This window comes from Apodemus sylvaticus, chromosome 9, assembly GCF_947179515.1.
Source record: "Apodemus sylvaticus chromosome 9, mApoSyl1.1, whole genome shotgun sequence".
NCBI lineage: Eukaryota > Metazoa > Chordata > Mammalia > Rodentia > Muridae > Apodemus > Apodemus sylvaticus.
In genome coordinates, this window is record NC_067480.1 from 41,007,182 (window position 1) to 41,079,270 (window position 72,089).

Sequence of the window (72,089 nt, forward strand, 5' to 3'; positions counted from 1 at the left end):
GTCAGCTTGGGAGGTAGATGCAAAGATGCTTGCGAAGGTTACAGAGTTCTGGAAGTCTGGTAGGGAGGCTGTTTAATGCATCAATTGTCAAGGAGCACTGCCTTTGTTTTGTGGGTCAGTTGTCCAATAGAGAGTATAACAATAACATGAGCTTAGAAGGTAGAGAAGAGAGAATCCTTGCGAACGGTCTCTTTATGGTTAGTGACAATGGGAGACAGTCTGCCAAGAGTCACTCCATATCCCAGCACTGGCGAGACTCAGGAACAGCCCAGTGAGGAAGCTGGAGTAACTCCCACACGCTGATGTGAATGGGGAGACAGGGGGCTCACCGCCTTCAGGATATTTCTTCGTAAGCTTGGAGCCCCACCTCCAACCCCACTTCAGCAGGGTTTCATGCAGGCATTTACTAGAAATCACAGGCAGCCTCAGGGCTCCCACTTCTTCTCTCCTCCATGCCCGCCTTCTCAGTTGTTTCCATGACAGTCTTGTTTCTCTCTCTAGTTTCTCAGACTTTTTTTCTGCTCTCTAATTCCAGAGCCTCAGCAAGGTTGCTGCCGGCCTATTACTCTTTCTAGTCACCCATTAAACTCATCCTGGTATCTGGTGATACTTCCCTGGCATCCACCCATTTACCACAGTGCCCTTTGCCTGAGGTAGTAAGACCCCTCTTGGCAAGCAAAAGCTCCTTTACCATTATGGCCCAAGTAGAAATACTTCTCAGCCTGCTCTACTGGAATGTTTTCATGTTGACAGCAGGGTTTTGCTGTTAAACATTTATTTTTATTGATTATATGTCTGTGGAAATGTGTGTCAGTGTGTATGCGTGTCTGCAGAGGTCAGGAGAAAGGTGTAAAATGCTCTGTATCTGGGGGGTCACAGGTGGTTGTAAACTGCCTCTTGAGGGTGCTGGGAATCGAACTCAGGTCCTCTGGAATAGGAACAAGCATTCTAAATGCTGAGCCATTTTGCAAGCCCCCTTATAGTAGTTTTATGTAACTTAAAGCTTACCATTTCCAGAAACGTGGAGGAAGGGACATGGTGAGGTGATATTTTAAGGGCATCTTCAGGGAAGACGTCTGGCTCTTTAGGGTCCACGGGCTACACCATATTTCAATACCTGTAGGCTGGGGATGTCACTTAGTTGTTAGCATGTCTGTATAGTGCGACCAAAGCCCTGGGTTTGATTGCCTGGACATAGTGGTTTGTACCTGTAATCTTAGCTCTCAGGAGGTGAAGTTAAGAACATCAGAAGTTCAAGGCCAGCGTGAGTTACATGTGCTCCTGTTTCAATCAAAATGAAACTAGCAACTGAAATAGAAACACACACATGTAAATACATACAAAAAACCACATAGATAAAACTAATTGTAGAATTTTGATGGAGATTAAAAACACTTATCTAGGGTACTTCAAGAAAAAGTTAGCATTTGTTGAAGTAGGAAGGGGATTCAGGTCTGTTGTGACAGATGAGAAAGATTGAGTTTATTTTAAATACAGCAAAGACACACCTGGGGATTTATAGCCTATGAAGAGAGCGAGAGGGCAGTAGATAGAAAAATGACTTAGAGAAGCCATCCATGAGGAAGGGGAATTCTAGCCAATCAGTCATAGCTGGGTTCTTGGTAAAGGCTGGCTAGGGTGATCAGGTCAAGAGTGGATGGTTCTTGTTAAACTGTGTGAGCCCGGCAGAAATGAAGCCCAATGATGCCTAATTGTCAGAAGCACCATCTAAAGCTTGGCCATAGGGTGGTTATCATCTTCTGTGTTATTATGTTGTTAAACTTAGTACAGGGTTACAGCTTTGTCTTATGTTGGTTATTAGGCTGACCCAATACCCAAGCACGTGCAAGCAGTTTTCATTGAAAGAAAGCAGCCACTGAGAATATAGGACAAATCTATCTCCTATTGATAAGGCAAGGTGGTTTTCAGGAAGTTAGAGATTTTGTTTTTCTGATGCCAAAGGTGGGGACGGTTAGTTATATCTAGGGCAAAACACCTGTTCTACCATGAGCTATCCTGTAGCCCCAGATCTTCTGGTTTTAACCAACATTGCTAAAAGTAAGTGCATTATTGCATTATAACCTATGAGCATCTAAGATGTATGCAGTATGATATAAAAATAATACTTGATGCGGGGACCTAAGAGACAGAGTGGGATCTCTGGAGATTTCTTTAGGTGATATGGAAAGCAGAGCAGAGATCTTGGAAACAGACTTGGTGGTGTGGCATTGGAGTTAGACAGACTTCCTGGTGGGCAGATGGATAGGGAGAGGGGCCGTGGTTATGATAAAGGCCTCAGACTTGCAAGCCGGCTGGCTGCTTTCTTCCTTTCCCAATCTGAGATAAAAGCCTGACAGCTTAAAACAAAGGCCCGTGGGCTTTATCTCCCACCATCAGGCCCTCTGCTGATCAGTTGGCTCAATAAGTTCAGAGGTGGAGCAGGACACATTTACAGAGAGTAGTGGGTCAATCAGCTATCCATCCAGTCTTTCTTCAAACTAACCAACCTTAAAGTTTAGGGGAGGAAGACCCTTCAGAGACTTAAAATACTCCACTCCTCACATGAGACTGGATTTTGTCTCCCTGAGTCCCCCCTCCCCCACCCACCCACCCTCTTCACATCCCCCCCTTGTGGAGGGTCTTCCTTTGTGCCTGCTTATTATCCTTGTGTGCATTTCCTCACCCAGAATAAAACCTTTCTTCGCCTGCCAGTTTTGTCTGCTCCCACGTATTGTATTTGTGAGTTTTCTTCTACTGCTTGTTGAGCTGGAGAATTTTTTTTCCTGCCTTTTAATTCTTTAACTGGCAGAGAAAGCAAACCTGATCAAGATCCCTGGATGGTGACAGTCGTCCTTAGGTTCCTCAGGTTGGCCTAGAGATCAAACCACAAATGACACCAAACGGGGAGAAAGACAATCAGCACCTATTTACTGCACAGTTACTATCTCAGTAACAACCGGCACGCCAGGACATTCCTTGATTTTAACAGGAAAGGAGGAACATGCAGTCAGACTTTCCCATGTGAGGGTTCTGTATCTACAACCAATCACCCATGGGAAGAGGCTATTTGGGGGTATGGATGGGCGGGGAAAACTGCGTTTATACAAAACATGGACAGACATGTGCCTTGTTTCTTGAACAATCCAGTGAAAGCACCATTAACATGATTTTATATTGTGCTAGTGGTATAAGTAACATACAGATATATGAAGTATATAAGGAGATATGTATGGGTTCATATGTAAAGAAATTCCACTGTATGGAAATAGCTTGGGAATTCATGTGTTTTGGTATTTGTCGGGGCCCAAGAATCAATACTCCATGGATAGTGAAAAGATGAATGCATATGTCCATGTATAAGCTGGATTCCCCTCACTTACCTTCCCAAAGCCATGATGTGCACACAGAAAACAAGTTATATTGAAGAGCTTAAAGTATCTAGACAATTTTCACTTAATATTTGGCTTCTGGAGTAAGGAGGTAGGTATACTTAGAGAAAAAGAATGAAAGAACAATAGAAAAGGAAATTAATTGTTGGGGCTCAGATATAGGACCCCCAAATATGCTCTCTTGGCACTTGATAAAACTTCAAAGATAAGGCCATTATGACCTCCCTCTCTCTCTCTTTTCTCCTGACATATAATCCTAAAGGAGTTCTCTGACCTATGTTGCCTGAAGTTGGTGATAAAACTTTTATTCTAGTGGGAACCCATCCAGGCGAAGAAGAGTCTTAGTAAACAGGCCGTGTGCCGGGCCCTCAGCCCGGCTTATCACCATGAGGTCACAGTCCAGTTATATATGAGTCACACGGCTCTGCAGCTCTCCATCTCTGTGGAATGGAAGCAGAAAAGCACAGCTGTCCTTGGGTCTTGGGCAGTTTGTTTCTTTGCTTTTCTGTGTGGTGTTAAATCAACCCACGGCCTCACGCACGCTAGGCAAACTTCATTTCTGACCCTCCCATGCCATGTTAGATTTAAAGTGAATTTACTATGCTTTTCTATTGCTAATCTGCCTTTTGTCATAGAAATGTAAGGCATGACCTTTGGATGGATGAAGACAGGGTGTATAGTTTCTCTCCTACAAAATACATTTTCAACAAGTTAAATACAATACTTAGCAAAAAGTTTTTTTTTTTGTTTTTTTTTTTTTGTTTTTTTGCTTAAGATTCAATTCTATTGCAGTTTTATCAGTATGTAAAAATACTTATTCTAAATCACCAAAAACATCAGTGCGATAACTCTGTAGGTAAGAGACTTGCTGTGTAAATGTGAGAACCTGATTTGGAGTTCTCAGCATCCACGTACAGAGCTGGCAGAAGCCTTTGAGGTTCCTGTAACACCAGAGCTGGAAGGACCGAGGCAAGGAGCAAGACACAAGGATTCCCTAGGGCTGCGGGCTACCAGGCTAACTTCAGGTTCAGGAAGAGACCCTACCTCAAAGGAGTCATTCAGAGATTGATTTAATAGGACACGAGTCATTCTCATCTGGCTGATGCACACTCATGCATGGGCATGTGGACTTGTACACATGTGCACATATAACACACACACACACACACACACACACACACACACACAAATCCATTAAAATTTTAAAAAGCTGAAAACCCATTAATTGTAAGGCACAGTGGTAGCTGCTAAGTGAGGAGTAAACTCCTACACTTAACAGAAGAGAAGGCTATAACTCCTTTAAAGACTATTAATGTGCCAGGCACGGTAGTGCATATTATAATATCAGCATTTGGGAAACTGAGGCAGAAGAATTGTGAGTTTCAGACCAACCTGGAATAAACAGTGGGTCACAGACTAATATAGGGTCCTTAGTAAGAATCTGTCTCCCAAAATAGGAAAAAACAACAACAACAACAAAAAAGCCCCAAACAACCAACAAAACAACCAACAAAACAAACAAAAAAACCCAAACCAAACAAGATGGCTAATAAATAATTATTCATTCTTTTTTTTAAAAAAGAGGCTGATTATTTATTTATTTATTTATTTATTTATTTATTTATTTATTTATTTTGAATCATGGGTTCTCTGCATAGCTCTGGCCATTCTCAAATTCATTCTGTAAACCAGGCTGGCCTGGAACTCAAAGATCTCCCTGCCTCTGCCTTCTAAGTGCTGGGATTAAATGCGTGCGCCACCACTGCCACCACCACCACCTGATTAGTTGTTTGTTGTTTTTGTTTCATCTAAATCTCGTTGGAGAAAGGTAAAGGGAGGCAGCCAAAGCTCTTAAGTCACTTTGACTCAGTTTCCTAGAGCAGCGGTTCTCAACCTCCCAAATGCTGTGGCCCTTTAATACAGTTCCTTATGTTCCACAAAATTTTTGCATTGCTACTTCATAACTTAATTTTGTTACTGGATCATAATTTAAATATTTTTGGAGATAGGAGTTTACCAGTGGTCAAAGCCCACAGGTTGAGATCTGCTGTTTTAGAGGATCTGGTGGAGTAAGCCGAACTTATTACGATACGGAACTGAGCATGCCCAGATATGTTCATGCTTACCACCTTTCTCTTGTCACTGTGTAATCTGTGACCTTAAACAGCATTCTCAGGCATGTGTTGGTCACTCTATGTGTTTCCCTATGGCGACATGTGTAGGTTCTGTACCATCCCAAATCTCCATGCTTTTCTCCTAGGAAGAGCATTGCTTTGCAAATAGTCCCAATGTTCCCCATTCTCTCTTCTCTGTCCTGGCTGCTCTTTTGAGCTTTGTACACTTTTAGATGCTAATCCACTGTGTTTGTGACAGCTAGACTCAGAGCTTTTAGGAGTATACTATATACATATATACACATATATACATATATACACATACATACTTATACACACATACACATATATATACATACATACACACACATGCACACATATACACATATACATACATATATACACATATATATATACATACATATACACACACATGCACACTCCCATACACATATACATATACACACATATATGTACATACACATATACATACTGTTGGTATCAGGATCTCTGGTCATAACATGTACACACACACACACATATATACATATATTTACATACTTATGTGCATATATATATGTATATGTATATATATATGTATATGTATATATCCTCAGAGTGTGGAGCCCTCCAAGTGAGCCAGCCTACCTCCTTCATCTTCAAATGACAAATGAAAATGGAGAGAAGGATTCTCAATGATCTTTCACTAGCGAGTTCCAGTGATGAGAACATTTCTCAATTTCTGTAAATGTTGGTATCAAGAGTAGACCTAACTCTGTGTCTTCCCACAGTGATTATTCCAGACAAAACTGTGAAGAATTTAGTCTAGGAGAAATGCTATTTTGGTACAAAGACCAGAAAAGTCACGATCAGTAGAGGATTGGGTCCAGGAGACTTCAGGTTAGTGTGCCCACATGGGTGTTCACCGAGGACCATCTCACATCTCAAGATGTGTGACTTTAATTACAGATATGGTAAAAATGACAGAAGTTGGCCATAGCTTTCAGAAGTATCACATTTTGGTCCTGATGTTTCATTTGAACAAATGGTTTATAATTTCCTTGGACGACATCTGTTGCCCCACAGATGAGCTCAATCCTCACACTGAATTTGGAACAACAGAGGAAAGCCTATTTTGTGTAAACAGTCTGATAGAGACTTATCTATGAATTGCTTTAGATGGTGAGAGAAAAACTGTGTGGTATCACCCCTAATTCTTCTGCAAATATAAACTTAACCCTAAGCAGGGGTCAGCAGCTGTGTTAAAACCCAAGGGAAACAGGAAGTCTTGACTGGTTGGGAACCGATTAGCACGTATTTGTCTTGCAGGAGTGTTTGGGGTAAGTCTCTGGTCCCTTATGGTGTGAGAGGCAGCACAGGGCTGATAGGATTTTGGGATCAGGAAAGGCCAAAATGCAGGCCTGGTCTCAGGACCCCTCTGAGGTTATCTCCAGAAACTCAGTTTGTGGGACAATGGGACAAAGAACAACACCTTTTCATCATAGACTGTCACAGCCACAAAGGACAAAGGAGAATGGAAAGAATCACCTTGGCTGGATCAGGCAGGATCCGGCAGAATCCAGTTCTCTCTTGCTGTGAATGTGGCCAAGTGACTTACCTTCATTCAGTGTCAGCTTCCTCAGTGGTGGCTGGGAAGAGTAACCAACTTTAAGCGTGTGAAGTGTACAGTGCAGGCATCCCAGGGACTTATGGGCCAGGGGCGATCCTGGTGGTCTCAGCTGCAGACTGGCCAGACCAGCCACCCTCATCCAAGAGAAGATATGTTTCCACATGTTACTCAACATGTCTCCCCACACTCAAAGCTCTCCACTAGTGTATAAAAAATTGGGTTTCTTAGAGGGAAAAAAATCAATAAAATGCAAGTCTTGGTATCTTCCATGGAAAATGAAATGACCTTTTCCCCTCATACTGATGACAAATGACTCATATTCATTTATGCAAGATTATCATTTGAAAGATAATCAGCTCATAGTGATTTTTGAGTAGTAATAATGATAGTAATAGTAAAATATTACTACTACTACTACTACTACCACTATGACTACTACTACTACTATACCAGCAAACAAAACAAATGGTTTGGCTACTCTCAATCTACCAGGCCCTACAAGACAAATTATTTAAATCCATCTGGTTTTGGAAGTTAGGCAAAACTATCCCTGTGGAAACCCCAACCAGCACATTTTAACTATGGATCATACCTTCTGAAAAACATGTATTTAAGTTTTCAGCAGGGCTGCCTCTAGCCCAGGGCAGTCTCTGAAAGCTGTAGAGTCGGGAGATGCACTTGACTGCTGCTGTGAAAGTGGGACCTTATAGGCACAGATCCAGCCTGTGCTCTCATACATGAAGCTACCCAGACCAGTCTGGGACAAGGAAGATGAGTGTTTGAGCAGCACATGTTCTTCTTGTTCATTAGGCAGAGAAGGAAGTCACATACGTTCTGGAAAGTATATCCTTTCTGTCTGGACCGACATGAGCTCAAGTTCTGGTGGTGGCTTGTGTGTGTGTGTGTGTGTGAGAGAGAGAGAGAGAGAGACAGAGACAGAGACAGAGAGACAGAGAGAGACAGACAGAGAGAGAGAGAGAGAGAGAGAGAGAGAGAGAGATTCCAGCTGTTGATGTTAGATGTCTTCCTTAATTGCTCTTGAAGCTTCTTCTTTCTTTTTTTTTTTCTCTTTTAGAAACAGAGTTTCTCTGTGTAGCCCTGGCTGTCCTGGAAAACTCTCTGTAGACCAGGCTGGCCTTGCACTCACAGATCTGCCTGCCTCTGTCTCCAGAGCACTGGGACCAAAGAAGTGCACTACCACCGCCCTGCTGCCACGATACTTTTTGAGAGACGTGGTCACTGAACCTGGAGTTCATTAATTCAGAGAGTCTGGCTGGCCTGCCAGTTCCAGAGAACTTCCTGTCTCTGCCTTCTCAGTGCTTGGATTCAAAGTGTATGCGGGTGTTGTGTTTGGATGCTAGAGGTCTAAACTCAAGTCTGCATGCTTGTACAGACAGCAGTTTATTGACTGAACCCCTTCTCTGCCCCTCACCCCTCACTGCTCCATCCCCTAGGGCTGATGCTATCTGAATCACCTGGGAAATAATTTCCACCTGTAAAGGATGGTGATACTCACCTTCTGAGATTCCTGTGAGGGTGAAATGGAGCGATGTGTACACAGTATTGTATAATGTAAGGGGAGCCATATAGTACAGTATAGACCACAAATAATTTGTCTTTGAGGGACACAGAGTTCTTGAGCATGATACTGCTAAGACTCCTTAGCTACATTAGATAGAAATATACCTTTTTGGTTGAACATAGACTTTGGGACTGTTTTTGGTATAGTTTTTGGTTTCATCATGAGAATATAGAAAGTTAAGGACAACTGTGAGCCCTCTTAACCATTCCTGGGTTCTTGATCTTTGTTAATATTCAAAGGTCTCAGATTAAGGCTTAGTGCTCTTTTACTGAGAAGGAAATGATTACCTGAGGGTTCTAGAAGATGCTTCAGGGGAGACCAAGAAGCTAGTTAGCTAAAATTGATCCACATTGGCTTTTAGATTAAGGATCATCTAATACACTCAGGAAAGTGTCTGAAGTCTCTCTGGAGTCTGGGGAAGATTAAAACTTGGATTATTTTGAAGATTTAGGCCAAGGAGCTTGCACTTAAAATTCCAACAAACCAACTCTTGACTTTTTGAATCTGAATTGAGAAGCCAGGCCCAGTCGGAGCCAAGGAGAAGGATGCAAGTAGGGTCTATGTTACTCTATTGTTACGTAACAGGCTACAGGGGACTCCGAGTTTCAGAGTCAGGGTAAAGCTGGGAAGAGTAGGATCTTGTACTCAAAAAAGATTTCATTTTCTATCTAATGTCTGATGCAATTACCCTAAAGACAAATATGTTTTCTAATTTCAACCCTGAGTCAACCTCTTAGTTTTCTTCTTTCTTTCTACTTTCCTTCCTTCCTTCCTTCCTTCCTTCCTTCCTTCCTTCCTTCTTCCTTCCTTCCTTCCTTCCTTCCTTCCTTCCTTCCTTCCTTCCTTCCTTTCGTTGCTTTTGTTTTTGTTTCTGTTTTATTTTATTTCCTTGAAAATATTTGATAGTCACTTCTACAGGGAAAAGTAAATGGTGGGCACATTGAAAGTGGGGAGAGACCCCAAGCTTGTCTTTCTGTAAGTTTACATCCTCCGGAATGAAGATTTCCTTTACTGGTAAATCCAGTGTTTACAGCATCCTCAACTCTAGCTCATGAGCAGCTGCAGATGCTTTCAGTACCAAGGCTTGCATCGCTCAGATTCACTCCAGCTCTGTTTAGTTTAGCTCGCTGGAATGGGAGGGTCCACCTTCTTCAAGGAATGCTAAAACATATCGCAGTGCAGAGCCACAAGGCTGTGTAAGTTTCAAGCCCAAGATCCTCTAGCAATCTCAACACTGGAATACAAGGAAGAAAGAAATCCATTTTAGTATATAGAACAGCTTCATGTCAGTAGGAGGAGGTGGTGGTGGGGGTGTTGAGGGCATATGAGTGCCTTTGGATAGCAGAGAAGAGAGTGTCATGGGTGACCAGAGCAATGATTGAAAAAGCACTGTCATTGAGAACTTTCAAGAACTAGAGAAGAGGATATGCCCCAGAGTAGACAAATTCCATTTGTCTCCTCCCTTTTCTGAAAAGGACAGAATGGACACAGCACAGAGCACCATCATCACAATAGAAGGGAATGCACCAGTGACCCGAAGCTTGTCGACTTCTGCTGGACTGTGGGAATCAGGCACACCATGTTTATCTGCCAGGAGATTTTGCATCCTCTGGGACCAGCAGGAAGGCAGTGTTATCTTCATTGTTTCCCACATGCAGCCCTAGAAAGTTTACAGATGTTGGCTTTGGATTGACAGTGAAAATGGACAGGCCAAAATTGCAGATTCCCTCAATTTACATGACACTTAGTAAACGAATGACTTCTCCACTGACAGATAGGTACCACTGTGGGGCCCACAGGGACAGAGAGTAACACAGCCAAATGAAAAAGGAGAAAGGAAATAAAAGCTCCCTAGACTTGGTCTCTTAAAAATATCCAATTATTTTAATGCTAAACGGGCACTAAGAGGATCTGGAAGATACATAATTTATGCAAATCTATGTAAATGCAGGTGCCAATTACACTGAAAAGGATCGGGTGGCATTCATAAAGGACCAGTCATGCTCTAAGCTGTCACCTGCCAGTCTGCTTCTCCCTGGAGTTAGATTCACACCAGATGGCAGCAACTGGAAATGAAGAAACCTACTTCCTTGAACCTTCACCTTCCTGTCTAATCTACGCATCTGTGAACTTTGAAGTGCTGACACTGCTCTGATTAGCTCTCAAGGACCCATTTAGGGATTGCAACAGGATGCTGGCTCTGGAGAGAGTGATTACCGAGCAGGCAGACTTCGCCAGGAATCCTGCAAGGCATGCTAAGGTGTTGTATGGAAGCTGTTTTGACGTTACAAGACAGGTTTTATTTATTGCTGGGGAAAACAGGAAAACCAAATACATTACAGAATGAGAAATCTCATCTTTTTTTTTTCTGGATGGACACATTGCAAACGTGCAGCTGAGCACATAGACACAGGCACGTGCACATCTCATTACTTTTGATGGAGCTGGTACGATGTCTCCAATGACCTGCACTTCTGCCCCTGATCACACACATGGTGTTCACTGCAGCTCTTTCCTCCATGAGAATGTTCTTTAGATTACTAAGTCAGCATCATTATCCAAATAGACATCTGCTCTGTTTTCTTGTTCATAATGATAATGACTAGCTGGGGTCACAAAAGATAGGCTCAACACATAGCATTCAAATGGAAAATTTGAGGAAAGTAGAAGCTTTAGGAAAAAGTATAATCATGTTTCCCTAGTCACTTCAAAACAACAACAAAAACACAAAACCAGCTAACAAGCAAATGAAAAAACAATACTGTCTTTCATTAGTCATGGCTTTCATTAGAATTTTCAGGGCTCCAGACCTAAGATTTAGAGTTCATGTGTTACAAAGCATTGCTAGATTAGGAGAGGAGTCAAATGCTCAAAACCCATGGACTTCCAAGGGCACCTTGAAGCTTGCAGGCAGTCCGGGAGTTCCATCTTACTGGAGAACCTCTGAGGAGATGTGGTAGATTCGTGGGCAGTTTGTTCCGTTGGAGATCTGAGGAGCTGGGCTTCCCAGACCAATGCTGGGTCTTCAGTCCTGCATCCTGGGAAGGGGGGGATGAAGGAATGGCGTCCAGAAGCTCTGGCCACAGCACACTATGGTTTTGGCGCAAACCAAGAGCTGGCCATTCCCAAGTCAATATCGGAAGCTCCCCTCCAGGAGAGTCCTGTGGCGTGAGGTCTGAGCACACACTGAAACATCCAAGGAGATCTGAATCATCTGATGGGGAGTGGAAGTGTTTCTAGGGATAGTCCCGCAACTCCGGTTCTGCTTGTTACACTCCAAGATTTCCAAATACTGGCAAGTCCGGGAGTTGCATTGACCTCCAGTACAGCAACTGGGGCCCAGAGTCCACATCTATGCACAGATCTTGTACCTCTCATCTCTGAGAGATGAGATAATTCACTTTTGTGAACTTCATTTTAAGATAAAAGGAAAAATCTTGAGAGCCCATGTGCTTTGTACGTGAGATAAATAACCCCCAAACAAACCCAGCAAGGTGAGCTCACGGGTGGGCTGGGGGGCCTGTGACATCTTCTTTCTCCAATATAAAGCTGGAATGGGTGCTTGCATCAGAGGAGGGAGCAGTTCATTGGTTTTGAGCTTTCCCTCAACTTGCCTTTGGGAGGAGCACTTGACATTCCTTCATTCTTTCCGAATCCCCGATGCTTCATCTGGGCTTTGTTTTCTAAGGGTATAATTTCTTGGATGAGACAAATGTCTTCATTTTGTACATTGTGGTTGGTTGACACTGAGTGGAAAGGAGAGTGTAAATCACCTACTCCAATTACGGGGCTGAAGACCAGGAAGTGCTTTGTAGTCATTAAGTGCTCTACCAATTTTTAAGGATAATGCATTTTTCATGTCAGTTTTATACCCCAAATTTATGTCAGTTAGCTACAAATATGCTTTGCTTTGAAATTCTCTGAGGCTTAGCCAGAGTTGATGAGACCTCAGAAGCTATAATAAAAGTCCAAAATGCCTTCACATAGCTTTCTTAATTCTATATGTCTGGCTTCCTCCGGATGCAGGTCCGTTGATGGCACCTTGCACCTACTGTGTCTATCAGCGGAGGTGGTACACTGGCTGGAAACTATTTTGCTATAAGCGATAAAAGAATTTGGGAATGCCTTAAATAAATTAGAGTTGGTTTTTCTCACATCATCAAAAGCCTGGAGGTTTTAATAGTTTTCTGATTGGCTCATTAGCTCAGTATTGCCAGGGCTGATGTTTCTGAGTCCCTTAGCTCTTCTGTCTTCCTTGCAAGAAGATGGTGTCTGCAGAACACTGTAAACATCAGAACCTCTGTTTGAAAGAAGGTGATGCCTGTGGTTTTTTAGTATCATTTAATCTTTTTTTAAAAAAATACCATTTAATCTTTTGATTTTGTGTGTCTCTGTGTAGGCATGCATACGTCATAGGGAGCTCATGGGGGTCCGAGGGCAGCTTTCCTGAGTTGATTGTCTCCTTCTATTTCATCAATCCTTAGAGAGTAAATGCAGACTATTTATTGTGTTTGGCAGCGAGCATCCTTATCTACTGAACCTTCTCGCCAGGCCAGTGTTCTGGTTTTAATAAAGGATCTTTACATCTTGATTCCCTTCCATTGAAACGTAGGATTTAAACCCCCCAACCCTTCAACCCTGAGCATGCATTCATGACTGCTTCAGTCAATAGGATAGGATGGAAATAAACAGCGTGTCACTTTCCAGCCTAGATCCTGAAATACCAAGCAGCTTCTGGAATGCTCTTATGATGCACGTACTTTCTGGGTGCTCCCACTGGGTGCTCCCACGGAAAGTCTTCTCTTGGGATTTTCCTTTCAAAGTCCACACCAGCCACCCACAAGAAAGATGGAGAGGCTTCTAAAAGAGTCTTTAAAAATGGAAGACATCTGTGGAGTTCAGGAGCATGAGTCAGCACTGTGGATAATTGCTGTGTATTAAAAGCTCAGCAGAGCCTGCTGACCACACGGCGCACAGCAAGATGTTCTTAGCTTTGTGTCTACTCTCAGACTGTACTTGTTTTTCAATCAGCGAGAGAGGATCAGCTCTGCTTTCCGAGCATGCGTTTTGCTTTCTAGAGGACAGCTGGGCCTTCTCAGAGAGCATGCGCGCAAGCCACATGCTCGTTTCCTTTTCCTGTTGCATTCTTTGAAACAGAAGAATGGGCTGACAGTCTCACACTTTCTTACTTCTGAGAGTCCATTTTATAATGTCCTGCTATCTAAATATTGTTGTGCCCATTAAGTGTTCTCGGACCCTAAAAGACCACTAAGGAGCCAACTCTGATGCAAGCCGACTCTGATCATTTAAGGCTGAGCTTGGGCCATACCACCATCTCTGATGCATCTCTGGAGGGTGAAGCCCCCAGCTCTCAAGGGGACAAGATTTTATAGGAAATGGAAAGCAAGCAAGGGGGCTTTTAGTCTAGCACAGATCTGATTGGGAGCCTAGTGTGGAAGTTTGTTGTCCTTTAAAATAATTGGTTGGTGCTGGGAGCCAAACCATAAACTTAACTTTTGCCTTCCTCCTGATTGGTGGTTGTTAGGAAGTGAAGTTCCGGGGCCGGGCTTGTAACCTGCAGGCATAGGTTTGTTGGGGAATAATCTGGAAACTGGTGCTAGAGAGTTCAACCTTAGGTCATGGTCTCTAAGAGGGAGTCTGAACCCACAATCTGGTCTCTCAATATCTAGAATGCCTTTTGTGTGTACATGTATGTATGTTCATATATGTGTGCATGTATGTATGTTCATATATGTGTGCATGTATGTATGTTCATATATGTGTGCATGTATGTGTGCATGTGTGCATGTATGTATGTTTATATGTGTGTGTATATATTTGTGTGTTGTCAATGCTCTTCTTTCTCTTTTAAAATAAACTGTTTTCTCTTGAAACCATCATTAGCTCTCCTTCCGGCAGCTACTACTCATTATCTGATTTCTGCCTTCATTTTGGCCCTGTTTTCTCTTTTCACTGTTGTAGAAAAACCTGATTTTGCCCCCCACTGCATTTGTGCTTTAGTTTGCCCTTATTTCCCAGTGCCCAGAACACCTTGAATACAAGGAGACTCAAGAAGTCTGCTCAGTGAGGGTGAATGAACAGCTGAATGGTTAAAGGTTTACATGGAAGATAGCATGGACCTCAGTGGAAGTAAGTAACTGCAAGTAAATAAACTACAGTGTGCAACAGGTCACAGGTCTGAATATGGGTTTACTGCTTTTCTGTCATGATTGTTTATGAACTTGGCCATGTACTCGTTTATGTGACAGTATTTGCTGAGTGTCTGCTTGGTTCTGGCTTCTGGGCATTTCTGGAGAGAAAGCGTTTATGACACTGTGGTGGAAGTGGTCAGGCAGGCTCTGGGAGTGGAGATTGACAGAGACCATGGGGAGGATGGTTTTGTTCTCCCCTTTGCTATCTCAGTTTACCGTCATGAAATCTCAGAGGTGGTCTTAATAATGGGTGCATTTAAACAAATATTTCTTTTATTTTTTGAGATGATATAATTCCATCATTTCCCCCTTCTTTTTCCTCCTTTCAAACCTTTCCATATATCCCTCCTTACTCTCTTTCAAATTCAGGACTGTTATGAGCTACGCAACAGACAGACGAGGTAAAGTCCCACCATGCGACAGATCTCACGTGAGAGGTTTATTGGAGAGAGAGTACACAGAGGCTGCCTCTGGGTGAGGGCGGAGGAAAACAGAAGACAGAGAGAGGAGGGACTGGCCTTTTATGAGGGGATGTAGCTCATGTACAGGGGGAGGATATGTGACTCCTGGCAACATGGAAATGTGTTGCATCTTGGCAACTAGTGATGACATCTGTTGTTTCTGGGTCCTTGGGGGCAGGCAGTAGAAATGCCTGGTTACCAGCAGTGGCCTCTTTTTCATTAATTGTTATTGCATGCATATTTTTATAGACATGCGTTGGAGACTGGTTCTAATGCTCTCTGATTCAATCGGGAATCTGTGAATCCAGATGGTCAAGTTCCTTGTTCCCCAATTGATTTTTGATCGATCAATAAAGATGCCAGTGGCCAATATCTAAGCATGAAGCGGGACACAGAGTTTCGAGGGTAGGACACAGAGAGGAACAGAGGAGATTGCCATGACTCTGGGTAGAAGGATGGGACACAGGAGTGCCAGGAGATAAAGCCACCAACCATGTGAGTGGCCACTGGCCTCTTCTCTAATTGGGCCTGGGGTAGCAGAGGAAGGTTTAGGAATGCCCAGACTTTGTGTTAGCAAAGACATTTTAAAATTAAGTGGTGTGTGTATGTGTGTGTGTGTGTGTGTGTGTGTTCTTGAGTGGGTACTCTCATGTGACCTGCTGGGAACACAAAGAGGTGCAGTGAAAACTCACTGCTACATGTATATATATATATATATATATATATATATATACACACACACACACACGTGTATATATATGTGTATGTGTATATGATGTATATGTATACATATTCCTAAATATAACCTGCTCAGTCTGTATAATATTACTCTTACATATGTTTTCAGGCTGACTTTTGGTACTGGATAACCAATTAGTGTGTTCCCTGGAGAAGGCTATCCCTCCCACTCTCAGCATTCCTTAGTTGCCTATAGTTCTTTGTGTAGGTAGGGTGGTTACAGTTACTGATGATTAATTTTTCTCACCTTCCTTCAACACCTGTCGCCCTGCTTTTGGAATAAAGGGTCATCTGTTCTAAGCTCTCCCTATGTCCTAAGTGGGAGTTGCCAGGCAGGGTTGCCAGTGGTTTGACTCTAGGCTACTGGAATCCTAAACTTCCTATTAAAGTATCCTGACAAGGTTTCAGTCTTAGGAGATAAGGAGCCTACAGGAAGAAGCCCTGGGGACTTGCAGAAAACCAAGGCATCAAAGCTTGAAGCCTGGCTCTAAGGAGTGGTTTAAACATGGCTATGCTGTCAGGTTGGTGCTGTAGTGCTTGGGGACAGCCTGCTATGGTAAGCACTGTTTGAACAGCTTTGGCATATACTGAACTGCAGCCCCCCTACCAGTCCACATCTAGTCTGTGTGCATCAAAGCTCTTTCATGATGTCAAGTGGGTTGGTAGCTGAATCTCAATACTAGTCCTTCCTGGAGCTATGTCAGGGCTCTTAAGATGCCTGAAACTCATAAATATAAAGAAGGAATCTAGTTACTCCTTGTGGGAGTGTTCCATGTAGCTATCTGGGGGTCGACTAGACCAATACAAGCTTCTCACCCTTGCTAGGCAATGTGAAGGGATATTCCCATGACAATGAAAGAACATTCTGAAAGTATAGCCAAAGCTTGTACTAGAACTTTGTTTTACCGTGTCCTAGCTAAGTAACTTTAGTCCCGATTCATCTCCAAACCTTATTTATCTCACGTGTAAAGCAAGAACCTAGTAGTTATGGCCCTTAGTGGTTGGAACGATTCGGAGCCATGTTTGATGCATTTGTTGTTACCATTTTTTTTTATTTACATTTTTTTTATTCGATATAATTTATTTACATTTCAAATGATTTCCCCTTTTCTAGCCCCCCCCCACTCCCCGAAAGTCCCGTAAGCCCCCTTCTCTTCCCCTGTCCTCCCTCCCACCCCTTCCCAGTTCCCCGTTCTGGTTTTGCCAAATACTGTTTCACTGAGTCTTTCCAGAACCAGGGACCACTCCTGCTTTCTTCTTGTATCTCATTTGATGCGTGGATTATGTTTTGGGTATTCCAGTTTTCTAGGTTAATAACCACTTATTAGTGAGTGCATACCATGATTCACCTTTTGAGTCTGGGTTACCTCACTTAGTATGATGTTCTCTAGCTCCATCCATTTGCCTAAGAATTTCATGAATTCATTGTTTCTAATGGCTGAATAGTACTCCATTGTGTAGATATACCACATTTTTTGTATCCACTCTTCTGTTGAGGGATACCTGGGTTCTTTCCAGCATCTGGCAATTATAAATAGGGCTGCTATGAACATAGTAGAGCATGTATCCTTATTACATGGTGGGGAATCCTCTGGGTATATGCCCAGGAGTGGTATAGCAGGATCTTCTGGAAGTGAGGTGCCCAGTTTTCGGAGGAACCGCCAGACTGCTTTCCAGAGTGGTTGTACCAATTTGCAACCCCACCAGCAGTGGAGGAGTGTTCCTCTTTCTCCGCACCCTCTCCAACACCTGCTGTCTCCTGAATTTTTAATCTTAGCCATTCTGACTGGTGTAAGATGAAATCTTAGGGTTGTTTTGATTTGCATTTCCCTAATGACTAATGAAGTTGAGCATTTTTTAAGATGCTTCTCCGCCATCCGAAGTTCTTCAGGTGAGAATTCTTTGTTTAACTCTGTACCCCATTTTTTAATAGGGTTGTTCGGTTTTCTGGAGTCTAACTTCTTGAGTTCTTTATATATATTGGATATTAGCCCTCTATCTGATGTAGGATTGGTGAAGATCTTTTCCCAATTTGTTGGTTGCCGATCTGTCCTCTTGATGGTGTCCTTTGCCTTACAGAAACTCTGTAACCTTATGAGGTCCCATTTGTCAATTCTTGCTCTTAGAGCATACGCTATTGGTGTTCTGTTCAGAAACTTTCTCCCTGTACCGATGTCCTCAAGGGTCTTCCCCAGTTTCTTTTCTATTAGCTTCAGAGTGTCTGGCTTTATGTGGAGGTGTTGTTACCATTTTAACTTGTGTTTTTAATCAAGATAAATAAGAACACAGTGAATGCCTGGAGCCTCTCTAGGCATCTGTATCTGGGAACAATATTGATCCCTAGTGATTGGGAAATCCTCAGCCTTTATTGGGGGCTGTATTTAGTCTTTATTGAGTCCCATGTTAGGGCTGATTTAGAATCAGTGAATGCTGGGAAACAGAGCTTTTCTGTTTTATTTTCTTCTCTTTCTCTAAAAACAAGATATTCCTATCCAATGAGATCATGACTTCTAGAATGGTTTAAATGGAAATGAAAGGTCTTTGTCTCCCTACAATTTTTCATGGCCTACATTGTTCTAGTTTCCATCCCTTACTGACCATTCTGTTGTCTTGACTCGCATCCAAGCTCTCAGTGTGGCCCACGAGATTATAGTGTGGTTTGACAGGAGGGGCTTTAGGCATCCTTGGCACAGGACTAGGACTCTTTCTGGTTAGGATTTTAGAAGCCACCATAATAAGAAATTGGTTTCCTTTTGTGTTCAACAGACTTTTACAAAAATTTTAATTCAATTTCTCACATTATTGTTTTCCAGCTTTTTTCTTGTCCTAGATACAATAAACCACACTGATGCCTTCTTCTAGGCTGTGATGCTCCCGCGTATGGTGATGCTTGTCTTCTGGCCTCTGCTCTACTTCTCTGGGTTGCATGTAGCAGCGTTACTTTTATTTCTTGGGGGAAATACCTTAGATCTTTAGATAATTGATTAGCAAAAGAAAAGGAAAAAATATCCCATGGAAGGTCCCTGACAGATTGAGAAGAAATCACTACAAATTTCGATTTTACATTTTTATTTTTGGCTAAAATGGGTTCTTATTCCGATTCCAAAGCCATTTATTGACTGAACGCTCTTCTAATAACAACTTTCACAATCTTTCCTCCTTCTTCCCTTCTTTCTAATTTTGATACTCTTGCAGTGTAGCCCTATCTGGCCTTGTTCTCATGATCACCTCAGCCTCCTAAGTGCAGGAATTTCAGGCTTGTGCCTGATGGTAGGCTCATGTTTCAGTTTTTGCAAACAGCATATATTGTCCTTTAATGATACCCAATACCTGAAAAATCAAAAAGCTTTTCAGTTTTACCAAATTAATTGGCAATGTATTTTCTTTTCTTTTCTTTTTTAAGATTTATTTATTATATGTAAGTACACTGTAGCTGTCTTCAGGCACTCCAGAAGAGGAGTTCAGGTCTCATTATGGATGGTTGTGAGCCACCATGTGGTTGCTGGGATTTGAACTCAGGACCTTTGGAAGAACAATCAGTGCTCTTAACCACTGAGCCATCTCTCCAGCCCAGGCAATGTATTTTCAACACAGCACAACAGGCATCTCCTCCGAGAGCTCTAGTGTGGATCTGTGGGACACTGGGCACCTTCCACTTCATTCTCAGCCCTAGTTGATCGTGTACAAGGAACTGGATGTGGAGTGTGCTGCAGTAACTTCATCTTGGTAGCTTACCCAAATGCATTGCTTTCCCCAAAATCAGTGTCTTGTTTCCGAGGGAATCGTGAACGCAATGCCAGAAAAAGAAAGACTTGGACAGAAGCTGGTTTTCTACCGAGAACAAGGTTACTCTGAGAGCCACCAGCTACTTCATTTGGATAAAATGAAAATGTTAAAAGCAAAGGCAGACCGAAACTAGACGTGTTTGGACAGCATGAAGCTGCCTAGCTGGAAATTTGTAGCGCTTTGTGACTTAGAAGTCCTTTTAAGCTTGTTGTAGTTTTAATCTGTAAATAGGGAGGCAGTGACAGCATTTTCTAATTGAAGAGAAAAAAATGTATATTTATTTGCTAAAACTTAGAAACTTGCTTATATATGAAGACAAAATCATCATTAATAGTAATAAATAAATAAATAAATAAATAAATAAATAAATAAATAAATAAGGCAAAAGATTTGGTATCCCCGGAGAGCCTGGGTTTGAATAGATCTCCAGGTACTTTGTATTACCCTCCAGGGCTTCTTTTCACTTATGTGCATTTAGATCATTGTCTAAGGACCTGTTTATGGGAGAAAACTATCTTAGATCCTTCCCACCCCACCTCCTAAGTCCCTATTCTTCTACTCTAAGTAAACAGGAAAAGGAGACTGGAGAGATGGCTCAGTGCTTATAATTCCAGCACTCGGATGGAAGGGAGAGAAGGTCTTCAGAGCAAGCTGACTGCCTCGACTATCAGAGTGAGAGAGCCCTGGGTTCAGTTTGGGGAGCTTGCCTCAATGAATTAGGTAGACAGGAAGACTCTAGATGCCAACCTCTGGCCTCCACACATATGCACATACAGGTAGACACACACATGCATACACACATATGCACACATACTTACACATTTTTTTTAAAAAAGTAAATGTTAGCATCCGATGGTAATGCATTACTTAGTGCTGGCGATGAATTCTGACAGGTGGGGTCCATTTCCTACCTTTTCAGAGTCAGCTGGCTCGATTTCACACACACACACACACACACACACACACACACACACACACACGCCCCATCCCCTGCTCCATCACTCCTGTATTGACCATAATCCCCTTCTCATTTCCAGAGAGAACCATGTGAAATGGAGCAGAGTGTTCCAGGCTCTATCTGTTTTTCATTTGAGCAGACACCCAAGGGAGTGTTGCTGGGCTCAGGTGAGGAAAGGAGAGGAATTCTACAGCTCAGAGTTCCAGCAGTTCCCCACTCCATGTGTATTCTGTGGTTCCCCAGCCAAGGTCTCTGCCCCTTTGTAGTCATTTTATAGCTTTGTTGATCACAGAGGGAAAAATAAAGTCTTTTGTTTGGGGGAGCATTGGAAGGCATACATTCCTCAGCAGCATTGAAAATGCTGGCACCATTGGGGATGTCGAAATTAACTCCGTAGTGGGACTACCAAAGAGTTCAAGTGTAGCCAACCAAAATGCATGTTTCTTTGAGCCCTGTATAGAGGAAAAAGGGTGAATTCAGTAAAACAAAGTGAGTTTAGCAGCCTCTTACAAAGCTTGCTTGACTATTCCAAGGGAAATGGATACCCCCTGTGGTGCAATCATTACGCATTCATGGACAGATTCCCATTAGTAAACACAAGGGATAGAGCATAATTGAAATCCAGACACTTAACTGCATGTTGAGTCTCCATTCTCTCACATATTTATGTGAAGGCAAAATGTTATGATTTCTTGTTGAAATCTGGTTCATCTAGGGAATGTTCGTACTGCTTCGGAAAGCACCTTTTGTCTTAGAAGGAAAAGTCCGGGTTGGTCATAGCTTAATTGTCACTGTCCATGCTGTGTGACCTGGCTTCTGACACCTGACGTTAGAGACCAGGAACTAGGGAAAAGATTGGATTGGAGGCTACAGCCAATGAGAGTTTTCACACATGTATGTTTCTATTCTGAAAGGAGAGGTCAGAAAGCCCAGAGAACAGATTAGTCCAGAGACATTTAACGCTAGCCAAAGACCTGTCATTTGGTGCTGATTATATAAATTATAGAATTACTACCTCAGATGAACTTCTTAGCTCATCTTTTCCATTTTGAAGTTGAGAGATTGGAGCTTAAGAAGATGTTGAGGAAATTTACTTAAAGTAGTTCAGTTTTGGGTCACAATGCTAGACACCATCCTCTCCCCACAACACTTTCCTTAACTTTCCCACAATGGTTCTCCACCTCATCTGAGGTTAAGGAACCCATAAAAGCTCTGTGCCACTGAAGGATGTCTCCTGGCTGTGGTTGAGGAAACACGGATGTGCACACGAGTATGTGCATCCTCTGTGGTACTTACACATCTGGGGACCCTGTGGGATGCAGGGATCAGCTGGCTGTTTGGGGTTCATTTCAAGGGTTCTTTCGGCAGCCCAGTGCTCACAGCATTCTAGGGCAAAGAGAGGCAAGAGAAGAAGGCAAAGAGAGGCAAGAGAAGAAGGCAAGACCACTTTGGATTCTTCCCTCTCTTTATCATCTACCTTCAGTCACTAGAAGCCCCTGATCCTCCCTTGGAGCTGCAGGGCTCAGTGATCCTGCCAGGAGCCCCTCCTGTCTGGCACACCACTGTATTTGAGTACTTATTCTGTCTGCCTATCACATCTCTGAGTTGAAGTTACTAAAATATCTCCAAATGGCATCTCAGGTTTACTTTCCTTCGTTGTGTAACCCGCCATGAGTGCCATTTTTGAATTTATCCTCCTATAATCCTGGTTTCACTTAATCTCTTCCTGAGAAAAATCCTCTATACCCCAATTGTTGTGATACATCACACACACACACACACACACACACACACACGGTGTAAACTCTCTGACTTAGCTTTAGAGCCCTAATCAGTTGATCTTCATTCTGTTAGAAGCATTGTATTAGGAGAATTATACTATTTCCATCTAATTTAGTATGAATTTGTATTTGTAAATTTGATTTCACAATAGACCTCTTGGAGTGAATGTAGCACAGGCTTTGTAATTAGACTCAAGTAGACATTTTGCTTTGGCTATGTACTGGTTCTAATGCCTTCGGTAAATTTCCTAGTCCCAGCATGTCACAGTTTGTTTGTAAAATGATCAAGTCAATGCCTATCATCCAGAGGTATTGGGAGAGTTAGGACCATGTATCTAAGCCAGCCCATCTAGGTTGTCATCTGTGTTGCCTTTCTCCAATGGGGATCAGTCCCAGAGTGAGATGCTTCCTTCCCTGGGTCATAAACGCAGTGTGCTCACGTCTGACTTTAAATGTTGATGTATTCATGTCTTAGTTCCTAAGAAATCCCTCTCTCCCATTGGCCTTATGCAACTTCTGTTCTTATGAGAGCATAAAGCCTCCTATTACTGTTCTGCCTGAAATTATTTAGTTTGTTTGTTTATGTACCTATGGGTCCTGCTTAAGTTTAATCTCTGGAAGTCTTTCCTGAACATTCATGTTTTCTAGACTTCCTGAGAGAATGCAATAGACAAGGAGCCTTTCATTACTCACTTATTTCTTTTTTAACCTAATGTTTCTCCCTGTGTAGTTGGTAGGGAAGGGACACATGAGCACGAGGTACAGATGCGTTGTATTGTATATTCCTATGCAGATTCACACTTTGTATCAGCTAATCAAAGTCTTGAGAAAACCCTACCAGACTGGAAAGCATTTATTTACCCCTGTTTAACCTCGACGTTATTAAGTCCATATGGATGTGGGGGTGTTTTATTCATATACAAACTATTAAATCAAGAGGTGCGTGTTGCCCTGTAGGGAACTAACAGGGCTTTATGCTTTGCTGGCCTCCCCCCATGTGATGCTAGTCTCTGGGGAGTTGATGAAGGTGCTTAAAGTTTTGTGTTCCCATTAGAATTCAGCCCTTTGCTAATGTATCTTCAAGGTGCTCAATGAATATTTGGTAAATGAAATGAAATTTAGAGCATGAAGAGGAAGAAGTTTTTAAGGTCCCCGACCAAAGAAATGTGAAAAGTAAATATTTAAATTGAGATTTTTCGATCCTGTCAATCATGCCGGACACCCTTTGACCCACTTATTTAGAGGCAGGAAATTCTATTGTAACCTCCACAAGGTCCCAAGTTTTTCTTTTTAGATGGACTTTGAGTAAGGATTTTTTGTTTTTTGTTTTTGAATTTGATTTTTTTAAAAAAAAATTCTTCTCTCATATGTCATATACCAACTGCTCATAAAAATTTAAAAATTGCATTTCTTTATACTTTTTCTCAAATTTATTTGTTTATTTACTCTGGATGTGTATATTCAGAGGTTAGAGGCCAACTTATGTCAGTCAGTTCTCTCCTCCTCCTCCTCCTCCTTCTCCTCCTCCTCCTCCTCCTCCTCATGTATGTGGGTTCTGGGAATTGAACTCAGGTTCCCCGACCTGTCAGCAAGATCTTTTACCCAAGGATCCCTCTCCCTAGCCCACCAAATTTCTTTTAAAAGGGGCTTGGATAATTACTTTCGTTTGAAAGCCATATGAAGTGGGGCTCAGAATTTAGAGTGTAGAATTTAGAAAAAAATCAGGCTAAAATGGACATAAAGTTACTGTCCTCTAGAGGTTCCCTATGTGATCTAGATAAAGCTTGCTCACTGGGATGGCTTTTAAAATCACACAAAATTCACAGCCCCCCAAACTTTTGCTTGATTCACATAACTGAGACACAGCTGCAGGGCCACGTATATATGCTTCGATGGGTGTGGCTCTTATATTTCTAACTCAGAGAGGAAAAGAAAGTAGGGTCTGAAAGAGACAGAAAGAGGGAAAGAGGAAAGGAGGGAGGGAAAGAATGGGGGGAACAATACTCACTACATGCAGAACTTTAAAAGAAAATTCTACATTTGGGTCTATTCAAAGGAGTGCCTGTGTTGTCTGGGACCCGGAACAAGGGAGAGCTTTAGTCTTGCCTTGTTTAAAGAGGAAATATAGCTCTTGGTGAAGCTAGGGCCAGCATTGGTAGAGGTTGAGGCGCACCCCTTATGCAGCCTGTAGACCTTGGGATGACCTTGAATTAGTCATGCCTCTCTGGGCCAGTACCTCATCTCATACCCATGGGAGGGTGGTGCTCCCTCTGAGGTTCATGCTTGGATGATTTACCAACCGCAATGAAGCAGTCTCTTGAATCAGCCCTCTGGCTTGGGGATCCAAATAAGAAAAGCATCCTTCATTCACATGTTTTCCCATCAGTCTTGCTTGCCTGGGTGTGGCGCCTTCATTTCCTCAGATGAGGAACAAGAGCTCAATCATTCTTGGTCAATATTTTAAAATAGAACTGATCAGGAGGGTAAACCTTGCAGCATATATGCCCTTAAGGGGTGTTTCTGTTCATGTATTCAATACAGAATTGGCAGTGAACTGTTCTTTCAAGATGTCCTTTACTTCTATAATTGTGTCCGGTGGCATCTGTAACTGTTTTCTGTGAACCCATTGCTTTCTGTTCACAATCACTGACATTTGACCACTTTTGACTTACAAAAAAAATTTTTTCCCATAGGGTTCAGTCTGGCTTTTAGTGAAGATCAAAACCCTCCCCTCTCTTTTCTCTAGCTCCACACTTATAACCCTGACTCTTCAGCTATAAATCAGGAGGGAGGATGGTTTCCCAGGGAGCTGTTGACTGGGTCATCACAGCTGGCCTGAGCTCTGGAGTGAGGATGGTCACTGTTGGACACAGTTAATTTTCATCCATAGAAGGAAGAAGACATTGAGCAAAATATCTCAGTGAAGTAATAGATTTAGATGGTGTCAGAGACATCTAAACAGTCCAGCAATTGCTTCTACTTCAGATGTGACTTTTGGCATTGAGGGGAGGCTTGCAGTGCCAGAGTCAGTCTCAGGTCGAGATTTGACACTGTGTCAAAACATTCTGACTCGTGGCTCATGTTTCTAGATGAGATCAACTGTGTTTGGTGCACTAAACATCAGGAGATTGAAAATATAGGACACACCGCAGATCCTGATTGAAAAAGGATGCAAGTAGAATGATTTTTATCGATGGCAAGGTATATGAAGATGGAGGTTGAGATGTGGAAACAGGAGAAAAGGCAAAATGGCTCAAGTGAGAGAGGGGTGAGAAGAATTGCTGAGGTCAAAGGTCATTGTGTCCTTGGGCACTTCTGGTGGCTACCGTAGGGCTTGGGGATGGATGTTAAGAAGAGCTCAGATCCTTTCTCCTGCACTTCCCTGAGTACAGTGTCGACTCTCATCAAGCCCTCAGCATGCCAGAAGTAAGAAACTAGGTGATACTGGGAAGAGAACCATCACAAACTTATGACAAATTACCCGACCATGAAGTCTAACTCACAGCAGATAAACAGTGTAAAATGTCAAGCAATGAAACAGCTTGCTCTCTATAACGATATCTCCTTTTGCCAGGACTTGGTCTTTTTTTTTTATATTTAATAGTTTTGAATGTTAAATGTAACAGAACATTTTATTAAATGGCCAGAATATGTTCTTTAAAAAAAATAAAGCAAATACAGAGCTTCAGGTTGTCTGCCCTTTCCTATACCCAGTAATATTTTTAAAACTAACTTATCTATTTGCATGTTCAACTTCTGCTAACCATTCTTTAGGAAAGAACATTGTTACTAGAAAGAACTAAAACAGACTCATTGTGGAATAAGTTATGGGATGATGAGGGAACAGTACAGACAAGAAGTAAAATTACGATTTAATGTTGGCTCTGTAAAGGTCTTGATACATGTTCAGGAGGCTTGTGATGTTGGATGCCAGGAAGCCCTGGATGCTTGCAGGGCTAGTGTGAAAGGGATCTTTACTGGTCTCTGTCTCCCATGCAGGGGAGAGTGCTACCAATTCCCACCTTCCTGTCTCCCACTGCCACTATCATGACATCTTAAGTCTTTGTTTTCTGCTTGGGTCACTGAGAATTGCAGAAGCGATTTTTTTTTTATAGAACTTCCAAAGTCTTAGTATTACTCCTTGGCAGACCATCAAATCTTCCTGATCCTACTATACAAGTTTAGATAGACAACTTTTTATTGTGGCTGATGCCAGTGTCCTGACTTTTTTTGTAATCCTAAGCACTGGAGGGACTAAGATTAAACAGAAGACTAAAGGTTAAGGATATAGCTTAATGCTTGCCCTTTACTTAGAGATTTCAAGGGCTGGGGTTTGATCTCCCATACTATACATAAAGAGAAGGTATAGCAGGTGACAGACTCGGGCTCATGTCTGTCCAGCTCTGGCCTTTCCCTCAACTCTGATTATAGAAGTCTATTTCCAGTTTTGTTTAGAGCTCTAGAATGATGTCTCAGTACTCAGTGTAGGCAACGCAATCAAAATGTCAAAGGGGGTGACATGGCTGAGAATCTCACCTGCTTTCCTGCTGCTGCTGCTGCTGCCTTTACAGGATTCTTATAATAGTTTCATAGCCTTGGGATTTTGTAGAACATGAGAATAACAAACAATGGTTGGATCAAGAATCTCAAACAGAGTAACTTTAAGGATCCTCTAGGATTCAAGGTTTACACAAAAATGTCCATTCAGAAGTAAATCAGAAGTGTAGTATTATAGGCCCTGTTTGCTAGGCCCGAGCTGGATTGGGAAGTATCTCAGTATACTAAACCAGTGCTTCTCAACCTGTGGGCCATGGCTCCTTCAGGGTTCATACATCATCTATCCTACATATCAGATATTTACATTATGATTTATAAATGTAGAAAAATTATAGTAGCAACAATAATAATTTTATGGTTGAAGGGTCACTACAACATGAGGAACTATGTTAAAGGGCTGCAGCATTAGGAAGGTTGAGAGCCACTGACCTAAATGTGCATTATGCAAATGACTTTGAGTGCCATCCTTTTTTGAGAGTGACAAGTGAATCGAAGACTCAGTAACCTGTTTGGGCCATTGTGTCTCTGGAGGGAAGTCCTGTATGCTCATCTGCTGGCAAATGGGCTGTTGAAGCTGGGTGTGATTGTGTTAACCTGTATGTAGCCCTAGTACTTTGGTGGCTCAGGCAGGAGGATGGTGAATTCAAGGCCAGTGAGACCCCAGCTCCAAATGCAAAAAAACATGAAGAGAAAATGAAGAAAGGAAAAGAAGGAAGGATGGGGCTATAAGCTGTAATTTTCCATTCTAAACCTTGCTCTTGCAGATAGGGTTTTTTGTTTGTTTGCTTTTTTTGTTTTTGTTTTTGTTTGTTTGTTTGGTTTTTAATGACAGATTCTCAGTTGTTTCTCTTTCAAAAATGTCATCATTGATTTGTGGAGAAAAAGTAAGTAAAACATAGGTAAGGCTGTTGTGGTAGAAAGGGTACAGAGTTTTGTGCTCTGGAGCATTAGTTCTGTGTTGAAATGGCCAAGTTTTCCTGACAAGAAACATTTATGAAAAGACTTTGTGTTCTCTTCGTGAGGAACAGACCTACACAGTTGGGAGGGTCCGCACAGAAATAAGGGCTCTTCCTCTGCACTGAGGGCTCTTGTTTGTAGAAGACATTGAGCAGCTAGGGATCAGGGAAGTTGGGAGGCCTTGAAATAGACCAGACTCATGGTAATTGGGAAGTTCAAAGGCCGTCTGGTCTGTGATCTGCCAGCTGCAATAGTTCATGAATATGCATCAGCTGATTATTTAATTTTGGGATTTCACTGTGCATGTCTATGGATTACAGTCAGAGGTTACCCATCATTTGAAATGTTGGCTGAGTTTTGGAAGGGTTTGATCCTGACAGTTGTTCTTTGATAGGTAGATTCGGAGAACAGGTATGGAGATGTCCCTGTCAGCAACTCTAAAGGTTCCATCATTCTTCAGGGAAGAACCTGAGGTGGTGTTACAGACTCTTGTAAAAGAAATGTGGAAAAGTTGTTGGTATGAAAATGGAGTTGCTTGGGTCATGCCTCGCAAAACAAATCAAAAGCTAAGATGTGATGAAGGAAAAGGTCTTACACATGGTGAAGGCTGCATGAATTGTAAGGTCAGTGACCAGTAAATCCTTAGTCACAAAAGAAAAAAGTACTCCCACAGGATGGGTTGCCCAGCAACTGTTTTTTCTTTTCTTTTTTTTTTTTAAATTTTTTTTATTCGATGTATTCTTTATTTACATATCAAATGATTTCCCCTTTTCTGGGTCCCCACTCCCCACAAGTCTCATAAGCCTTCTTCCCTCCCTCTGTTCCTCCATCTACTCCTTCCCACTTCCCTGTTCTGGTATTCCCCTATACTGTTGCATTGAGTCTTTCCGGTACCAGGGGCCACTCCTCTGTTCTTTTTGGACATCATTTAATATGTGGATTATTTCTTGGGTATTCCAAGTTTCTAGGTTAATATCCACTTATCAGTGAGTGCATACCATGATTGATCTTTTGAGACTGGGTTACCTCACTTAGTATGATGTTATCCAGCTCCATCCATTTATCTATGAATTTCATGAATTCATTGTTTCTAATGGCTGAATAGTACTCCATTGTGTAAATATACCACATTTTTTTGTATCCATTCCTCCGTTGAGGGACACCTGGGTTGTTTCCAGCTTCTGGCTACTACAAATAGGGCTGCTATGAACATAGTGGAGCATGTGTCCTTATTACATGCTGGGGAATCCTCTGGGTATATGCCCAGGAGTGGTATAGCAGGGTCCTCCGGAAGTGCCATGCCCAGTTTTCTGAGGAACCTCCAGACTAATTTTCAAAGTGGCTGCACCATCTTACAATCCCACCAGCAGTGGAGGAGTGTTCCTCTTTCTCCACATCCTTGCCAGCACCTGCTGTCTCCTGAGTTTTTGACCTTAGCCATTCTGACTGGTGTGAGGTGAAAACTCAGGGTTGTTTTGATTTGCATTTCCCTAATGATTAATGATGTTGAACATTTCTTAAGGTTCTTCATGAAGTTCTTCATGTGAAAAATCTTTGTTTAGCTTAGTACCCCACTTTTTAATGGGGTTATTTGATTCTCTAGGTTTTACCTTCTTGAGTTCTCTGTATATATTAGATATTAGCCCTCTATCAGATTTAGGGTTGGTGAAGATCCTTTCCCAATCTGTTGGTTGACATTTTGTCCTTTTGATAGTGTTCTTTGCCTTACAGAAACTTTGTAGTTTTATGAGGTCCCATTTGTCAATTCTTGATCTTAGAGCATAAGCTATTGGTATTCTATTCAGGAACTTTTCCCCTGTGCCCATGTCCTCAAGGGTCTTCCCTAGTTTCTTTTCTATTAGTTTCAGTGTATCAGGATCAAGTAGACTTCATCCCAGGGATGCAGGGATGGTTCAATATAAGGAAATCCATCAATGCAATCCACTACATAAACAAACCCAAAGGAAAAAAAACACATGATCATTTCATTAGATGCTGAAAAGGCATTTGGCAAAATTCAGCATCCTTTCATGCTAAAAGTCTTGGAAAGGACAGGAATTCAAGGCCCATATCTAAACATAGTAAAAGCAATATACAGCAAACCTGTAGCCAACATCAAACTAAATGGAGAGAAACATGAAGCAATCCCACTAAAATCAGGGACTAGACAAGGCTGCACCCTCTCTCCATATCTTTTCAATATAGTTCTTGAAGTTCTAGCTAGAGCAATTAGATAACATAAGGAGGTCAAAGGGATACAAATTGGAAAGGAAGAAGTCAAAGTATCACTATTTACAGATGATATGATAGTATACTTAAGTGACCCAAAAAACTCTACTAGAGAACTCCTACAGCTGATAAACAACTTCAGCAAAGTGGCTGGCTACAAAATCAACTCAAGCAAATCAGTAGCCTTTATATACTCAAAGGATAAGCAGACTGAGAAAGAAATTAGGGAAATGACACCCTTCACAATAGCCACAAACAGCATAAAGTATCTTGGGGTGACTAACCAAACAAGTGAAAGACCTATATGACAAGAACTTCAGATCTCTGAAGAAGGAAATCGAAGAAGATCTCAGAAAATGGAAAAATCTTCCATGCTCATGGATTGGCAGGATTAATATAGTTAAAATGGCCTATTGCCAAAGACAACCTACAGATTCAGTGCAATCCCCATCAAAATCCCAACCCAGTTCTTCTTAGAGCTAGAAGGAGCAATGCTCAAATTCATCTGGAATAACAAAAAACCCAGGATAGCTAAAACTATTCTCAACAGTAAAAGAACTTCAGGGGGATTCAGTATCCCAGACCTCAAACTTTACTACAGAGCAATAGTGTTAAAAACTGCATGGTATTGGTACAATGTCAGGCAAGTGGATCAATGGAATAGGATTGAAGACCCAGAAATGAACCCACACACCTATGGTCACTTTATCTTCGACAAAGGAGCTGAAAGCATCCAGTGGAAAAAAGATAGTCTTTTCAACAAATGGTGCTGGTTAAATTGGAGGTCAGCATGCAGAAGAATGTGAATCGATCCATTCTTATCTCCTTGTACTAAGCTCAACTCCAAATGGATCAAGCAACTGTCTTTTCAACCTTAGTCGGGCTGTTTTCAGTCTTGATATCGTTCACTGTTGCCAAAGACTGCCATTTTGAAATAGCTGATGTGCATTGTTGAGATAACTCAATGGGTGAAGGGCTTGCCTCCAAACTCCAGAGTTCTAGTTCTGGGGCCCAAATGGTAGAAGGGAAGGACCAGAATATCTGTTTTACTTCCCTTAATTATCTTGTCTTTAAAAATTTCCCCTTATCTCAGTTTCCTGAATATTCACAAATTTTATTGAAGCATATTCCCACTAAAATACCCTGTATTTCCTAAGGAATATCATCATCCCTTATACTGATATAACATATAATTGACATAGCATTTCTGTTGTATTATGTTTTTTAATTTAGTGTGATGTGAGCTTTGTTGTATTTTTGGTGCCTTTGTAGGGAACCTTGGAAGTTGTCTCAAGATACCCCAAGATCGAGTTCTAAGCACAAAGGAGATTTATTTGCCCCTGAGGGACAAAGGGCAGGGATAAGGGACACAGACAGGAGATAAAGGAAGAGGGTCATGGGAAAGGAAGAAGGGAGAGGGGATAAAGGGAGCAAAGGAAGAGGGAAGAGGGATATTTCATCACGGAGGACAGACATAGCCCATAGGAAAATGTCAATTTATAATGGTAAAAGAGGAAACCCTGTGTTAGGATGTCGTATTTAATTTTATTTTGTTTTGTGGAATTTTTTTTTTTTTTGATACGGCATTTCTCTGTATAGCTCTGGCTGTCCTGGAACTCACTCTGTAGACCAGACTGGCCTCAAACTCAGAAATCCACCTGCCTCTGCCTCCCAAGTGCTGGGATTAAAGGCGTGCGCCACCACCTCCTGGCTGATGTTTAATTTTAATTGGACATGTTTATCAGGTGAGTTAAGGGGATTTTTGATTGCTGGACCTTGGTAGTCTGAAGCAGTTAATTGTTCATCCATTCTGAACTTACTCCTGGAGGGGCTATTGCCTACCAAAATGCTCTGGATTCATGAATGAAACACACACACACACACACACACACACACAGTACCTTATGTTTAATAATGCCTTAAGCAGCTCAAAGGCTAGGCCACTCTTGCTACCCAAGACCCAATCAGGAAAATGGCCCCTGGGGCTGCTTCCCTGACTCTCCTGCTCTCTCAAGTCTGCTCTCTCTGCTTCCCTGTCATAGTGATTCTGAAAACTCCTTCTCTCTCCTGCTCCCTTACCAGGGAAAACTAAAGTTCTGCTTCTGTCTCCCTGCCTAGCCATTGGCTGTAGCTTCTGTTGTAAACAGTTGACTGAGTCCACCCATCGCAAAGCCAGCCTCGCTATCTTGCTGGAAGAATCAAACACATTCATGTTCCCAAGCCTAGGAGTGAACACATATCCCACTTCTCCAAATGTTTTCTTAAGTGTTTGCTAACTGTTAAATAATATAGACATTGCTATCTAAACCAAGGTATACATGCTATAAAAATATATAACCAATTGCCTATTATGCCCTAATTAACAGAAGCTGTTCATATTACTTATGGGATCTTGAACTTAGTTTCTGAAAATGAAATGGTAGTGCATAGAATAAGTCTTTTTTTGCTTGTTTCCAACATCAAGAACCCTTTGAGTCTCCTTTTCATGTGATCCAATCCTTAAAACATTTCCACATTTTTGGGTCCTATTGTAATAGTAATAGTAATAAGATTATTGTATTATTAATAGTAATAAGATTTGCATTTCTCCAAGTTCTCTAGAACTCTCAGAACAGTCTTGTGGTGTGTGTGTGTGTGTGTGTGTGTGTGTGTGTGTGTGTGTGTGTGTGCATGTGCATGCTGGGGGAAGGCAGAGAGGGGAGAGGTATGCACATAGACATACACACACATACATGCATATGCAGAGGGGGTGGGGGAAGGGAGGGGAAGGGATAAGGAGAGGTAGAGGGAGATTGAATAAAATAGGGAGATCTACTGCATCCAGCTGGACACTGAGCCAGTTTATCATTGCAGTCTTGGCTGCAAATTGTCTTAAAAGTCAGCAAGCAGAAGAATGCTTTCTGGTTTTGCTGTTTTGGAGGGAAGAATCTGTTTAGATCTTCAATAAATTGAATAAACCCCACCCATATTGAGTAGCCTTCTTTACTATGCTGATTTCAATGTTAATCTTTTCTGAAAGCATCCTTACACACACTCAGAAGTGATACACAATCAAATATACAGACACTCTGTGACCTAGTCAAGTTCATGCATAAAATCAGCCATCCCAGTAAGTGATGAGGGCCCAGCTACTGAACTTAAAGTGTGTGATTTAATTATGACGCTCTGTTGCCTGCCCATATAAATATTATTTATTCATTCTTGTGTAAGTTGCCTAACAACTCTATTAAGACTTAAGCAGCTATTTAACTCACTTAGCTTCATGATTTCCTAGTTACCGTGCCTGAAACAACTTCACCACTAACAATAACAAATATAATGCTGATTTCACTGTTTTCCCATAGTTATTGTGAAGACTACCAAAGAATGATTATGAAAATAAATTAATTTTTTACATTTATTATTATTATTATTATTAGTGTGTGTGTGTGTGTGTGTGTGAAAGAGAGAGGAGGAAGGAAGAGGGAGAGGGAGAGGGGGAGGGAGAGAGATGCTCATGCCACGGTACCCAGGTGGAGGACGATAGACAACAGATGTGGAACCCCCATTTGGGTTCCCCATGTGGGTTCTGGGGATCAGAAACTCAGGTCATCAGGCTGATGACACGCACCTTCACCCACTGAGCCTGAGATCTCACCAGCTATGAACATAATTTTTAAATTGCAAAGCCTGATGTAAATGATCTGCACTGCATGTGTGGAAACTGCTTATTAATTAATATTTCAAATAAGAAATCCAGAGAACAGAGTGGTAGATATCATCTTCATTCATGTTTCTTGTGTCTACTGTGCGCTAGATACTGTCTCTAGTCCTTGGTGAGGCACTCTGCTCAAGACCTCCTGGGTTAGCAGGGTGGATCTGGAATTAGGATGGCAAGCTGACTCCAGGTGAAGCAGGAATACTTTGTAAGACCTTGCTTGCCCCACTAAGAGTAAGTTGAAGAGTAGCTCTAGGTAGAGTTGCTCCTGAATTTACTACAGGAGATCTCTTGTTGATTCGTACTCCCTGGGTTTCTGTACCAGATTCACTGTGTTTTGTTGGTGATTGTCTAACTCCAGCATTGAAATATGACATTTCAACTTCATTTTAGCTGTTCTAGAAAATTCCTGCACTAGAACCCTGGATTAGGAAGTTATTATCAGTCTGGCGGTTCCTCCGAAAACTGGGCACCTCACTTCCAGAAGATCCTGCTATACCACTCCTGGGCTTATACCCAGAGGATTCCCCACCATGTAATAAGGATACATGCTCTACTATGTTCATAGCAGCCCTATTCATAATTGCCAGATGCTGGAAAGAACCCAGGTATCCCTCAACAGAAGAGTGGATGCAAAAAATGTGGTATATCTACACAATGGAGTACTATTCAGCCATTAGAAACAATGAATTCATGAAATTCTTAGGCAAATGGATGGAGCTAGAGAACATCATACTAAGTGAGGTAACCCAGACTCAAAAGGTGAATCATGGTATGCACTCACTAATAAGTGGATATTAACCTAGAAAATTGGAATACCCAAAACATAATCCACACATCAAATGAGATACAAGAAGAAAGGAGGAGTGGCCCCTGGTTCTGGAAAGACTCAGTGAAGCAGTATTCGACAAAACCAGAACGGGGAAGTGGGAAGGGGTGGGTGGGAGGACAGGGGAAGAAAAGGGGGCTTACGGGACTTTCGGGGAGTGGGGGGCTAGAAAAGGGGAAATCATTTGAAATGTAAATAAATTATATCGAATAAAACAAATTAAAAAAAGACAAAAAAGGAAGTTATTATTCATCCATCCATCCATCCATCCATCCTCCGCTTTGCACATAAAAATGGAAATAAGTTTGGATTATAAGCATTTGTGGTTTGGCCACACTTGCATTTCAGATGCTTAAAAGCACATGTGCCATCTTCTTAGAGACTTAGCCTCAACCAAGGCCAGGCTCAGTGCATCGGTTTATTAGCTGACTGTATACCATAGGAAGAGTACAGTCTCTAGCTTTCTCTCCCAGATAAGGAGACAGAATGCCCCAGAGCCCTAGGCGGCAATAAACATTGAATTATCTTCCCTCTTCTGCCTCTGGCTTTCACTGGGAACCTCAGCCTGGATACTGTTTGAAAGACTGCAGGCTGCAGTTTCTAAGTAAGGATGTGTTTGAGATAATGAGAAACAGACTTCTACCAAGGAAATAAAGTTTTCCATAACTGGCCTCTGAGGTGCCTGCCCAACAAACTCAAGGCTGAGCTAATCACACCCTTTCTGAAAATGGATACTCAGCTTTTAAGAATAGAGAAAGATTATTTTAGCAAAAAAAAAAAAAGTAATATTGAGAATAGAGGTAGATGAGTTTCTGAGTTAGCACAAAGCTATTAGCCAATAAAGTAAGTGTAAATTCTTATTATAGAGAGTTTGATTGCTAGAACAGACATTTCTCCAGAAGGAAAATGAATGTTTTTTGTTTATATTGAAAAGAATCACATTTATGATTTCTTTGTGGGTGGTATGTATGTGTGTGTGTGTGCATGTGATGTGGTTTAATTTATTCATTTATTGTACATTATAAAGAAACCTACAGCTAAGGTGCAAATGATTTCAAATTGTCTTGATTTGACTTTTAAATGTCATGTTCTCTTGAATGGAGAAGAAAAGGGTGGGGCAATCACTGTAACAGAAATGACACAGAAATAGTACTTGCTTGGTGTTCTGCAAAGCTCACTAAAATTTATTTTTACTCTTTTAAAACTCTGAGAAGAATGTCTTTGACCTACATGTCAGTGGGAACATCATCATTGTTATTTCTTATTGTTTTAATGTTATGTTTCTTCATAATTCTTTCTTATGATTCTGTATTATTGCCCTAAACTTAACCCTAAGCCTACCAGACACATCCCACCAGGTAAGAGCAGTATCACTAGAAGATAGTTGATAAAATTAAATACAGTCTTTTATGACTCAAAGTAAAATATTTTTAAATCAATAATATTGAGATTTTATTTTCAGAGCATTGTGTCTCCATAAAAATCACACTCGGTCTGCAGCATCCATGTATGAGAAAGGCAGCCAACAGTCACTTCTATGCAAAAGATCTTAAAGTGATATAGAAGCCAGTGATAGTTGGTCAATGTGTATTGTTTCCTTCTTTATTTAGGCACACCGATGTCTTTTGTGTGCAGCACTGCATTGTCTGGGTTGTCTGGGGGATAAACATCTGTTATGGCATGATACCTACCTATATATGGTCTGAGCTCTAACTGGAAAGAAAGGCAGGCCATGGCCATCTCTGAGTTAGTCACTGTGGCCAGCCCTGCCTCTGTCACGCAGCTACCCTGGAGTGTGGGTATGAGGTCAGACTAAGTCCAACAAAACCACACACACTGAGAAAGGAGGGGGGAGTGAGTCCCTCAACGTGAAATCAAAATATTGTTTCCAGATGGAGTAAATGGTTGATGGACAACAGATGTCTTCCTTGGGTGCTTCTTCTGACACCCAGGTTGTTAAGAATCCCCAGGAATCCCTGCCTCTTGTCCTTAACTCTCCTCCCCCCTAGGCAATCCTGACTTCTCCAGTTGCAAAATGGAATGTCTCTCTCTCTCTTTACATGGACTTATAAGTGCTGGGTTAGCATAGTTGATATGGTACTATTTTAGTACATATTTCAAATATAATAACTTAAAGAGCCTTCTGTGGGCAGTTTTGAGGATTTAACCATAATGTATAATACAATGTCTGTGGGAATATATGTGTTTGGATGCCAAACTAAAACCAACAGATGAATTCTTGAAATATAAACTGAAGTCATGTGAGCCTAAGCAACTTCCAAATTGTGCAGTAGAATCTGGATAGGCTGAGACTCCTCAAGGGAATTGCATTCGGGCTTTGAGTCTGGGAAGAGGTGGGCCCCATGATAATGTCAGTCCATCAGTCTTTTGTTGGCATCAAAACCTGGCAGGCTATCCCCAAGTGCTATTATAGTGTGAGGTTATATTAGGTCTTATGACCGAAGGCAACTGACGACATTGTGTTCTTTTCCTCCTACATAACTTCAAGTATATTAATCTGAAACTATATCTGTCTTTTAACCCCCCCCCCTTTAAAAAATCCTAGCTCCCAAATGATGCTATTAAGTGGTGGGGCCTTTGGGATGTAATGAGGTGAAGAGGATGGAACCCTCATGAATGGTATCAGTGTCCTCTTTTAAACATATTGTATATACTATACAGTGTGCCTGTGATCCACTTGATTGCCTGTTGTCCTCAGAGGCCAGAAGAAGTTGGATGCCCTGTAACTGGAGTTAAAGTGCTGAACTATCACATGGGTGCTAGGAGTGGAACCCAGGTCCTCTGAAAGAGCAGCCTATGTTCTTAACTACTGAGCCATCTCAGGAGTCCCAGCGCTATAGTAGTTTATAAAAGGACCCTAGAAACGTCTCTCCTCCCCTTTGCACACTGTGGAGATATATGTGGGGATATAGCAAGAAGACACCAATGAGTAATCCTCACTAGAACTCAACAATGCTGGCCCTCAAGTCTTAGACTTGAAGTATTAAGAACCATGAGGAATAAATGTATGCTATTTGTAAGGAGCTATTTCATGATGTTTTGTTAACAGTCCAAACTAAGATATCTACCCCGTCCTGAGAATCATTACTTCTTGTGTCAAATCCTGTAATAACCAAAGTCCCTACAGGTGACAGCATACATCCTTAACTCACCTATTTAAAAATAATTCTATATTACTTTGTAAGAAAATTACAAAAGGATACTTTCCTTTTATATAATTTTAAGTCTTTTGGATTTCACACACTTCTCTTCTCCATATGAAATCCAGGCTAGATAGTCCTCTTTGTCTTTTGAGGATACTATAAACATTAGTATTTCATATGTTCCCATTTCTAACTGTCTGCATTCTTTTTGTTTATTCAATGAAGGGGGTGCCCGAATGGAGTTTCTATGAGTCTTGGGTAAATCAAAATCACTTCAGAGCAGCAACCGTGAGTTTCACATCCTTGGTTGGTGGAGAAGTACTGTGAGAACCCGGGGACTGGCCTCCAGAAGGTCTAGACTGGAAAGCCATAGACTGGGCTTGCCTACAGCATGCCTACATAGATGCATGCCTACAGCATGCTGAAGAATGTATCTGGTCTTTCTCCTTGGATTCGGGGAAGGAGCCTCTAAGCCAAAGAATTTGTCTGGTCTTTCTCTGCATCCAGGGAGAGAGCATCTAAGCCATTGGAATTTCCTGAGGGATAGGAATACTTGTTATTCACAGTGGGCCCTGGTCAGTGATGAGATGATTCAGGACTGATGGAGGCCATGCCAATGTGATCTAATCATGTGATTAGAGGGTGGAGCTTTGAGCCGCATACCATCTCACCTTCTGAACCTCTGGGGACAGAAGAAGAAAGTTGTAGGTTGAGTCCAACTCCATTAGTCATGTCTTTGTGCTAACTCCCCAGTATAATAAACTCTGAGCACTAAAGCTCAGAGTATCTTCCAGGATGTGATCATGCTGGTTTCCTGGGACAGTTGACACATCTGATTCTCTGGGGACAATGTACAGGTCTCCTGGCCCTTCCTAGATCTCTTCATATGTATCTTTCTGTTTGATTGGTTCTAATTGATATCCTTTTAATAGAATATCAATTATAATTATGTTGCTTATGTGAGTTCTGTACACTGCTTTGGGTCATAATTCGAGCTGGTGAGAATTGCCAAGGCCCAAGGATCCCTGAATTTGGACTGGCATCTGAAGCGAGGGCAGGCTCTTGCTTTCTCACTAAGAGATAGTGTTCTCAACTCTGGAGATAATGTTACCTCCAGGGGTGCAGATCAGAACTGAACCTCAGCACAGAATTACAGCTATAAGCACTTGCAAAATTCGCCACACACAGCAGGATGGGCTGCAGCCCTTTGCATCCAGGATGGGATCAGTGTGAATACATCCACACTATCCCAAGTTGATGCAGGAAAAGCCATGTGACCAGAGTCCCACATAATAGCAAGTCTACTGTGAGAAGGAGCAGGGAACTTGAGGGTGTCTGTGAAGAAGAAACAGCTCCACTAGGTAATGTGAACTTTGAATACAGGTTATAAGTTTATCTGCTTTAAATTAGAAGGTTTGGAGATGAAGCCTCACTTGGACCCAGGACTCACTGACTGGGCTATGCTGCCTGGGCAGCAAGCCCCAGGGATCCTCCCATCTCTGGTTTTCCAGCACTGGGATTACAAGTGTTTGTAGCCACACCCTGGGTTCTGGGATAGAACTTGGTCTTCATATCTGCATAACTCGCAGTTTACCAACTGTGCCATCTTTTTTGTTCCAGAAAATTCTTTATAACAATTTTTTTTATCAACAAGTTTGTCACTCTGAATCAACAAGATTATTTTTTTTCTAGCACACCCCACACCCCAGACTCCCAAGCACATGCTGTAGTGACTGAAACTGAATCCACCACAAAGTTTATTTTACTCTCCCTTATATTTCTCTTAGACTTTCCTTTTGGGTTCTTACATAGTTTTCCATATCAACGGCCCCACATTTTCCTTTGTGGTTGGCAAATTATCTATCAGGTGTGCTGGATCAGAGCCAAGTGGTTTCCACAAAGCAAAAGGACTGCATCCCAGCATCTCGTCAGTTTCCATGGGTTTTGGTCCAGGTTGTGCTTTGGGCCTTTGGCCCCATGTTCCGTTATTTCTCAATTGTATGTGGTTCACAAGATTAATTTAATTTATTAGATGCTGGGAATGAAATAATGGCTAAGAAACTGGTTAAGGCTTTTATCTGTGCATGTCTGTGTGTGTGTGTGTGTGTATGTGGAGGTGCATGTGTGTGTGTTTGTGTGTATGTGTGTCGGTACACATGTGTGTATACTTATGTAAAGGAGAGGATGACTCCATATGTTATTTCCCAGGCTCTGGACACCCTTAATTATTTTTTTTAAGAATCTACTTATTTGTTCATTATGCGTATTACATGTGCAGAGCTAGGCATGCATATCGAAGTGGGCATATGGCGGCCAGAGGACTGCTTTTGTGACTCTCTTCTGCCATGTGTGCTCTAGGGATCAAACTCTAACTCAGTTGTCAGGCTTAGGCAACGGTGACTCAACTTCCTTGACCAACCTCTGGCTTCACCCTTCTTTTTTCCTTGCAGTGCTAGGAATTGAATTAGGGTCTCGTCCATGCTAGGCAAATACCCTGGTGCTTAGCTCTAGTCCAAGCCATCACCTTTGTTCCTGAGACAGTCTCTCTCACTGTTCCAGGACCCACCAGGGATGCTAATTGAGTATTGAGCCCCAGGCATCCTCCTGTGTCCACCTTCTCAGCACTGGATTGCAAGTGTGTAGAAACGCATCGTGTCTGGTTTTCAGAGTAGGTCTAGGGACCGTACTTAGCTTCTCAGCTTGGACAACTAACATTTTACTGACTGAGCTATCCCTTGGCTCTGGTTGAGAGCTATAAAAAAATATCCATTTATTTTTAAATTATAGGTTTTTGTCTCCTGATTGAGTTATAGGCTTAGTAGGAAGGAAAGGAAATAATGAACAGACCTTTAAAATTGCTATTATCTGTATATGTTACAACTAGTAAGAATTATTTATGAATTTAGTTGTGCTGCGCATTTCTGAGTCCCTCTGGATCTGATCACGTGTCTCTGAGAGGCAGCCCTTGTGCGCCTCTGATGAAGATCCAGCATCAGACAGCATGCGTTTGGGGTGTACGTGGGTGGAAGAGGTCACATCCTATACAGGAAAAAGAGAGTCAGACTTGCCCCTTTTGCAACAGCCCTCTCTAGAGAACTAATCTTACTTCCTTAAAAAAGCAGCACTCTCAGTGACCTTAAGACCTTGCAATGGGCAAACTCCTCTTAAATGTCCCCACTGCTGCCCAGCACCAGCCTACATGAATGTGGGTGCAAACTCCTTACAAACCGGAACATCTTTCCTCACTGTGTTGAATTCATCATTGGCTCCTTCTCTCCTTCTGATCTTTCTCTATCTTTCTGATGCTTGATATCGAACCCAGGACTTTTCATTTTAGTCTATTATCTCACCATTATTTTTTATATTTAGAAATTAATTTTATGTTCATTTTTTCTGTTTAATACCCATTAGTTTTATATATAATAATGTGTTTCGTTATGTTACCCTCATACAGACATGAAATATCTTTTGATAGTATTTTACCCCCTGTTAATCTATCTAATTCCCTACCCACTTCTCCTGATCCCCTCCTGCCTCTTGGGTCTTTTTTGGTGACCCAATGAGTTTCATTGTAGCTGCTCTTAGGAGCATGCGTGAGGGGTTATTTATAGGAGTGTAAGCCTGTCAGTGTCTATACCATTGAAGGAAATTTATTTCCTTCCCCCAGCAACTGTTAACTGAGTTGCTTATAGGACCTCAGGGAATGGTGGGGCTCTGGGAGCCCTTCTTCCTCCATGGCAGAATGCTGATGGACCTAACTCTGTGCGAGTTTCATGCAGATTCACAGAGCTCCCTGAGTTCAAAGCCCATGTTGTACCCGGAGGGCATTGTTCCACTGTGCCCCCTCCCTTCTGCTACTCTAATGTTCTTTCAGCCCCTTTTCTATGGTGTTCCTTGAGCCTTGGAGAGGGTGACACAGAGGTCCCATTTAGGAATGAGCATCCAGTAATTGCTTGTTTTTTGCTTTCTTACGAGACTCTGCAGTTACTGCTGCTTATAGCAAAATGCTTCTGTGACCCAATCTGGCTTTAAACGTTTAGATCAAGTGACCAGCTGTCATCATGATGGGTCTGCTTTCGTGTGTGATTTGTGCTTCTTTCAGCTTTCAACAACTCCTCTGTGTTTTGTGTATTTATTGCTTTAACCATAATACTTGATGCAGAATCTGCTTTCTGGCCCTGTCTGCTTGGTATTCTGTAGGCATCTTATACCTATGTGGGCATTTCTTTGTTACGATTTGGGAAATTTTCTTCTATGATTTTTATTGAGTATTTTCCTATGCTTTCAACTTAGAATTTGTTTCCTTCTTTCAAGCTTGTAATTTGTAGATTTGGTGTTTTCATCATGTCCCACAAATGCTGCTTGATCTGTTCTTACATTTTAAAAGAATTATTATTTTCTTTTATTACGTGTTTTGACCCCTCTTCTTTGTCTTCAAGCCCTGAAGTTTTTCCTTTCTCGTGTTGTAGGAGACTTTCCACTGAGCTTTTTATTCGACCACTTAAAACTTTCATTTCCAGCTTCATTTCAGTCTGGGTTTTCTTTGGTAGCTCTTTTTGTTGGATTCTTTTATATATCTCGATTTATCTTCCTTATTTCCTTCAGTTGTGTTCTCTGGGACTTCCTGTATTTTTAAGTTCATTAAGCTGCATATTCATATCCTCTTGGAATTCTTTGAACATGTTTATAATTGCTCTTTTGGATCCTTTGTCTTAAAATTTGTCCGAGGCATTCTCCACGGGAACCATCACTAATGGACTGGTGATTTGGGATGAGGGCATGCTGTTTTGTTTTCATGTTACTTAATGTTTTTAATACAGGGCCTGGGCACCTGGAGTTAGGTTGTTTGACTTGTCTTTTTCTATGTGTCTGTAGGCCAATGAAACCTGAGGTAGGGTGGTGGACTGGACAGGTTAGAGGCAGGTCTCAAAGAAGTGGAGCCAAGGAAATGATAACTCTTACAAGAGCTGTGTGAAGCAGGTGGCCCGGTAGGTTCTCCAAGGAAGCAGGACAGCGGCAGTCACCGGAAGTGTGGTGATGACTGTGGCAGCTCCTCCTCCTCCTCCTTTTCCTTCTTTCCTCTTGCCTTCCTTCTCTTTCTTCCTTCTCTTTCTTCCTTCTCTTTCTTTCTTTCTTTCTTTCTTTCTTTCTTTCTTTCTTTCTTTCTTTCTTTCTTTCTTTCTTTCTTTCTTTCCTTTTTTCCTTCCTTCCTTCCTTCCTTCTTCCCTCCCTCCCTCCTTTCTTTCTTTTTCTTTCTTTCTTTCTTTCTTTCTTTCTTTCTTTCTTTCTTTCTTTCTTTCTTTCTTTCTTTCTTTCTTTCTTTCATAGTTTCAATTATCTTTTGGTCTTGAGTCCCTTGTGACTGGTAAGTTGTAACATTTACTTTATAATCACTACATTATTTAATTAAAAACATACTTTTCTTATATACATTGTAAGATCTACACCTACACTCTCATACATAATTTTGCTTCCCATTAATACTGTTTTTTTTTCTGTCTGTGTCAGTGCTTAAGCTTACCATTTTTCTTTCCATGTAAAAGAGAGATCATTTAAAAATATAAAAGTCTACAAGCCTAGTTTATGAATACAGTGAGCAGAGTTACTGTAACTCTGTCTTTTACCTTTTCAGTGTTTTCTGAGAGCTTCTCATACACTGACAAGGCCACTATTTACCTTGGGAGAAAATGATGAAATCTAAGAGCACAGAAGGTGGTCCAGAGATTCGAAAGCCCAGGAGACCCACAGAGTCATCTGACCCACCCTATGCTGCCAAGGACAGACTCACTCTTCCTCAGTCCTCTTCTCTGGGCTCTTCTGAGTAAGTTCTCTGGGGATCTTTTATGTGATTCCATTGCTAAGAGGAGGAAAAATTTTGGCTTAGAAACCACATGAATGGGCCAACTCACTGCCTGCGAGGTAGTGCTCATTATACAAAACTCTAAAAATGTTCTTTTCGCCTGGATCAGCTGGACTAAGTAATGTCAGATGGAACTGAGTACAGTCATTAGACTTATAGTCAGGCTGAAGAATGCAAACAAACCACTTCTCAGAATATTATCCTTAAGAAGGATCAGGTAGCATCCAATAGCTCACCAGTTCTACTCTGTACCCTGTGGGGTTTGTTGGCTTAGCCAGTCCCTTCATGAGGAATCTTCGTTTCTCAGTATAGACTTGGCATTTGTTTTTGTAGAAAAGCATAATTTTAGATGATTTTACTGGGTGCTGGTAATATTGTCATCTACTTTTGCATTCTGAAAAGTATTGCCATATATGCTTCTCAAAGGAAGCTTAGCAAATCACAAGTGACTGTCATATGGAAAGTATTTTATCCTTAACACACACACACACACACACACACACACACACTCCTTTAGTTAATTCTTAGGTGAAGTACAAAATATCTTCCATCAGAGCAAGGAGTCATTTGTTCATTACTGTTTCTTGATTAGTAGAGGAAGTCCTGTTGGTGTGTTTCCACAGAGGTCAGCATTTTGAGCAGAAACGGGATGGAAAAGGGCAGTGATTGGGTCTAGCAAGGCCACAGTGGGTGCCTAGCTCGCAGATGAAAGCCTTTCTGTGTTCAAATGTATGTTTCTTGAACTTCAATATACATAAATATGACCTGAGAGTCTTATTGGCATTCGGGCTATGTGTTAGGCGGGTGGGATGAGGCCTGAGATGCTGGATTCCTGTCAGGCTCCAGGTGATGCTGGGAGATGGAACTGGTTTGGAATAACAAAGTTGCAGATCCTTTCTTTGGTCTCAAGACTTTTCAGGTTGTCTTGTGTAAGGCAGCATTTCTTACATACCTAGAGGAGAGGTACCTTGCTCTCTTTCTTTCTTCCCCAAGCAACAACAGCATGGAAACAGCAGCATTTGCCAGAAATGGGCCAGCAGTATTTTAAAGGAGAAAGTGGCAACTGGCCTAAGTGGCCCCTGGACAGATTAGAGATTGATGGCCTTATCTTGAGGACGCAGAGATCAACTGACTCAGGAACATAAACCACCACCACCTTGGAGGATTCCCAGGGAAAGAGGCTGAGGCCCAGCTTGTTTGATAAATGGAGTCTTGAGTTGCCATAAATAATAGAAAAAAAATGACCTCTCTTATTTATGTTTACAGGCTGGGGAAACCTGGACTTATGGGGAATGAGTCAGGCTCTGTGTGTATGTGTGTTGGGAGTTGCTGTGTTAGCTGGCATTTGCAATTAGCTGGTCATTATTGACCATCCTGAATGGGATAGGATCTCTCCAGTAGTAGCAACCAATGGTCTTACGAATTGACAAAGCACAAAAATGTCTTAGGCTATGCGTTGGCTGCTGTCTCCATTCTTGCTTCCTGGCATTCTTGGAAATGGCCTTAAAGCAGAAAAATGCTGAGGAATGAATCATCTCCTTGTCTCCTGGCAGAGGATAGCCAACATTTACCTTCCCTTTTTACCCAATTGTGTTCCTGAATCTACAAGGCAGAATGTTGACAGGTTGACTTGAGACCAATGAATCAACAGGGAAATTACTGAATGAACGAATCTATAAAGTGAAATAGAGGGTTTTGTCAGCACGATCCAGGCAGCAGATGAATGGAATTCAAGAAGGGACAGCACTGAGGCCTGACTGCACATTTTTCTTTCCTGAGTATTAATAATGGAGAGTAGCTTAATCTGCGAGCTCTCCTCTAAGACCCACATAAAGGAAAAAAAAAAAACTTGGGCCAAGGCAATGGCTCTGCTAGGAAAGTACTTAATTTGCAGAGGACCAGAGTTCAATCCTGAGCTACCCATGTAGACAAAGCTGAGTAAGGTGGTGGTGAGGTGATTCTAGTGTTGCGGAGGCAGAGACAGGTAGATCCTGGGCATCACCAGTCAGTCAGCTTAACCTACTTGGTGAATTTTGGATCAAGTGAGAGACTTTGCCTCAAAACCAACTAACCAACCAACCAACCAACCAACCAACTAACCAACTAACCAACCAATCCTCCTCCCAAGGTGAATAGCATCTTAGAAACAACAGCTAAGGTGCACAAACACTCATAGATACATGGCCTACACACTAAAAAGAAGAAGAGACTCCTTGGTACATGTAGGCTGGAAAGAACATTTGGAATAGATTGATGTAGGCGCCAAGCCTCTAGATAGAGAGGAGAGCCCAGTGGGAGATAAGGTAGCAGTTAGCTGGAGTATGGACAAGAGATTCTCTATTAAAGACAAATATAAATAGGATTGTTGTCCCCCCTTGCTCCCCATTACAGATGCCTGTGCAGTATTTGCTGTATGCTAGCTACTGCTGTTAGGCCTTCAGTGAGGAAACCTTGAGTCAAGGTTACAGACACACCCTCCTCAGAGCTTTGAATGTCCAAAGTACAGTAGCTTATGTAGCTCTGTCCCATTCTTCCCTCAGCATAAAAATGCAGTAAATTTTTATTTACCGAATAGGCAGGGGATGAAGGCATATGTGGTTACTTACTTTCACTTTATTGTTTCTTCTGGTAATTTACAACTTTATCAAGTAGAGATATTGATTGCTGGCTGGATGAATGAATTTAGAGGTGGATCGTGCTGTACTTGATTAGAAGGCCTGGAACTTCTGGGCTCAAGTGTCTCTCAGTCTCTTGAGTAGCTGGGACTAGAGCCATGTGCTACTGAGTCTAGCTCAGATTAAGGCGGGCAAGGTGGGAGGGTAGAGTTTAAGGAATCTACACTAAGTAAAGGTGGTTTTTAAAAAGGGAGAAAGGAAGGTCTAGAGAGATAGCTCAGTTAAGAGTACTGGTTGCTCTTCCAGAGATCCTAAGTTCAATTCTCACCACCCACATGGCAGCTACAAGCATCTATAATGGGATCCAGTGCCCTCTTTTGGTGTGCAGATGTGCATGCAGACAAAGCACCACATGCACAAACTGCATAAATAAGTAAATAAATAAATAAATAAGTAAAATTCTTTTCTTTTAAGGAAAGAGAAGTTTTCATTTCTTTTGTGAAGTTTGGTGACATTTTTCCCCTTTAAAAAGGTGTGTGTATGTGTGTGTGTGTGTGTGTGTAGAGAGAGAGAGAGAGAATGCCCATGCATGCGCATGTGTATGACTGTGTGTACATGCACATGTGTGTGCCTGTGTGTGGGAGCATGTGTGTGTGTGGGAGTGTGTGGAGGGCAGACATCAATGCTGGTTGCCTTTCCTCAGTTAACTTTTGGTTTTTGAGACCGAGTCTTCCCCTGAGCCTGAAGGTGATCAGTTTGGTTAGGCTGGTTGACAAATGAACATCTAGGCTCCACCTCACTCTCTGCTCTCAGTGCTGGAGTTAGAGTGTGAGCCACCACACCTGGCTTTTCCTGTGTGTGATAGGTCTTCACATGGCACAGCCAGTACTTTATCAACGGAGTCACCTCTTACTCCCACATGGCAAGTAGTTTTGAGCTTTACACTAAACTCTGTGGTGTGGTCTGACATTAATGGCCTTTATTTTACAGTTGCCCCACCCCCTTCACCTGCCCCAACTAGTTCATTAAAGCTCTAATGAAACCTAGAAATGTGTGTGATGATCAACCGAACTCTTTTGTTTGTTTTTGTGTGTGTTTTTGTTTTGTTATTGTTGTTGTTGTTGTTTTGAGACAGGGTTTCTCTATATAACCCTGGCTGTGCTGGAACTCACTTTGTAGACTAGGCTGGCCTTGAACTCAGAAATCTGCCTGCCTCTGCCTCTCACCCAAGTGCTGGGACTAAAGGTGTACGCTACTACTGCCCGGCTCAACCAAACTCTTATTTTTTGCCAAAACCAACCAAATATTTATTGAAAATGAATCAATTTTTCCTTTGCCCACTGCTGGTAAACCTGCCTCACCAGGAGACGTACACCGAAGGCAGGAGATGTCAGAAGCCATAGTTAACACTGTTCTGTTCGCGTTTCCTTTTCTGGTCCTTGTTCTCAGCTCACTGGAGACATTAACTTTAGTCCTGGGAAACCCCAGTCATGCGCTGTCATAGGAATAGTGGAGAGAGAACACAAGGGAGAAATAACCAGTCACAAACTGCGACCAAGTGTCTCCACATGCATTTCAGTGCTTTGAGCTTAGGCGACATAAGGAAGGTGGACATTGGGTTTCCTTTTGTGTCATTTTAGAAAAAAATCCAACAAACTCATCTCAGTGACACTGTGGGCTCTTTCTGTATGGAAGGCAGAGGGAAAACAGCGTAAGGACCGTTAGGGTTAGGTGGGGCTTAGGATTTTGCCTATATCGCCTACATCTGACCCACATATTTAGTAACATTTCTGAGTCAGAAGGTTAGGAAAGTTTTCATGCACTTAATTTTTATCTGCATTTGGCTAAGTTTGTGAGTTGCCATGAGGAAATAAACAAACAAATGCAGCCCTGGCTCTTTCCAACCCCCAGACACCACTCCCTGCTGGACCCAGTGAGCCAGGCTAACGACAGAGCCCCTCCCCCCCACTTCCTTCCTCTCTGCTGCCCTCTCTGCTACCCACTCTGCTTGGCAGTCATGCTGACCGGGACCTCAGTGCTGTGTCATCACGGAAAAGAAGCCTGGGAGATGAACACTGGATTCTTGTGCTTGGAACCCTGACTGCTTGTCCTGGGTCCCTGCTTGCAGGCTCAGGAGTCTGAGACCAACCCAGACTTCGCATCTGTTGGGAATTAAGGAGTCTTGAAATGCATGTTGAACACTGATGGGCCGGTGCATGCCTGTGACATTGTGTTTCTACTCTGGTAACTGAGTTTCTGCTTTGATCTGTGACCCAGCTGGGTGATTGTCTTGTCACCTTGGACTTCTGTCCCTGCCCTGAATTTTACATTAACTATTTTGCTTAATGAAAATGTCCATGGTCCTCAGAGAGGCAATCTGAAGACCCAGATTATATTACAGACATCACTACTGAATGTATCATCTACAGTTCCTAACACCTAGTAGAGATATAGCCACTGAGACTCACTTCAATGGATTCAAGCCATTCCTAGGGAAAGGACGAGGGTGTGTGCCAGCCCCAATCCTGCTGTTCTTGTGTGCCATGCCTCCTAGAGCAGCATGTACCTTTATTCCTCCAGTGTATCTTTGAAGCCCATCCCCAAAGTCTAAATTTTAAATAAAGGACATTGAGCAAAGAAGGAACACACAACTGGGAAATACACTTTATGAAGAAGACACACATCTTCAGTGTTACATATTTTGCCAGATGTCTTCCTTGCCTTTCTTGGGGCTGCATCCATGTTCAAAAAACACATTGAATCCTTTAAACCTTTAAGCCAACCCCCAATTCAGAAGAAAATTAGAAAGGAAGTGTTTTTTGTTTAGCAATGGTCTGCCTTCAGTATGGCACTTTTGTGACTTTTCCCTCCATGAGTCATGCAGGACTCTGTCTTATTTTCTCCTGTTTCCTTTCTATAAGAATAGATCCAACACAATGGTCTCAAAAATGTACTCTCTCAGAGTATGGTATGGTGAATTCAATATTTATTTCCTAGGTTAGCACATCTTGAAGCAGAAGATTTATCCTGTTAGCCAAGGCTATAGTCGCCTTGACATTAGTTTTGCCAATATCCATGTGGCATACTACTCTGACTCCCGTGTTATAATGCAGAATCAGAACATACAAATTGCAAGTGGGTGATCTGCCTGGATCCATGGACAGGCATTTGTACTGAAGTTGTCTAGCTTATTATTTAACACAAGTCACATAGAATTCTCTTGGGAAAGTATTGTGGCCAGACACGCTTGGCTAACACTGCCTTATAAGTCATCGTTTTGCAGATTCAAAATGAGTGGTGCCTCATTATTGACTCTAAGAAGATGAAGGAGGATTAATTCAACTTTGTATAACCCACTGTTTCTCAAACCTGGTGAATGGTAGAATCCTTTCCTTAACTGTCCACATCCTGTAGTAGTAGCTTTTAGTAGCACATTTGTAAGGAAATGATGGTTCAGTTTAATGTCCCCAGCCTAAGTACAGAGAAGTTATCAGTCTTGTTTTACTGATGATAATGACAGACCCATCTTACAGCCTTGACCTAAGCTTTGACATTCTGCAGCTCTGGTTGATACTGTGGCGGGCCTGTGGGGGCCTGTAAAGCAGAAAACAAGGCCAAGCCATCCTTTGATAGACACTGACACAAATGATCGGAATCAGCACATACAGATTGCAAGGGGATGATCTGCCTGGATCCGTGGACAGCCGTTTGTGCTGAAGTTGTCCATCTTAAGGGACTTCACTTGGTCTAATTTCCACTTTGCCAGAGACACGAGCTCCATCTTTTGGTTATTCTCTCACAATTAGAGTGAGGGAAGTTGATTTCCAAGGTTCTTATACTACTTTCTTTGTTTAAAAGAGAGTTTTTCTTTTAAATATCCATCTCCAACCTTCCACTAGAAAGAGTGTCCACATCACTGAATAAACATATCCTATCTTAATACCGGGGCAGAACAGTCTAGGGATGAATACTTAATAAAAAGAATGAGATAAACTCAGAGAAAACAGAAATATACCATTTGTAAATAGTTTGTATCTTGCAGTGTTCCCTTCCTTTCTACTTGCCATCCCGACCACCTAATTCCAGGTCTCCATCCTGTCCCATCAGAGTAATGCAAACATTGTGTTGGAACTGTAAAGATGACCAACTCGCTTCTGTTTTGAAGGACTCTAGTAGATGAAACCAACGAACCAACGGAGTTTTTTTTTTTTTTCTGATAGAAATATTCACTACACACACTAATAATATTTTATGCCATCCTGTGAAGGAGAAACTTGAACAAGAAGGAACAGAAACTTAGTTTTGGATTTGGGGGCTTCTCCATGATGAGCTAGCTCTGCAAGTTCTTAAATGGATAAAGCTTGTTTTTATCATCTATAAGTTGGCATGCTGAGTCCCAACGGAGTGCGTGGGCATATGGCAAAAAGTACATCAGAAAGTCTATAAGAGTACATGAGTGAACCACTGTGTAGTGAAATGTCTGGTGGCAGCAAGAAAAAAGAAAAAAAGAAAAAAAAAAGAAAGGAAGGAAGGAAGAAAGGAAGGAAGAAAGAAAGAAAAAGAAAATAGAAAAAGTAAAACAAACAAACAAACAAAACCCAGCATTCTTTTCCTTTAGGTGTGTACTTGTTCTTCACAGCACAAAAGCATGGTGAATTTTTGCTTATCTTTCTATTTGGAAATACTACTAATAAAAATACCCTGTACTTTCACAATTGACTTGTTTAGAAACACGTTGGAGGCTGGAAACCTCGTATTTGCTTAGAGTAGCTTGGGTTAGGGAACTGCATTGTTTATTGAAGTGAAGTGAGAGGTGAAGAGCCAGAAGGGGTGGAGAGGAGTGAGGCAGCCAGGCATGGGACTGGGCGGGACCTAGGAACCATAGGCCTGCAAGGCTTGAGCAGGTCTCTCCATGTGGATTTTAGTAGTTTTGATTCTGCTTGGACTGTTCCTTGCCCAGTGTCTTAGTCAGGGTTTCTATTCCTGCACAAACATCATGACCAAGAAGCAAGTTGGGGAGGAAAGGGTTTATTGAACTTATACTTCCACGTTGCAGTTCATCACTAAAGGAAGTCAGGACTGGAACTCAAGCAGGACAGGAAGCAGGAGCTGATGCAGAGGCCATGGAGGGATGTTTCTTACTGGCTTGCTTCCACTGGCTTGCTCAGCCTGCTCTCTTATAGAACCCAAGAGCACCAGTCTAAAGGTGGTACCACCTACAAGGGGCCCTTCCCCACTTGATCACTTATTGAGAAAATGCCTCACAGCTGGATCTCATGGAGGCACTTCCCCAACTGAAGCTCCTTTCTCTGTGATAACTCCAGCCTGTGTCAAGTTGACACACAAAACTAGCCAGTACAATTGACCCCTTGTCAACTTGACACACAAACACATCACTATTAAGCCTCAACCCTTACTTTCTTATTCATCCCCAAGATCTAAATTACTTTAAAAGTCCCACAGTCTTTACATATTAAAAATCCCATCACCTTAAAATGTCCAATATCTTTAAAATTCAAAGTCTTTTAAAAATTCAAAGTCTCTTAACTGTGGGCTCCACTAAAATACTTTCTTCCTTCAAGGGGGAAACATATCAGGGCATAGTCAAAATCAAAAGCAAAACTCAACCTCTAATTGTTCAATGTCTGGGATCCAACTCACAATCTTCCGGGCTCCTCCAAGGGCATGGGTCACTACTCCAGCTCTGCCCTTTGTAGCACACAACTTGTCTTCTAGGCTCAAGCTGCTGCTGCTGTTCTTGGTGGTCATTTCATGGCACTGGCATCTCCAAAAACACTGTTGACTTCTACTGTAATTAGGCTTCACCAATAGCCTCTCATAGACTCTCTTCATGGTGACAAGCCTCTGCTCCTATGCATGACCCCTTCAAGTCCTGGGCCATCAATTGCAACTGAGGCTGCACCTTCACCAATGGCCTTCCGTGGCCCCTCACTGTGCCAAGAGCCTCAGCTGCTCTTCATGACCCCTTCATGCCTTCAAAACCAGTACCATTTGGGTGACTCTTACGCAGTCCTCCCAAAACATGATCATGTTGTCACAGGAATACCCCACTCCAGGTACCAATTTGTCTTAGTCAGGGTTTCTATTCCTACACAAACATCATGACCAAGAAGCAAGTTGGGGAGGAAAGGGTTTATTGAGCTTACACTTCCATGTTGCAGTTCATGACTAAAGGAAGTCAGGACTGGAACTCAAGCAAGCCAGTAAGAAACATCCCTCCATGGCCTCTGCATCAGCTCCTGCTTCCTGACCTGCTTGAGTTCCAGTCCTGACTTCCTTTAGTGATGAACAGCAATGTGGAAGTGTAAGCTGAATAAACCCTTTCCTCCCCAACTTGCTTCTTGGTCATGATGTTTGTGCAGGAATAGAAACCCTGACTAAGACATCCAGTGAGTCAAACATTGCTTTGCAGGAAAGACTTCTTTTCCATTATTCCAATATGGAATAATATTCCATAAATATTTTATTTGAAGTCATTGTTTATTGATGTAACTGTCACAAACTCTCAGAGTATCTTTTAACCCTGAGATGCGGGGTCCACTTGAGGTAGCATACTCAGTGTGTACATGTGTCCAATGGGAAGTGTGGTGGGGGAAGGCAATCTGAAGCTGGAGTTTCTTCCAACTGGCAAGTGTAGAGGGAGCCACCTGAATGCTGAACTGAAGATGAAGGAGTCTGACAGTTGTTTTGTGCCCGAAATGCCAAAGAAGTTGTTCCAAATATATGCCTCAATATTCTTGGGTTCATTTAAGAGAGTTGAGTATACCCTATGCCTATTAGCTAGATTTCTAGGCTACCAGGACCACTCATTAGCCATTTTCCTTTCTCTGTAAGCTCACCTCTGTTTGAAGACAATGCCAACTCCCAGTGCGGTCCCTGAGCCTGGATGTGGTCTATGGTGTCTTCTCTTTTGTTTAAGGTTAGTCCTTACCTCTGGCTGCAGATAAGATCCTGGGAGGGCTCTAAAGTCCCTGTGCCTGGACCTAACTCCCAGTCTAACAAACAGAATCTCAAGAGGTAGACTCTGAACAAGGGAGATTTGGAAATTTCTCTGTTATTTTAATGCCACTGAGAGCCATTGGTCTGGAGTACCCAGAGAGACTATAGTTGTACTATAATTCAGAACTGGAAGTTCTGCTGGGTTGGTTAGAGACTCACTAGCTAAGAGACAGCCTTGATATTAACAATCTAAGAACAAGTTGTTGAGCAGATATAGGTACTTGACCAGAAAGAAAAAAAGGCCAACCAAAGAGTGAGGTCACAAGAGTAGCCCCCACTTGATAAAAGGAAAGGAAAGGGGTTCGCAGTCTTCTGGAACATGTACTGCTGGAGATGGTGTCTAAAAGTAGAGACTGTTATGAATGATTTAGCCCTTCAGGGAGATTCTCTGCAGTGCAATCAATTTTTCTTATCCTCTCTCTGCACAGTCAGTCTGAAATGGTCAAACCCCAGGAGTAGAACTGACATTACAGACAGAAGCAAAGAGAAAGTTCTGATCTTCACTATTGTGTTGATGATAAAACCAAAAATTGATAGAGATGCCCCTTGGGAGGATGGAAGCTAATGTAGGTCCTGTTGCTGAAGAGTGTTATAATAATTTCCTTTGTATGTCCTACTCATGAGATATGTAATCTACATTTAATGAACGTACAGACAAGGGACCAGGACCAGAAGCTTGTTTTTCTTTTTCTTTCTTTCTTTCTTTCTTTCTTTCTTTCTTCCTTCCTTTCTTTCTTTCTTTCTTTCTTTCTTTCTTTCTTTCTTTCTTTCTTTCTTTCTTTCTTTCTTTCTTTCTTTCTTTCTTTCTTTCTTTCTTTCTTTCTTAACAGCTGCTTCTGGATAAAGATTCAGAGACCATATTGCAAGCTCAGTTTATTTTTCCTTGGCAAGTTTTGGTATTGTGGCAGAAAAACATGCCAGACTCAAGAGTGTTTCTGGTCTTGATATGAATGACCTTAGTCCAGATTATATTTGTTGCCTCATCTTAATTATCAATAACCTACATATTCATCTTAAAGGGTGTTCTGGGTCACCCTCGTCATCCTAGAGTGGATCCGGGGGCCTGGAAGGTGAGATCTGCGTTCTAGTGTGATCTCTTCCATTAATTAACTCTGTACTCAGAAAATGACTTATGTTTGATACTTAGTGTTCTTTTCAGTGACATAAGGGAGATTGAATCGAGGGATACAAGATCTTGCCTCTTGGCCAGGGAACACTAGCACCTGCAGATTTTTGTATGACTTTTGTACTTATGCCAGCATATATATCTTTGTGTATTGTTTTTCCTGGAGATAGTTTTGATATCTGTCATTATATTTTCAGAATGCCACAATTACAGAATGACAAAGACTCACAATGGATAAAATCTGCAGAATACTTTACCTCTGTAGATAGGATGCTTTTTAAAACAGAGCTTAGAAGTCAGTTAAACTATTGCATGAGAATATTTCCATAATGACAATTGATTTTTTTCCTTATACCAAACAAGTAAATGGAATCTTATTTTTAGAGTCAGGCAGCCCACACATTGCAATCGTAGAAGGACTCTCCAGTGAGAACAGGAACCCAGCAGTTGGGGATACAGAACAATCTCCTGTAGGAAGAGCATGGGGAGGCAGGAAAGAGACCCCCTAGGAGGAGGCAGGGGTTTCTTTGAAGTGAGGATGGCTCACCAGGCAACCCCCCAAATCTCTCAAGCTTCCTGTGCTAGGTGAGCAGGAAAGAGCATAAACAATAGAGCCACAGTTGTTATAGAGGAAAAGAGAAGGCTGAGCACAGGGTCTGTGGAAATGCTTTCAGCTTTGCCATTTAACTGCTGCATGACCTTGGGTGGATGGGTTTCTTTGGCTACAGAGCCAGAATGAAGCTGCAGGACTTGAACTGCATATTTGGGCTCCACGTTGCTCAGTTTGGCTCATTTCCCACTTTGGCCAAGCCTGATAGGATCACCCCATCTCTCTTCATTCTTGGAATTAGCTCATGTAACAAAGGCTTTGAAATATTGTATCTTTTCCATAAAATATATGAATATTCATTTGCTGGGCATTAGAGCATAGACCTGTAATCAGGAGTCTGAGGCAGGAGGATTATAAACTCATGGTCTGCCTGAGCTGTAGAGTGAATTCAAGGCCAGTGTAGGCAAGTTAGTGAGACTCCATCTCAAAATAAAAAAAGTATAAAGCCGAACTAAAGATATAGCTTAAGGATGCAGTGTTTGCCTAGCTTGTCTGAGCCCTGTGCTCATTCTCCAGTACCCCAAACCACAACCACAACAAAAGAATGAATATTTATTATCACAAAGATATCTTAGTGATTATATATATATATATATACACACACACACACACACACTCACACATATATATATACATACATACACACATATATGTATGTGTGTATATATATATATAATTTTTGTGTGTATGTGTGAATTCATGCCATCGTCTATGGATGGAAGTCACAGGACAACTTTGTGGAGTTCTCTTTTTTATCATTTACCTGGGTTCCAAGGATCAAACTCTTGTTAGTAGGATTTGTGTGGTTTTTCCCACTGAGCCATCTTACCGAATCATTTTACTGCTATTTGGAAGTTGTATCACTCTAGCAAGGTAACCTGGAGATAGAGTCTATTTGGTTTAGAATGGCCCCTAAAACAGTCAAAGCTAGCTCAAAATATGATTTGAGTGAAACAGTTCAGACCATCAGACTGACTCCCACAAAGCCAGTGAAAAGGAACGTTTGATATAAACTCTAATCTCATTAGTGTGTTTCTTGAAGTAACTTGTGGATAATGGCAAAGAATTAGTCATTTTCCTTTGTAGAACACAGTGTGTTGTAGAACACCAGTCAGTATATTTATATTCTAGTTCCATATTGCAAAAGTATTAGCTTCTTGACCGGCAGCATAACACAGCAGACTAGTCCAGCATCCTTTGGAGTAAGGTTTAAATACCTCAAGGGAGATGCAGGGTAGTGCAATGTCATGGGGAAATAGCAAACTCTGATTTAAGCTTCTGTTAGGTGTTCTAGCAAGATTGTTGAGATACCTCTGTGTGTTCTTTTGCTTACTGAGGAGATATGCTGTTTTCAGCTATAGTGAGTGATGGCACCTTGAAAGAGGCTAGGACTCTGGGAAATAATGTGCACTGGACATTCTTGATGTGGCAAAGATCGATGTGTGCTGGATCCCAGGTGAGAACAACCAGAAGATACCGAAAGGAAGAGTTGCACAAATACAGAAACCTTACACTCCTCGGCCAAGTCTCTACTGTTGTATTCCCTCCATATTTGCTTCTGGAGTATAGAGGGAAGCCCATAAGGCTCAGAGAGAAAGGAAACTTACAGGAGTAAACAGACTCATGGGGGCTTAGCAAGCTCTTTAAACTTAACAAAAGTCACAAGTCTCCTCCCTAAAGTTATGCATTCAGTTATGATTGCTAAAGAGAGGAGATTGCCTAATGAACACAGCTGGTGGCACGACGAACTCCAGAGATGAATCTTCACCAGTCATCAGCCATACTGGGTTGAGTTTTTGGTGATCCAGCTAGGTGCCTTCGAATCACTAATTAGGTCAATAAACTCCCTGGTTTGCCAGGCTTGACTTGGGTAGAATTGTTCTGGAGGGTTTGTCATCAGTGCCCCTTCTGAGGCGACTTGGGATTTTGTTCACACCTCAGGACATGACACATCACAGCATACTGTAACAAGAAAAATAAAATTGCAAGTTTGTTTATTATATCCCTCAGGATTCCTTCAGTCAAAAGAGTACAGAATGGGAAGGGGAAATGGGCAAACAAGGGAAAACGACTGCATTCAAGAAAAGAATTCTGTGTAAGATAACTCCTAATTCTTGTTTAAGGTCAACAGCTCTTAGTCTTTGTTCAAAGAACAATAGGAGGAAAATTTTAAAATGTTAATACCCACTCCTGGAGATTCCAGTGGAGATTCTGGTACAGTGGTCTGAGTTTTTTGTTTGGTTTTGTTTTGTGTTTTGTTTTTTGGAGTGGGGGGCTGCTGACAGCTCAGTGGTAGAGATCTTTCCTGGTGCAGATAGGGTCTTAGGGTCATTACTTACCACTGCAGAAATAAATCCTTTGTCTGGGCTGGAGCACCTTTGAAAGTCTATGAGATGAAAATGGTAAGCATTAACTGGATGGTGGCACATCACATGCTTTTAATCCCAGCCCTTAGGAAGCAGAGGCAGGCAGATCTCTGTGAAGCCAGCCTGGTCTACAGAGAGAGTTCTAGGACAGCCAGGGCTACACAAAGAAACTCTGTCTAAAAAGCAAGCAAGCAAACAAACAAACAAAACAAAACAAGAAAATGACAAACTGGGACTGAACACCAACAGTCACAACCTTTCTACTTCCAACGTCTCATTGGTGGTTTGAAGATCAACAAAGGATGTCCTGTGCGTTTTTTTGACTCTCTTGAATGTTAAATGTCAATCATTCTTAGTTTCTCTTTCCCTAGGAGAAGTGATGTGTTTCTAGTCTTTTGAATATTTACATTCTTGAAAGCCAGTAAAAATTGTAGTTGCTGCTTAATGTGTTTATAAAAAGAGAAAGAGAAAGGGGGTATGTTCTATAGGGGTGTGGTGAGGTAAGGAAGTAAGGGGGTGTCTCATGCCCAAGCATCCCTTCCCCTAGAGTTTATTCAGGGCGTGGGGAGGGGAGGTAAGAGGGTAGTAGAGGCAGAGAAAGGCAGAGAGAGGTAGTGAGTAGAGAAGTAGAGGCCGGCCATGGCCATGAGCACGTGGAGAGAGGGGGAAGGGGAGGGAATGTGGAGGGGAGAGGAAGAGCAAGACAGAAACAAAAGACCAAGAGGCAAGAGAGAGAGGAGGGGGCAAGCAGGCCCTTTTATAGTGGGTCAGGCCTACCTGGCTATTGCCAGGTAACTGTGGGGTGGAGCTTAGACAGAATGCTAACACTGCTTACACAGTTAAAACTATAATTGAGAAGGCAGGGATTTTGGCATTTGAAAGATAGAGAGGGCATTGGTCATCCTATCAGAAAGTATTTCTCCTGATCCCATGGAGAGGGCAGCTTTTGCTTTAAACTTCTCCTTTCTCTCGTTTACAGCCTGGTGAGATAACTCCAAAAAGAAAATGCCGATGAATCATATGATGTTAGGGGAACTCCAGGAAGGAAACTAGATTCTGTTCTCAACCTACGCATCAATTTTCAACAGAAATGATTGTCTGGAGTTGTCTTAGGAGTTGATTGCTTTGGGGCTGGTGGAGACAAGATATCTAGGTTGCTCAACCACTCTGTCTAACGTGATGTCTACAGTCAAGCTCATCCATCTTACGGCGCATCCCCACATCCCCATCGAGGGATAAACACCACCCAGTCCAATCCCTTTTGATGATGTGTGGAGGCACAGGACATCGGAGGAGCAGAGATGGCTCCTACAGGAAATAGTCATGACATAGACTCAGGGGAGGGGAGATTCATGCTCTTCGTTTAATTTATGCACAAAAGAGAGGGAAGCATGGAATACAATAACTGCTATAAAAAAACGAGTGGGTGAGGGAAGAATTCTGCTTATTCCCTACTGGTCCCTTCCCACCTTTTTCAACCCTTATGTCTGACTATATTAGCCACAAAACAGTCAGGAAAGAGGAGGTTGCACCAGGTATTTTAATAAAAGGATCTTAGCATGTTGGGAAAAATACAAGGAAAAAGTTTTTAAACGATGGCGGGGAGGCAACCCTGGGGTTAGTGGCTCAGCACACCTTCCCTAGGAAGGCAGTAGAGAATAGATAATGCTAACATGGGCAGGAGCCTGGGGGCTAGACACATGAATAAAGCCAAACAGGAGCTGGGCACAAAGAGGGAGGAGCTGTTTTGCTTGGCCAGAAGCAGGAAACAGGGAAACACATTTTCACTTCTTCCTTCCTCCGACCTCCGACAGGTCTATCACCTTTGGTTGGCAGAAGCCAGCTGTTTAAAACTAACACATAAATTGTTACACTGCTCTTGTTAGTCCAACCTCTGTTGTCTCCGTAGTTTTCTATTTTGGAAATTTGGTTTGATATTCTAATTGTTTTTTGTGTGTCCTTATGCTTAAGTAACAGTCTACTGAAAGCAATTTGTCAACATTAGGAGCTCACAATAATGTGTTTCCTCCAAAAGAAGGGCATATGTGGTTCCTGTTTGATACTAGAGATAGAGAATTGTGATAGAAGGATTCACAAAGGTTTTAACTGTGGCAACTAAGAGAGTCTAAAGACTACCTACGAGCTGTAAGAGCACAGCAAGTTAGGGATTTTGTTACGATGACTATTTTAAGTTATATTGAAAAGGGGAGGATGGTGACTTAGCTACAATGTGTACACAGACTTTACATTTATATCAGAAATATTTAAAACATGTTTAGATATAAGATCAACACAAATTTAGTCAAACGCTTGCTCCCAGAGTTGACTTCCGATGTGGGTGGTATTTTACAGTGTGTTCTTTTCAAATGATGGCGTTACAGCTTTTTCTGCTCACCAAGAGAAACTATTTCCAATAGATCTAAAGGTGACCTTCCTCCACCCCCAGGGCAGGCTGTGAACAGCTAGAGAGCCTCTAGTGAGAAGAGACATGTGGATCAGAAGCAATGTGACCCCAGACTGCATGATGCCTTTTGTACATCATAGAAGCTTTTAGAAGCTTTTCTTCTACATTGTTGCACAGAAAACAAAGACAAAATCAACAGGTCTTTACCAGATTCTCCGTTGGTTTAGGTGTAAGTCTTATTTTGGTATATCAGAAAAAGCAGTTATCTTTAAATCTAAAATTATAGAGTATCGAGAATGTGAGTACTCTTAAGTTTAATATTCATTCTGATTTGTTCTTTGCATGTGCATTTCCAACTAGAATTTGCCATTGACTCAAGAGTTATTCTGAAAATTTTAGATATCCTAAATGCCTGCGAGTTGTTGGCTACCTTTGGGGTACATTCTTGTTAGGAAGTATAGCCCATTTGTAAAAACCAATGATAGTTCTTTAAAATTTTTCTTCTTATTATTTATGTATATGGGTGTCTTGGCTACGCATATATGTCTGTGTGCCACGTGCATGCTTGGTGACTTACAGTACTTGCATTCACACAAAAGAGAATGTCAGATGTCCTGGAAGTGGAGTTACAGAGAGTTGTGTGCTGCTACACGAGTGCTAGAAATGGAACCTGAGTCCTCTGAGAGAGCAGCCAGTGCTCAACTACTGAACCATCTCTCCAGCCCCTCATTGATATTTCTTGGGAGTTGCTTTGTTTCCTATGAGCCTTTTAAAGATTTATTCCTATGTTTATTTGTGTGCATGTGTGCATGCCTAGCATATTACTTGCCCTATGTGTGCAGGTGCTTGTAGAGTACAGATTCGGGCGTTGTATGCCGTAGAGCTAGAATGACTCACAGTTAGGATGGTTGTGTGTTATCTAACATGGGTGCTGGGATTTGAGCTCTGCTCTCTGGGAGGGCAGCAAGTGTTCCTAATAACTGGACTGTTTGTCTATATCCTCAAGAATTCTGACTAGAAAAAAAAAAATGTTTCCCCAGAACTTTGAAGATACTGTTTCATTTTTTTTTTCTGACTTCTGTGGTTGCTACTAGAGTTCGATGCTCCTTTTTGGGAAATGTCTCTTTTTTATTTATTTTCTCATTTTGGATTTAAATGTAAAAATTGTGTTCATTTGTGTGGGATGGGTGGGGGATGGCACATGTGTGTGGAGATCAGAGGACGGCTTCCGGGAATCATTTTTCTCCTCCAATCACACAAGGCCTGGGAGTGACCCAGGTACTCAAATTTGGTGGCAAGGGCTTTTACCTGCTGAGCCATCTGGACGGAGCATGGTGCTTTACTGTTTCGATCCAATGTATGTAACTATAGTTTTATACATACATGCATACATACATACATACATATACATATACATATACATATACATATTCATATACATATACATTTACCTACTGATTCTTCGTGTACCATCTTCTATGCAAAGAGTTGTATCAACTCCAGTCAGCCAGAAACGGAGTCATCAAATCTTTTGAGTACTTTGCTTTATATGTATTAAGTGTATTTGTGTATGGACATCAATTTTAGGAAATTGAGCTCCACTTGAAAACTTACTATTTCAGTGAAACCAATGAGGAAGCAAAGTTAAAATGATTTCCTCAGGGGGCTGGAGCGAGGTTCTGGGGCATTGACTGCTCTTCTGGAGGACCTGGCTTCGACTGGGTGAATACACATGACTATTCAGTTCCATCTGCACTCCAGTTCCAGGGGATCTGACCCTGGCTTTTGACCTCTGTCATCACCAGGCTCACATGTAGTACACATAATTCACATATGAAATGATGCCCAAGAAGAAGGAAGGAACGGCCCCTGGTCCTAGAAAGGCTCAGAGCAGCAGTGTAGGGGATCACCAGGACAGGGAAGTGGGAAGGGGTGGATGGGGGAACAGGGGTAGGGAAGAGCGCTTATGGGACTTTCAGGGAGTGGGGAACTTGGAAAGGGGAAATCATTTGAAATGTAAATAATGACTATATTGAATAAAAAAATAATTAAAATAAAAAAGATAAAATAATAGTAATATATATGCATGTAAAACTATCACATCACATCCATTAAATAAATGATCTTAGACAAAATAAATAAATAAATAAATAAACAAACAACCAAGTGTTTCAGAACTTATCTGCTTTGGAAATCAGTTAGTCTTTTATTTTGAACTTACTCCAACTGTTTTACCTGAATTATGTTTTTGTCCAATGTAGATAATTCTCCCTTGGCAAGCATAGTTTGATTTGGGACCTATCTAAATCTCCATGCTGAATTATGAGCACATATGAACGCCCGGGATATTAAAAAGCAGAAATATTCTTCTTACTCATCTTGTACACACAAAACTGATTGGGAGTTGTGTGAGCAGGGTTGTCACGTGCCTCTTTTGGCTGCTGATTTGCTGAGTAGTAAGAATAGATTTGATTTAGTTCCCCTCTGTGTGACCTTTCCTAATTAAGAGAGGGTGCTCGGTGTTTTATTGTTTTGAAATTGCAATGTGTAGTAGGAACTAATGAATCACGTTGTCACTATGAAAACCCAAGTAAAATTAGGATGTTATTTTGCAAAAGGATGTTGGTGGTTGCTCTGTAGAGAGTTGTGTAAGTTGTTGAGTGTGTGCGGCAGTTCCTTGAGCCTTTAAATATAGCTACACCCCCGATTTCAGGCTTCTGTGGCTTGGATCAGGGATCTTCCTGTCTCGAGTGGCCCCCTTCCCTGTTCTTTGCCTGCTGGTCCCACTCATCTTCTAAGGCCAACCCAAATATAGCCTTCCCCTGGATCCTTCCGCAGTTCCACCTGGTGGAATGAGTCACTCCATCGTCTGGGTTCCTGAGTCCTCTCTTCCTCCTGCTAAGGAGTCTGTTTCCGTGTGTACACACGCCGTAGCAATTTGGCAATGGGGGAAGTGCTGTGCACTCTCTGCTGAGCAACTACTCTGTGTATCTCACCAGATTAGATTACCTCCGTAGGACTGGGATCCCCTGCTTCTTCGTTTAAGAGAGAATCCCCTTAAGACACTTCTCAGAATATCTGAAACATGCAGTCATGGTAAAGAGACCACAGTTACCCTTGGAAAGATGTTAACAATGCATATCCGGGAAACCAGCTATTCCCTTTGCCTTAAATGTTTCCAAATGTTTCATGTTTGAATGATGTTAATGTTACTTTCTAGGGTGTGGTCCCCTTTCCTCTTTTGTGAGGCAAAAGAAATTCAGTCTTTCTGTTATGAATGTGGGGCTTGAGGAGAAAGGGATTTGTTTCTTCTTTTTTTTTCTTTTTTCTAATAAATCTATTGGAGTTTAGAGTTAGCCATGCTCAGTGAGGGACTCTTCATGCCCCCGTGTTACAGTCTTCATCCTGCTAACCCTAACTCTGATTTGACTTCACATTCTGGGCTCCGGTTTTCTCTCTCTCTGGTCACTGTGCACCTCCTATTCCCGTCTCCTCTGCTTGGGATGTTCTTTTAATTTTTCAGTTGGCCAAATCCTACTAATCCTTCAAGAGCCACCATTTTTTTGAATGGCTACTACTACCCAGAGATATAAAACAGATTAAGAACGTTGTTATTGAAAAGTTTACATTCCAGTAATGGGATGAGGGTAGGGGAGGGGACACATATAAACAGAAGAGAAAGCAGGAGATACTCATTCAGTGAAGCAAACTGTCTGAAAGAGATAAAGAATGTAGCATGCTAGCCTGTGTGAATGAAAGCAGGGTTTCTTGAGGGCGTAAGGGAGCGTGTCTCAGAGCTGTTCACTTGAGTTTAGTCCCCAGAAGAGCCTTCAGGGATGACCACTAGGTCCAGCCTTCGTTTTGTGCTTTCATTACCTTATATGTAGCTATTTAGTATTTAGCACCATGCTGGCATTACTGATATGTGACAGGGATATACCATTAAAAGCTCAATGAAATCTCAGACCTGTGGTGCTTGCCAATTTCTATGGAATAAAATTTCTTTCACCACAACTGAATTCAAGCTACTGATGCAGGTCCCTGAAGCAGGATCAGAAAAATGTTGCTAGCACTTGGCTTTTGGAAGCCAGTGTGACCTCACTCTCCAATGCAGCAATAAGTCTATGTCTCCCATAAGCTGGTTCCCCTCCAAAGTTGTAGTAAATACTTATTGATCCAACGAATTTGCCTATGTATGTGTATTTACTCCATTGTTTTTAGTATTATTGTGCTATTGTTATCAAGAATAGACTCCAAAGACAGCAGGGATGGGAGTAAGATTTATTTAATTCTTACATGTGTTTCTTGAAATTCAGTGTTAGAAAAATATTCATAAATATGCCAGCATGCTACATAATAGTGATTCTTCTGATACATCAAAAGTCTGAATGAACCGAGAATGAAAAGAAAGACACAGATTTATAAACAATGCTCTGTATGTCATTATTAAGATAAATTTGATATTGGAAAAGGAAAATAAATTAGGACAGTCTATGAATCCCATTAAGACAAAGAAGCAACCGCCAGGTTTATTTTTGGGTCTGCAGAGGCTAAAACTTAGTAACATTGTTTCTAAACAAAAGGTGGGGAGTGGTGACTGATTTTCTTTTTTTGGAATATGTATTATATCAAAGCCAGGATATGTGTTCTACATACTTGTTAGCTCTCTGTTTTTGTAGCAAATATCTGACACAATCAGTTATAATAAGAAAAGTAAATTTTGGCACATGAACTCACAGGTTCCAGTTTGTGGTTGGTTGGTTGGTTGGTTGGTTACTCCTGGGTCTGTTGAGAGGAAGTACATCATGCCAGAAACACAGGGCAGAGCAAACCCACCTTGGGATATAAAGCCCAACACTGTGCCTTGAAGACTTTGCCTCTAGAGCTTCTGCTTAGACTGGGACACTAACCCAGACATAAACCCTTCCACCTACAATTTGTCCTGCCTGCAAGATGTACTGGGATAAAGGTGACACAGAACTTGTAGGAGTGGCCAACCAATGAGGGGTCTGATTTGAGACCCATGCCACGAGAGGAAGCCCACACCTGGCACTGCCTGGAGAGCCAGGAACCAGAGGCTTGATAGCTCAGAGATCCAGGATGGAGCTAAACATGACTGGCAAAAGAAAGAAGAAAGGAAGTTCATGGGTTCTAATGATATTAATCAGCTAACATAGTCATCGTTAGAGAGGCTTCATCCAGCAGCTGATGGGAAAAGATGTAGAGACCCACAGGCAAGCATTAGGTGAAGCTGAGGGAGGAAGACTGTAAGAACCAGCAGGGTCAAGGACACCACAAGAAAATAGGCTCACAGATCAACTAACAAGGGCTCATAGGAGTTCACAGAGATTGAAGCAACAATCAGGGAGCCTCTATGGGTCTGACCTAGGTCCCCCAAAAATATATATGAATGTTGTGGTTGTATGGCTTGGTGTTCTTGCGGGACTCCTAACAGTGGAGGTGCAGGATGCCTCTGACACTTTGCCTGCTTTGGGGACCCTTTTTCCTCCTATCTGTTGTCTTGTCCAGAGTTGACATGAGGTTATGTACCTACTCTTATTGTAACTTATCATGCCATGTTAGAGTAGGCTATCACTTGGAGGCCTACTCGCTCTTCCTTCCTTCCTTTCTTTCTTTCCTTCTTTTATTTTTTTTTTGAAGGGAAATGGAAGAGGAGTGGATCTAGCAGAGAAGGGAGGTGGGGGAAGGGACTAGGAGGAGAGGAGGGAGGGGAAACTTTGGTCAGGACTAGGAATGAATAAATTAATTAAAGAAAAACCTCCAACTAGGCTCCAGCTTCTGATGTTTCCACCGCCTTCTAAAGTCCCACCTTGAGGGACCGAGCCTTTACCACAGGAATCTTTAGCACATGCTTAAGATCTAAGGTATAGCAACTTGAAAGGAATGAACTCATGAACTATTGAATTTTTTTTGCGTTGTTTATCTTAGTGGTTACTTCCATAGACGTGGGTACTGAAAAGTCGTTTTTTAACAAACTCTTTAAGAAAATACATGTTTAAGAAGCATTTATAAGGTTTTAAACCAGAAGGATTTAAAAGTAATTATCCAGCGAACATTAGTATATTTTCTGGGTATTTGACAGCTGCTGAAAACTACCCTGCCGGCTCGCCACATTCAGCTTCCCATGGATTCCATGATTCACTCTTTTTGCTGACGTTTTATATCTTACTGAGGTGAACCAAGCTGCTGCTCCTAAAGATGTTGTTCATGCCATAACTCTTTTATATGATGGAAAGGGGATTCTGGAGATAGAGTCAGGTTATCCCAGATAATTAGACTGGCTAACAAAATCACACAATTCTTACAGGAAGGTCAGAAAAGAGAGTAAAGGACAGAAGCAGGGGACTAAGGAGCCATCTTGTGAGCCAAAGACAAAAGAAGAGGATTCATAAGTAATAGGCCGTGTGGCTTCTATGCACTTGAAAAGCCACGGGAAGAGGTTTTATCCTAGCGTCTCCAAAAGGAAGGGACATGACACTGTAGGTAATTTCAGCTTTCTGAGAACTAGAATGCAAAGATAACATAGTGGGTCTTTTGTTTGTTTGAAAACTCTCTGGTTCGGAGCTTGTTACATAGCTCCAGCTGGCTTCAGTTCATCGCAATGCTCCTGTCTCTGCCTGCCGAGTGCAGAAATCACAGGTGCTCCACCATGCCTGGCTACATTCCTATTGCTTTAAAACACCATGCTTGTGTCAGGTTATTAAAACATCAATACTGTCTTGGTTGTTAAAACTAACATGACTCTTTTCTTTTTTCAAATATATGTATTTTTCCAGAGGTGCTGAAGCAGCTGACTAAGAGTATGAACCCCAGAGCCCAGCTATCTGAGGATGAGCTCTGTTTCCCCCCATCTTGTTCTAGGGCAGGTTACACAAAATCTCTGCCTCTCTTTTAAACCAGGTATAATTGTAAGGGCTACTGATGCTTACTTCAGAGGATAGAGACTCAAAACATGCTGAGGGTTGAACACAATCCCAGACTCAAGAATCTGCTTGATGTTAGTATTCTTGTGTCTTTTCACAAGTTCCACCCATATTTAATAATATTTAAGAATAGCCAGGTAGTAGTGGTGGTGGTGGTGGTGGTGGCTGTGGTACCTGCCTTTAATTCCAGCTCTCAGATGGCAGAAGCAGGTGGGTCTCTCTGAGTTCAAGGCCAGCCTGGTTTACAGAGTGAGTTTCAGGAAAGCAAGAAACTCTGTCTCAGAAAACCAGAAGGAAAAAAAAAAAAAGAAAAGAAAAGACAACAATAACTACAACAACAAAACGCAAAACAAACAAACAAACAAAAAACCCACCACCAACAAAAAAAACCTGTAGGGTTAGAGATGAATTCCCCTCTTTACTAACTAGCAGCAGCTTCATGGCAATCAGCCAGAAAAGGTACTGCTGTTTATTTCCTTTTAAAACTCTTTCCTTATTAAACCATGTATAAGAATTTTAGAAAATTTCAGAAAGTATTAGAGACATTGTTAAGAATCCTACCATACCTCTAAGATTCCATCATTAGCAATATTCTGATTTATTCCCATCTAGATTGCTCTAGTTTTGAGGAAATAGCTGAGATAATATTTTACACAGAAGTCCTTGCTATCTGCAGAGAACTGATTCCAAGGCCCCCTGAGATCACTAAAGTCTTTAAATGTTCAAGTCCCTCCTATTAAATGGTGCAGTGTTTACATGTCACCTACACACATCCTTCTCTATATTCTAAAGCACTGGTTCTCAGTCTTCCTAATGCTACAGCCCTCTAATACAGTTCCTTGTGTTGTGGTGACCCCCCCAGCCATAAAATTATTTTCATTGCTTCTTCATAACTGTAATTTTGCTGTTATGGATCATAATGTAAATATATGATATGCAGGATATTTGTTATGTGACCCCTGTGAAAGTGTCATTCAACCCGAAGAGGTCAGGACCTGCAGGTTGAGAACTACTCCTTTAAATAATTAAAGATTATTTATAGTATCTGAGACAAATGTAAATGTGATCTAAGTGGTAAACCAAGAAAAAGTTTTGTTCAAATCTACTGCAGGGATGACCACCATAGTGCATGCTGAATTATGCATCATGGGCAGAACTGTATCTTCTCTTTTTTTCTTTTCTTTTCAGTGTTTTAAGACAGTGTTTCTCTGTGTGGCCCTGGGTGTCCTGGAACTTGCTCTGTAGATCAGGCTGGCCTCAAACTCAGAGAACTGCCTACCTCTCCCTTTCAAAAGCTGGGATTAAAGACATCCCATCCTTGCCTGGCCAGAACTGTATTTTTAATCTGAAGTTGGATGAAACCACAGCTCTGAAACCTATGGACGAGAGGCGCCCACTGCACAGTCTTATATCCTTCTTCTTGTTTGTCTTTTCTGCGCATGTCAGAGCATTCCCCAAAGCACTGTAGTGTGGCAGTGACTCTCACTTTGAGTTTCAGCATTTTAAAATTCCCATTACCATAAATAATGATGACATGAATACTTTTGTGAATAAATCTTTTTTTTCAACTCAATAAAAATATACAATATCAAGTTTACCCTTCTGTTTAAAAGTGTATAATTCAGTAGCATCAAGCACATTTACAATGTTGGGCAACTTTTACTACTGACTAACTCTAGAGCTATTCATAAATCACTCCCTGAACATCAGCTTGTTCCTGCATAATGGATTCATAGGGAGTAAAGCATTTCATTAAAGCAAGAAATATTTTTAACTATGTCCAGAACAGAGCTGTTAGTTGGCATTCTGTTATAGCGATAAAATACTCAAGAAAAACACCGTAATAGGAAACACTTATTTCGGTACAAGGTTTTAGTCTATTAGCAGGCACTATTGCTCCTAATCACAGAACACCACAGCAGAGAGTAGGAGAGAGCATACATACTTGCTTCATGGTAGCCTGGAAGCAGAAATAGAGAGGGCGAGAAGAGGGACAGTATATAGTGTATGGATCAGGGCCATCCACTGGAACATGGGCAACTTACCACAAGCCTCACACTTTTGAAGAAAACTGACCCTCCCTTCTCATTCCTGATCTGCCAATAATTCCTCAGCTAGGGAAGGGGTATCATGATCCCCTCCTATGTGAAAATCTTATTCCTATCTGTTGTATATGTAGATTTGTATGTAGAATCTTCTTTCAGAAAAAAATATTCCTAGGCAAATAAATACTTAATAACAAATCTAGACAAATGATTTTCAAATGTTTTGGTATGTATCATATGGGAAGCTTGTTAAAAAATAGATCTCTTGAGGAGCATGAGTTTTGACAAAGATGTCAAACATTCACATTGAAGAAAAGCATTTTTAATAAATGATGCTGGGGAAACTGGGTATCCACATGTAGGAGAATGAAACTTGATCCTTCTTTCTCACCCTGAACACAAATCAATTTCAAATGGATCAAAGATCTTTGACCTGAAACTGTGAATGCCCTATGAGAACAGATAGGGAGTACATTTCAGTATATAGGCTCAGATAAGATCTCTTTGACTAGGACTCTGGTCACCCAGAAAATAAGACTAATAATCAACAGGTGGGGCTTTGTGAAATCAAAAAAGGTTCTGTGTTTCAGCCAAGGAAGCAGTTCATAAAAATGAAGAGGCAGCCCACTGAATGGGTGGGAAATCTACTAGCTGTATATCCAACAGAGGGTTAAAATATAGAAACATATAATGGACTAAGAGCCAATCACCACCAACAAACCCTAAATACCCAGAAAATGCCACTTAAAACTGGGCTATTGCAAGGCATGGTGGTGGCATGCCTGGTAATCCCAGAACTCAGAAGGCAGGAGGAGGTAATTTGTGACTTCAAGGCCAGCTTGGTCTGCAAAGCAAGTTTTAGGATGACCAGGGCTGTTAGACAGAGAAAATCTGTCTTGAAAAAATGATGATGATGATGAAGAAGAAGAAGAAGAAGAAGAAGAAGAAGAAGAAGAAGAAGAAGAAGAAGGAGAAGGAGAAGGAGAAGGAGAAGGAGAAGGAGAAGGAGAAGGAGAAGGAGAAGGAGAAGAAGAAGAAGAAGAAGAAGAAGAAGAAGAAGAAGAACAACAACAACAACAACAACAACAACAACAACAACAACAAAAGGAGGAGAAAGAAGAAGGGAAGGAAGAAGGAAGGAGGATGAAGGAAGAAGAGGAAGAGTTTTGAGTTGGGTATGGTAGTACATGGCTGAAATCTCAGGACTCAGGAAACTGATGAAGGCGTATCACAAATGTGAGGCCAGCCTGGCCTACAAACAAGACCTTTTCTCGGGAGGCAAAGAAGAGCAGATCCCTAAGACCTTTTGAGATAACTGGGAGCAGAGCCTGAGAATGTGTTAACCACGGAGACTGTCTCAGAGTCACACTGTGAGAAACTCTGCTAAATCCTGTTTCCCACAGAGCAGGATTTACAAGACAGTTCTACCCAGTACACTGGATGGTCCTGAGAGGAATTAACTACAGTTGGCTTGGTAGTGTATAAGGTTAATCCCACAAGATAAGAGACTTCCTTTGTCATTTCCCTTCAGTCCTTGGGATACAAGAAGCCTCAGCTGGGTGCTAAGACACCACTCTCAGTTAGCTGACATACTTTCTAGTTTTGAGAAGTTTTATTGGATTTTTATTACCCTACATAGTGCTGATAGGATTGAGAAGTCCGTGTGGCTGTGTGATGGGCAAAAGTTGTGAATATTGAAGTTCAGTGAGTCAAATATACAAGTCATTCATTTGAAGCACGAGCTTATTTTTAAAAGAGGCAGCTTAGACCCAGGTCTAGGGGAGTAGGGTGTGTGTTGGGGGTACCAACATGGGCAAGAGGGGGTTGTCTAAGAAGCATTGGACACTGTGTTCTTAGTAGAAGGACAAAGTGGGAAATTAATCTTTCATAATTTACTTTGTGGCTCACACGGCCAGCCACCTTACCAGGGGAATACACTTCACTGTTTATTCATGTGGATGATTCAGGTTAAAACGGAACAACTTATGTCTATCTTCAGCAACACATACGTGATTCCTCGCTGGATGGAAGAGTACCACTCCTTGCCAGCTGGCAACGCAGGGTTTGGCAGATGGCTTAAAATGCTGCCTTGAGAAGTTACAGGCAGTTTCCCTCTTCTCTGCTGACTCACCGTACCTTGTAAGGCAGCCGAGGACTCCAGGAGTCTTGAAATGGGTTCCTGCGAAAATATACAAGAGACTGGATCACTACTGATGAAGAGAGTTTTGGGTTTTAAGGGAAACTCGCTCCGCTATTATGGATTTCTTAAAGCTGACGCCAAATCGGCAGCCATGATGGAGTGTATAGAGTCCCAGCAGGAAGTGTTATTTACAATGCTCATGGCTTGGCTCTCATAATCTTCATTGATCTTACTTGCTGGAGTCTACTCCAATGTCTAATTGAGAGGATACATTTTGGTTTTGAAGTTGCTAAATCATTTTCCCTCAGTAATAAAAATTGTAAATGGAGAATGTCTGTCATCACTTCTTAAGCATGGAAGCTTTCTGCTTAATTTTGTGTGTGTATAGATAAGAACTAAGGGTCAAAGAACTACCGTGGTTCTGTAAGAATTCCATCAATCATGGTCAAGGCTAGATGCTAAGCAGTGCAGAAGCTTGTGCCCAGTGACTCTCTCTTTTGTACATCTTGTCCTTGCAAATAATATTTCCTGACAGGACCCCATCTCCTTTGTCCTGTGGGTCCAGTGCTCTGCTAACACAGATGCGCAGTGCAGAGTCTCCATCTTGCTTTTTTGGAATTTTACTTAGTCAGCTTGTCGACCTAGACTAGGTCTGCAATGCAGGCTTGGTTTACAGAGGCCTGGTCTTTGGGATGTGAAATCCTAGAAGGGGGAGGAGGAGGCCAAGGAGGTGGAGGAGGAGGAGGAAGAGGAGACAAAGGACCTTTGTCTACTTGGTGGCATCTTCAAAGCCATCACCATATACAAGCCTGGCATCTTGTTAGAACAAGGACCTGCAGAACTGAAAGGGCTTTGTTGTAAATGGTGTGGGAGGC